The sequence below is a fragment of the Phaseolus vulgaris genome, chromosome 10 (genome assembly GCF_051622355.1).
Source record: "Phaseolus vulgaris cultivar YP4 chromosome 10, ASM5162235v1, whole genome shotgun sequence".
NCBI lineage: Eukaryota > Viridiplantae > Streptophyta > Magnoliopsida > Fabales > Fabaceae > Phaseolus > Phaseolus vulgaris.
This window is the reverse complement of record NC_143507.1, coordinates 29,732,802-29,804,890: the sequence shown is the minus strand read 5'-3', so window position 1 is coordinate 29,804,890 and position 72,089 is coordinate 29,732,802. Positions and strand designations below refer to the sequence as shown.

The 72,089-nt window shown below is 41.2% G+C and overlaps 2 protein-coding genes across 2 annotated transcripts; one reads left to right on the top strand and one right to left on the bottom strand.

Moving 5' to 3' along the window:
• The first annotated feature begins 27,447 nt into the window (after positions 1 to 27,447).
• LOC137815870 (uncharacterized) lies at positions 27,448 to 27,987 on the top strand. The gene has a single exon (XM_068618983.2). It carries the CDS (start codon positions 27,448 to 27,450, stop codon positions 27,985 to 27,987), a length of 540 nt encoding a protein of 179 aa, XP_068475084.1.
• A 4,570-nt stretch (positions 27,988 to 32,557) lies between these two features.
• LOC137815864 (2-oxoglutarate-dependent dioxygenase 19-like) lies at positions 32,558 to 51,409 on the bottom strand. Its single transcript, XM_068618977.2, has 8 exons — positions 51,173 to 51,409; positions 50,797 to 50,873; positions 43,217 to 43,363; positions 40,951 to 41,191; positions 39,941 to 39,956; positions 39,049 to 39,057; positions 33,440 to 33,489; positions 32,558 to 32,806 (listed from the first exon to the last, which is right to left on the bottom strand). The coding sequence occupies exons 1-8, from the start codon at positions 51,407 to 51,409 to the stop codon at positions 32,558 to 32,560; spliced, it is 1,026 nt and encodes a 341-aa protein (XP_068475078.1).
• Positions 51,410 to 72,089: the final 20,680 nt, after the last annotated feature.

Below are 72,089 nucleotides of genomic sequence, written 5' to 3'. Positions count from 1 at the left end.
CTTGTATATCCAAAGCATAGTTTTGTCCAAAATTCTATTTGCATAAGGTCTTAGTTCTTAGTCTCTGAATATGATCATTTAATTGGTTTCTAAACATGGTGTTTGCTTTCTTCCAAATTCCTACTTTATTTTAGGAGAGTTTGATTCATTTTCCTCCAATATATAACATATATAAATATTGGGTCCATTATTTCACTTGCTATAAACAGTTTGGTACAAATGTCATTTGAATGCTAAGCATGCAATTATTCATCCGACTCTTGTTTTAAATCTGGAGCTTGTATTGTTAAGTATCTATGAGTAATTCCTTTCAAGGAGTAGTATATATAATGGAAGTCATTTTCCTTGGATGCACATTACTAACATCTGGATCTCGATCAGGTTTTGTATGATACAAATGGCTTTTTAGAAAAGAACAGAGACACGATGTCTTCTGACTGCATTCAGTTACTGTCATCATGTAATTGTGATCTGCTGCAGCTGTTCTCCAAAATGTTTAACCAGTCTAAAAAGCAGAGTGTTGCAAGAAAGTTCAAGGTAATTTTGTAGCATTTCTTGTGCTTAATAAAGATTCAAAAGAAATGACTAAGGCTTGTTAAAGTAGATTTACACATGGTAATATAAACCTACTCTCCTGAAAATCAAATTATTGAATAACAAAGTACATAGAGTATAAAGAGAAATAGTTAAGGGCAAAAATCTAAATAGTTTCATTCTTTTAGGTTCAATTGTTCAAGTTGATGCATTAGTTGGAGAGCACCATGCCTCACTTTATTCGCTGCATAGCACCAAATATTCACTGCATGAAACAACCGACAATGTTCTTTCTATCGTTTTCATCTTGCGCTAGCTTCTCTTTAGGTTGTTATAATCTTCTTGGGTTGTTATTAATTTTTGGAGTTTTGTGGGAGTGGGAAAGAGTTAAGTGTGTGAAGAAAGTTAAGAAACTAAGATGGGGCACCACTCTTGCTGAACCAACAGAAGGTTAAGAGAGGTCTTTTGATGGAAAATTTCATGAAGGTCTTCTTGAATCATGTAAGAAAATGGTGCGGAAGCTATGGAGATGTGTGTGCAAGATCCTCCTAAGAGTGATGTTGATCTTGAAGGTGCATGATAGGTATGAACATAGGGAGGTTCGGCCAGCCCAAGGAAAGGTGAAGGATGTGAAGTTTAGAGCCTAGAGTTCTAGGGAGAAGCAAAGCTTGGCACAAAATGGCAGCATAACTTTACTCACAATAAACTTGAAAATACAAGGTGTAGGCTCCTCTTTTTATAGGCTAAAGTGGACCATAATGCAACCCTAATGCTAATCAAAATGAAATGCAAATTTACATCACATGGAGCACATGGCCATGTGGAGAATCCTTCTAGAAAGTGACCAAATCTTTAGCAAATCTAGGTCAAGTCTCATGGAATCAAGTTTATGCTATTTACACCACAACTAATACTAAGCTACCCCTAATGGGCCTTCATGTAGCATAAACAAATGTGCATGGATTCGCTTGGCCATGGGCTTAGCAATTTGGTCCTAGACGCTCCTTTCATTGGCCTAGACGCTCTCCACCTTGAGCTAGACGCTCCTCCCCTTTGGCCTAGACGCTCCTCCCTTAGCCCTAGACGCTCTTGGTTTGCCTTTGGATGCTCATGTCTTGGCTTTTGTCTTTCTTGTGAAGTTGTGCTTGGCCCTCTTCCATCATCCCCTCCCTCTTGAAAAGGATTTGTCCTCAAATCCAAAGCTTTTTCTTCAACTAGGGGGATGAGTGTGGCTGGATGGTGTCCATCATCTCCTCCTTCTTGAGAAGATCTATCCTCAGATCTACAGACTTGATCTCGGATAGCAGCCTCTTGCTTCGCCAAAGCTTGTCCTCCTGGATCAAACGTCCACCTATAGAAAGAATCAAACAAGGCATAGGTGTTAGTTTACAAATTAATTTTACTAGGTTGCCATTTTTGTTTTTCTTTTGGTTTTGGCAACCTTGGACAAAGTTTCTCTTTTAATGGTTGTGTGTGTTCTTTAATCATCTTATGCATTTTAAAATTTTCATGTGTGGTTACTTTCTCTTTAGACGTAAATCCTATAGGAGATGGTAACAACTTAAAAGGAGAAAGATGATTTAGCCCATACATAACCTTAAAAGTAGAAATATAAGTAGTTTTGTGAACTACTTTATGGTATGTATGCTCACCTCTAAAGTTGTGTGTGCACTTCATGATTATTCTAGGCATAGTAGAAAGAGCTAGATTTTCAAATGTATTTTGACCATGCGTTTGAGGATGATAAGAATTTAAAGTGTGTAACTTAGTTGCAAGTTTTCCAAAGAAAATCCTCAAATCATGGTTTGCGAAATTTGGAGCTCTATTCAACACTATGCTTGAGGATAAACCATGAAGATGTATCACTTATCTAGAGAAGAGTTTATCCATAACCATGAAGATTGAATCAAAACCTTTTGTTGTCCTAGGGAGTTTTAATATGAAATTTGTATCTTCCCAAGGATCATTTGCAAAAGGTGAAGGAGTATAGAGTTCATGAGACATTGCCTTGGGTGTAGTTTGAAAACAAGAATTGTACCTAAGGTAATGTCTTTGAACTTCTTTTCTCATGGGGGACAAAAGTTTTCCTTTTAAAAGCTCTAGAGTTTTATCAACTCTAATTTGTCCCATGAGTTCTCCTTCATGAAGACTTTCTCTCTTATGTGTAAGGATAGTCTCGTTGTGACTACCATTGTTTATAAGGATTTGTACACTTTGCAATGGTTGTCTCAATAAGACATGACAAGTTTCTTTAGGCCCTACTTCACATAAAAATTTGTTTTTGTAGATGCTTATAAAAAACTTGACATTCACTTGGTGATATCCTAGCACATATGAGAAATAATCTATTTCATTTTTATCTATGCAAGCTTCTTTTAAAGACTCTTCTTTTTCACTTAGGCTTGCAAGTGTTCCTTTACAAAAGGTAAGGCTTTGAGATTGTTCAACAAGACCCATATTTTCAAAGGTATTTTTAAATCTTTGGTCTTGTTGAATGACCTTGTGGGAAGGAACACTCTTCTCCCACGCCTTTTGTTCTTGAAGGGTCTTCTCATGCTTTTCTTTTTCTTTTTTTTCTTTAGCTTCCCTTTCGACTTCCCCTCTTTTCTTTTGTATTTTTCTTTCCTTTCTTTCTTTATGGGAAGCAAACAATTTTCTACCCTCATTTCCCAATCTAGGCAAGCTTCTATATTTTCTTTTCCATGGAAATGGGGTTCGTCTACCCTAACCTCTCTTGTGTTTTCTTGTTCTTTTCTATCTCTTCTAGGGGGTGCTTGATAATAATCATTTACTCTAATGCTTCCCTCCCCAAAAGAATCATGATCTTTAGAGATATATGCATGAGAAGGTAATTTTTTTAGAATGTGAGACTTCTCATCCTTTGCTTTAGTCAAAACATTAAGTTTAGTCTCACTCTCCAATTGTCTATATGCAATTGATTGCACAGTTTGTGAAACTTCTTTCAAAAGAGTTTTTAAAGATTTTAATTCACTTCCAATAGACTTTGTAGAATGAGAAGATGAAGACATGGCTAAAGCTTTGTGTATACAAGTATTTTTCCTTGAGAAAACTTAGGAAAGTCAACGAAGGTAGTTTTCCAGGTAAGGGAGGTGAGTCACAAAGGACTACTTAAATACCAAGCCTTTGCCTTAGCCAAAAACTATCCCTCAATGTCTTCACACAAAACTTCCTCTTAGTAAACTACTTAGAACACAATTAAGTTGAGAAATCAAAACTTTTTTCTTTTTTTTTTCAATGCAAGAAAACAATGTATGCTAACTAATTAACAAAGCTAGACGGTTTTAACAAAGCTTAAAACAACCACACATACAAAGCCTTACTAATTAAGCAATATAGAAACAACTAAAAACAATTAATAATTGCTAATTAAAGAGTTCTATACTAGTCGGCCCTAGGTGAGGCTTCTTGGACACTTTGAGCCCTTGAAGACACACTCACCGTCTAAATCGTAATTAAGAGGTAATTAACACAAATTAAGTTGCAAGGAAATTAAGAAAACTCCCTTTGTTGATCCTCTTTTTGCTAAATGCACTTCCTTGTTGTCTTTGCTTGTTAGCCCTCTAAGTGTTTGTAGTGTTTTTCAAGAAAGCTTGTTTCGGCCTTGGCTTTGTTTCCCCTTAGAATGAAGGTTTTAATTCTCCAATTCTAGCACCTATCAAAAGACTAGACCTTACCCAAGTCAAGTTTCCATTCAATTAAGCACCAAAGGAGAAATAAATTCCAACACCAAATTAGAGGTCAAAGAACAAAAGCAATAAATAATTTAATTGAATAAAACAGTACCACCAAAAGGAGTTAGATTATGAAAACTAGAAAGAGGTCCAAGAAATATTAAGCAAGCAAATAAAAGGTACCAAAATAAAGGTAGGCACACAAAAGAATCCTAAGAATAACACTAGAATTAGATGACCAAATAAAAAAAAACAGCACCACTGGAAAATTTTGTGGGCCAGAAACGTGTTTTTCCCCAATTTATGCTGAGCTGTGTTTTTAAGATATGATTCTGAAATTTGATATGCAAGATATTCAAGATCTTAGCTAAAATCTGGCTTTGGAGTCACTCAAAACTCATGCACCAATTTTTTTTAATAAATTTTGCAATTTTGGTGTTCAGTTACGCCAGCTATAGCGCCTCAGATTTGCACACTGATTTTAAAAGATTTATCATTTTTTTTCTGTTGATTCTTTTGGACTAATTCTTTTTTTGTCCTTTCTATAACACTTCAAACTTGCATATTCCAGAGAATCAACATTTTCCTATGAGTGAAAATATTTTTCTGGAACAAAACAGCCAGCACAGAAAATTTGAAACAGGGGATTCTGGAAACTGGAAACAAAAACAGCAAGATACCAAAATTTAAACACAATAGAATTTGTGAAACAGAATTTGTGTAGGATCTAAACACAAATAGAAACTCAGACTAAAATTAAAAAGGCACCAAAAGATCAAAGAACAGCAGATTCAAAGCAATTAAAGATACCCAAAATCAAGAAACAATCAAGCCAAATAAAGGACTACTAAGAATTGTTGACATTGTGGATGAACATGACTTGACAAAACATATATGGATTCAGAAATTAAAGACTCAAAAGCATAATATGAACCAAATAAGAAGCAATAAAGACTCAAATTCCTAAAAGAAAACAGCAACTCAAGGTGTATGGAATCCTATTACAATTTGCACAAGAAATTGTTCAAGATCAATTGAACAAAAGTGCTTCGGTTGGATCTTCCAAATAGCACACCAAAACAAATTAAAATGTAAAAAACAGCAAGAAAATTATGGAAAATAAGATGAACAACATGAAAGTAAAGAAGAACTAAAATTGAAAAGACCAAAAGCAACTCATCTTGAAGAACCCAAGCTCATGATACCAAATGATGGCAAATTTCATGAAGGTCTTCTTGAATCATGTAAGAAAATGGTGCGGAAACTATGGAGATGTGTGTGCAAGATCCTCCTAAGAGTGATGTTGATCTTGAAGGTGCATGATAGGTATGAACATAGGGAGGTTCGGCCAGCCCAAGGAAAGGTGAAGGATGTGAAGTTTAGAGCCTAGAGTTCTAGGGAGAAGCAAAGCTTGGCACAAAATGGCAGCATAACTTTACTCACAATAAACTTGAAAATACAAGGTGTAGGCTCCTCTTTTTATAGGCTAAAGTGGACCATAATGCAACCCTAATGCTAATCAAAATGAAATGCAAATTTACATCACATGGAGCACATGGCCATGTGGAGAATCCTTCTAGAAAGTGACCAAATCTTTAGCAAATCTAGGTCAAGTCTCATGGAATCAAGTTTATGCTATTTACACCACAACTAATACTAAGCTACCCCTAATGGGCCTTCATGTAGCATAAACAAATGTGCATGGATTCGCTTGGCCATGGGCTTAGCAATTTGTTCCTAGACGCTCCTTTCATTGGCCTAGACGCTCTCCACCTTGAGCTAGACGCTCCTCCCCTTTGACCTAGACGCTCCTCCCTTAGCCCTAGACGCTCTTGGTTTGGCTTTGGATGCTCATGTCTTAGATTTTTTCTTTCTTGTGAAGTTGTGCTTGGCCCTCTTCCATCATCTTTGGTCTCTTGAGGAAGATGAGAAGCTCATCAGATACATTACCACTCACGACTATTAATCATACATAGTATGTTGCTAATTTTCTATAGAACGAGGAAAGTAAGCAATTAGAAATAGATTTGAGACCTGTAGCACTAGTTATGTAACTCATTATAAAAGCAAACCAAAAGATTAATTCCTTTTCTGGTTTAGATAATTACATTTTTTTTAAGTTTTTATACATAAAAACATCATTATAGATTTTACATATAACTTTTTTAGTCTTTACATTATTTAAATTTCTTTTTAAGGTGTATAACTATAATAAAATATATGTAAATATTAAAATCATATGTATTAAAATATTAGCACCAAAAAAGAAAAAAACGTTTTGAAGCTATTAAGATTTGAAAGGAAGTGTATGTTAGCTCATCCTTACATTAGGTATTCGGAGCTCTACACTAGTTATATATAAGTACATGTAGTTACCATATTAGAATCCGTAAATTTTTTTAAAATATGACTTTTTCCTTTGGCAATTGCTAATGTATCTTTCAAATGCTGAAACATATTTTTATTTTTTGTTACTTAATTGATAATTAGTACATTTTTCAGTGAAGGAAAGATTTGTTTTTACTATAATTGACATAATGATTGTATTTATAATATTATATTAATTTAGAGTATTATAAAAAAAAATTTAAATAGCTTGTTTTATTTTTCAAATTACATTTCTAATTGTGATACATGTTTATATTGTAGGTTTTTTTATCAAGGAAGTGTGTCAACAAATTTTGGACATCAAGAGGAGCATATGTGATTGTTGAAGAATTTAGTATATTATGAAATGATTTTTGACTTATTTTATGCTTTGTGAGCAATATGTTATGTTTTCATTTGTAGCACCTATTTGTCTTATATTTCTTCCTTGTAATTTTTTAACTCATATTTTGTGTTTAATTTGAATTTCAATGTGTTTACTTGATATATTTTGGTATATTTTTATAAATATTTGATATATCTTGTCAATTGATGAATGTTATAGCTATTTATTTGTTTTATTTATTGAAAAATTACTTTAACAAACATAGATAAATAAATACAATAAACGTAAATAATTGTGGTTTAAAAAACACATGAATGCCTAATTGATAAATGAATAAAATATATAAGTTTTTATAGTTTTGAAACCTATGGTATTTTTCGAAGGTTTTGAAACCCATGATATTTTACGGAGGTTCTAAGAACTATGGTATTTTACGAAGGTTTTGAAACCCATGGTATTTTACGGGGGTTTTGAAACCCATGGTATTTTACAGGGGTTTTGAAACCCATGGTATTTTACGGAGGTTCTTAAACTCATGGTATTTAACAGGGGTTCTGAAAGACTTTTCCTGAGGTTTAAAAAAACACGTTCCCCAGGGATGGTTTAGCGGGGGAAATTGCAACCCTGGGTAAATGACTTAATGGAGGTTTTAACCCTAGGTAATGTAAAAATAAACTCCCGTTAAAACCATTTTTTCTTGCAGTGTGTGAATAATTGATTTTAATGTAATATGTAAAAGAAAACATTTTCATTTTCCTATTTTTATCATTTTTTTCTCTAAAATTTTAATATATCTATAGCTCTCTTTACACATCTTTTTGTTCTCTAATACTTTTTTTTTCTCACATTCTTCTTTTTTAGTATCTTCTTTCTCTGATATTTTCTTTTCTTTCATTCTTACTATCCTTGTTTTTCCATATAGTCACTAGACATTTTCCATTCTCCCTAGTGATTATATTGCAAACCCTGGGGACCAAGGGTTTAAGGTGTCAGAGGTTTGAAGTGGAAAATTTCGACAATGGGGAAGAAGTCGTGAAGAAAGAAAAGAATCACATTCTACGTTAATTATATTCAATCTAATATTATATTACTTGCTTTAACTATTGATGTTATCACTCTCTACTTTCTATCATTATATATATATATATATTATTTTTTTTTATAATCATTTCCCTCCAATTTAACGATGATGGGTGATATCCAACTGTCTAGTCATGCAGTGTGAGCGACTTCTGACTTGAGTTTTCCGGTGAGGGAGGGGTGCGAAATCTGAATATGGCGAATACTTCTTTTTTCTTTACTAACTTTCCCGAACATTTTCGGGAGAGAGATCTATGGAGGGTTTTTCAAAGGTGGGGAAGAGTCTTGGATGCTTTCGTCTCAAGAAACCTCAACGCAAGGAATCGAAAGTTCGGGTTTGTAAGGTTTCAGGGAGTGAATGACGTTATCTCTCTGGAAAGAGAGTTGGATGCAATTTGGATTGGTACTTGGAAGCTGTAGGTGAACCTTCCAAAGTATCAGAGGAAGGAGGATCCAAGGACATAGAGAAACGAGGGTCTTAGGTTCAGTTGGAATTCTAAGAAGAGTGCGACGCAGCCAAGGGGAGTCTGGAATCCGAAGGGGGACCAGACGGAGCAACTCTCATTTGCTCAAGTGGTTTCGGGTGAAGTAGCCTAGAGCGGGACTGGTGGGAACGTAGGTGGTTCACAGGGGGATGAGGTTACCCAACTTACAGTGGATCCCGAGCAGTTTTCCTGGCTAGAAGGGAGCTATGTTGGTTGCCTTAAGGAGGCTCCAAGCATGCAGTCGATTAAGGAGAGCTTTATTATGGGAGGTTTCAGCCTAGTTAGACTAAGGTACCTTGGGGAAAGGTATGTTTTCCTCTCATGTGATGAAGGAGAAGGGTTGAATAAGATCATCGTCGATAATAAAGCCTGGTTCGACGAAGTGTTCGTGTCGATCATTCCATGGGATGATTCTTTCGCAGTGAAAGAAGACTAGTTTGGATACGTTGTAGAGGCATCCCTCTTCAGTTGTGGTGCAATCAGTGCTTTACCAGAGTTGGGGCTTCGGTGAAGGTGCTGGTGGCGATTGACGAAGCAACAGAGAAGAGAGAAACACTGGAGTTTGCGCATTTTCGGTTTAAATTCCCGGTTACCAGTGTAGTCAGTAGGGTGAAGGATTTTCGTATCAATGGCGTATTGTTTAAGGTGTCTTTTGTAGAAGAGGGGTGCCTCCCGGACATAGCTTTCAAAAATCTGTTTGGCAAGTGGGATGGAGGAGGTTCAGAAGTAGATACTGAAGCAAGTTTAGAGGAAGGAAGCTTAGGAGCAAGTCTCTGTGACTCAGTGGATTCAGAGTTCGAGGTGGCCGGAAGAGGAAGAGTAGGCGTCGTTGGTGGAGGAAGAGCGGACGTCGCAGGAGAAGGAAGAGTGGGGAACGAAGAGTTGGTCCAGGGTAGGCTGGAATCAATTCCCTTCGGTTTGGTTGGGACCAATTCTCAAGAACAATTAAATGGATCATTGAATGTGAACGGCTCTTTAGGCTATTCAAAGGTGGAGAACGTGAAACCAACTTTTAATGCTGAACTGCCTATTCCCAATAAGACTAAGTCAACAAATGAAAGGGCAGGGAGGAGTATCGAAGTAGTGAACGTGTGCATTGATGAACGCGAGATTAGGAGCAAAGATGTTGAATTAAATGGAAGTTTTTCCGAAAGGGCTGGAATGGGGTTCCATGTGGAGGGGGATAACGCTAGGGAACATGCAGGCCATGGGCCCTCTTCTTATTCTAAGGGTATTATGGATTGGTATCCATTTATTGGATGTATGGAAAGAATTGAAGTGAGTGGGAAAGTAGTTGGCGGGGCAGTTAACGAGGTGCAAAGTTCACAACAGAAAGTAATTAAAGAGGTAGATGGGAAGGCATCGGTATTATGCCACCAGAGTGATGCGGTTTACGAGGCTTTTTCAGATGGGTTAATGTTGGACCATGTGGGATGTAAGAGTTGGGTAGGAGATTCTTTAAGGTCTGGACCGTTAATGGAGGAATTGGAACAGGCTGGAGTTAGGAAGGATGAAGAGGGAGCGGTAGCGCATCCAATCTCAGGCACAATATCAGTTATCAATGGATCGGTAGATAGTGGGCCTTCAGATGGTGACAAGTTAGAAGAAGCGGCGGAAGCACAAAGGATTGAGGAGTCACTTATGAGGGTGAGCGGGAGGTCGTCCTCAACACAAGGGGAGATGTCGGGACTGGGGGAGGATTTGGACGGTTGTGAGGAAGTTGGAGGTGAAGGAGGCTCTCTGAAGGGTAGGATGTCGACTTTAGTCGGAGACAATGCTAGAAAGCAACTTACGGTGGACCAACTTTTTTTGGTTCATCAAGCAGGTAGTGAGTCGAATTCATTATTCATTTCTGACAGTGCAATTGAGAACTGTTGTTCCGTCCGGTTGACCGGGACGTCTTCGTGCGCGACCTCAACCGTCAGCTAGGGACTCCTTCCCACTGGTTGCCTTAGGATTCCTGCAAAAAAGAGGACAAAGAGGCGCCCTAACGGCCGTGTGCACTCCGACGCTCAAGTCAGCCAGCAAGAAACACCAAAAACTGTCCACCTGCGTGTCTGAGCACCGCGTATGGCACTCTGAAGGTGGAAATGAACTGTGTATTTGTGTGTGTTGTCTCTTTCAGGCAAAAATATTCCCCAGTCACTTGTACGTAACCTTGAAGCACGAGCAAGCAACTAGAGAGTTCTCTGATAAATTTGCCGAAAGTTCCAACCTTTTTTCCAACATTCCCTGCGCTATATAAACTACCCAAGCATTTAAAGCGCCTTAAAGCGCTTTTAATCACAAACGTAACGCGCTCATTAAAGCGTTTAATTAGAAAACGTAGCGCATTTAAGACGTTGAAACGCTTGAGAGCCATTATAGTACCTGAATGCTCGAAAGGGAAACTGTATTGAATGACTTTTAATTACCTGGCACCTGACTGAAGGGTGTTTCCATTTTGGCATGGCTGTTGTACACGTGGAGGGCCTCACGACGCCGTGACCCCATCTGGGGGCGTTTCTGCCCATCTGGGGACGTTTCTACGTGTGAGTCCTCCTGTTTGGGAGTGCTACTGCGCTAGGGGTGGCTTTTTGGGTGCCAACTCATGCCCCCAAGTATCTAGCCACTTACTTTGAGAGCGTATCTGCCTTCCTCTCGCACCCTGCACCCGGTTACCCTGGGCGTGACCTTCCTCTTGGGTCGTATCTGTCCCGAAGGCGTCTCTGGGGCGGCAAGGGTACTTCACGAGTCAGGCTGCCCTTCACTGGTACTATCACTATGGCCTTGAAGCCACCTTTTCCTTCTCTTTATCACTTTCCCGAGATATCGGGACCTGAGGCTTTCCCACGACGTCGCTCCCTCCATGGTCTTTCCTACCCATGGGTATCAGGGAACCACACCGTGATTGCCTTGTTTTTACACTGTTTGATCTGGCGACGCCCTAGTTGGGCGACGCCTTCACCTGGGCGACGCCTTCACCTGGGCGACGCCTTCACCTAGGCGACGCCTTCACCTAGGCGACGCCTTGCCTTGGCGACGCTTCCTCTTGGCGATGCTGGCATTTGGCGTCTCTCCACCTAGGCGACGCCTTGCGTTGACTTTGACTCTTCAGCCGTTGACTTTGACCTTGATTTAGTCAACGCCCGGATACGGGACGGTACACAAGCCCCCCAGTCTTAAGCCGAAGACTTGTCTTCAGCGCAAAGACTAAAGCCTTGCCCCCGCCATCCACGTGCCCTCCTGATGACGTGGCATTCTCTGCTGACTCAACAATTTTTCGAATTACTGACGTGACACTTTCTGAACCACAGAGGTATTCTTAATGGCTGATTGGACATCCCTGAAATGGGAAAAATAATGTCTTTTGAAGTTGCGCTTAATCGCGTGCCACGTGGTTCATCGTGCGGTCGTCTTCAAGAACCTCTTGCGCTCCCCTTGAGCGCTTAGTTTTGCAACACGTGGCATCATCACACGGTTATCATTTGATGTCCCTCGCGCTTCTCGTAACGTTCAAGTTACCCAAACCCCGCGCTTGCCACTACTGTTACATCCACTTTCTCTGAATCCCTTCTCACTGTTCATCTTCTCTGAATCTCTTCTCTCGCGACCCCTGCTCATTCGTGCTTCCGCTCTCCACACCCTTCAGCCCCAAAGGTATGGTTTTCCCCCTCTTTGATGATTCTCTTCACTGTATGAACTGCCTGGGACTGTCCATATTACTGCATTTCTTTGGATATCGTTTGTGCGCCTCTTCGTTCCCCTCGTTCCCCTTTTCTGTCATGTGGGTAGGGTTTTCCTAGGGTTCCTCCATTTTTCCCTTTTCTTCTCCCCAACCCCTTTTCTCTGAACCCTTTCTTTCTCTTTTGATCTTCAGCATTGGCATTGATGGCGAAAACTAAGACCACCGCGCCTTCCCCGCTCCCTAAGTCTTATTATAAGGGCGAATACGACTGGGCCCCCGACGAACTTCTGGACGAATGTTCCCTCCTGAACTCTGTTGAGGACGTGGAGGCTCACAGGGGGGACCCTGCTCTCTATAACTTCAATGCTTTCCACAAAAATCACGACTCCCAAGTCCTGGTAAGCCGGGTGCGACCTGGGATGCCCGTTTGTGCGGACTCACGGGATACTGGGGGATGCCCTTTCTTCTTCCTCTATCAAATGGTGCTCAAGAGGGTGGGCCTGCGTCTGCCCCTCACTTCTTTCGAAAAAGAGCTACTGACAGAGATAAACACTGCTCCCGCCCAACTCCACCCCAACAGTTGGGCTTTCGTGAGGGGGTTCCAAATTCTCTGCGGCTATCTAGGTGTTCCCTCCTCTGTGGACGTTTTTCTTCACTTCTTCGAGGTAAAGAAGCAGGGGAAGAGCCTTTGGATGAGCTTTTCTGGCATCGCCGGGCGCATCATTCTTACGCTCTTCCAGAATTCGTTCAAAGGATGGAAGGGGAAATTCTTCAAGGTACGCGCGACCAAGCGCGATCCTACCATCCTAAAGGGCTTTCCCCTGTACTGGACAGATAAACCCATAACCATGAAGCCCTTGGCTTTGGACGAGCTTGCCCCGCCTGACCGGGATGTGTGCAAAGCCTTGGCGGGACTGGGGATAGTCTTCGATACCGCCAAACTCATCGCGAACGAATTCAATGCCCATGGGCTTTCTACCTACTTCGGTATCTGCCCTTGATTTTTTATGACGTATTGGTTGTTGTGGTTATCTGCATATGTTTGGTCATAGAATTTTCCCCCTGCTTCCTCTGAACCAAACTTTACCCTACTATTTTTCGCTGTTGCAGGTTCAGTGATGACTTCCTCGAGACGGCTGGCTCTTGCCAAATTTTTAAAAAAGGCAAAATCTACCAAGGAAGGCGGGGACGTCGTAGCCTCCGACGTGCCCACCGTTGCTTCCCTGCCGATTCCTCCACCATCTGCCTCTCCTTCTCCCATTGCAGCGGTTCCGTTAGCCATGGCGTCAACCCCTGCCTCAGCGCGTCCTAACAAAGGAAAACGGGTGTTGATTGTAGACTCCGACAGCGAAGGCTCGGGTTCTGCTCTGGTTCCTCACAAGAGGAGGGCTACGGGTCTCATTGCTTCACCCGCCGCGCCCCCCGGCGATGGGAACCCTCTCAGGGATGATCCTCCCAGTGCCACCTCACCGCCGCCTCCGCCAGCCCACGAAGAGCGAGAGGAAAGGATTGACTTGGTTCTCCCACCTCCGCCGCTGCCGCATCATGACGTAGCTGAAGCGTCGGGCTCCGCCCCTCCTGTATCAGTCCCTGGGTCGACTTCGCACAAGCCCCGGATTCCTCGCTCCATTCATAGGGAGTTGACGCAGGGCTTTACCGAAGGAATGACGCCGACTGATCCTCAAAAAGGGGGAGGTATGCCTTACTATATGGGGGCCTTCCTGGCGGTGGCAATCAAGTGGCGTACTCAGGCTCGAAATGCTATCAAAGGGAGGGAGGTTCTTCGCAAGCTGAGGCAAGAGGTGGTGGCGTTGAAGGAGGAGAAGCAGAACTGGGGACTCAAGGAGGAAGCTTCCCAATCTCTGCTAAGACTAGCCCAGGAGGGCAGGGAGGGAGCTGAGGCGTACGCGCGAGAACTGGAGCAGGCGCATGCCGCTCAACTGGCCCAGCTCACCTCTTATCAAATCCAAAACATTAGCCTGCAGGAGGCGGCTCTCACATCCGAGTTGCAGCGGAAAAAACTTGATGAGTTGGATGCTGCTTGGGGACAGAAGCTGGGTGAAAAAGAAGACGCATTGACTGCTAAGGCTGAAGCTTTGAGCCTTCTACAAGCCGAGGCTAATAGGCTCCGGGTGGAGAAGGAATTCCTGGAGAAACAACTGACATCCAAGGATTCCAGGATCACCGAACTAGAAGGGGAGGTCCAAGAGCTGACTGGGGAGATGGCGGGGGCGTTTGAGGAGGGTTTCCAAGAGGCTCTGGCCCAGGCGTCTTGTGAGAACGCGGGCATCAATATTTCGAACTGCGACCCCACTCACCATGTCGTCGACGGGAAGGTCGTGCCCATGAACTTGGAAGACTGAGTCGCTGTCTCTCACCCACCACCTTCAGCTCCACGCTTAACTGCTTTATACTTTACCCTCGTTTTTTATTTTATCTGTTAAAACTTGTAATTCTTTGAACTATTCTTACTCTTGTTACTGATTTGGGATGTTCGTATGATTGCCTTTATGTCTTTGCCACATACGATTCTGCTTGTGCGTTCTCATTCTCACCTTTTCCCTTCACGCGCTTCGGTTATTTTATCTGTGTTCTGCCCATTTCTTTCACTTCGTTGGGCGGTTTTGTATGATCGGGAAAGGTTGCACGTCAACCCTCACGCCCATGGAGAGGCTCACTTAGTGACGCCGCATCGTCCACGGGATGTCTCTGATACTGAGAGGTCCCTTCTTTGATCCTTAACACTCGGCGCCCACGCCTAAGGAGAGGCCTGCTACAGCAACACCGTGTCGTCCCGGGTGTCTAAAACGCTGAGTGCTATGGGGGGGGGGGTCTGTTCCCTCCATGGTCTTTCCTTCCCATAGGTATCGGGGAACGCCCTGCCAGTGATTCGCTGGCGTTTTGCGGTCTCGTCTCCCTCCGCAGTCTTTCCTACCTGTGGGTATCGGGGAGGCGACGCCTGTGACTAACTTTGCCTTCTTGGATTTCGTCTCCCTCCACAGTCTTTCCTACCTGTGGGTATCGGGGAGGCGATGCCTGTGACTAACTTTGCTTTCTCTGGTCTCGTCTCCCTCCACAGTCTTTCCTACCTGTGGGTATCGGGGAAGCGATGCCTGTGACTAACTTTGCTTTCTCTGGTCTCGTCTCCCTCCACAGTCTTTCCTACCTGTGGGTATCGGGGAAGCGACGCCAGCAATTAACTCTGCTTCCTTCACTTTCGTCTCCCTCCACGGTCTTTCCTACCTGTGGGTATCGGGGAGGCGACGCCCGTGACATCTCACGCTGGCGTCGCCCTTCACATCCTTCCGGGCGACGCCTCGGGCGTTTCCTTTACTTCGACATTGACTTTGATTCTTGCCTTGGTCGATGCCTGATGGCTGCGAAGGACTCAAGGCTTTGTCTGCGCCATCCACGTGGCGCTCCTTGTATAGCCGATGGGACGTTCCGTCATTCGACTTGATCCACGTGGCGCTGCTTCTATGGTTGATGGGGCATCTAGTCATTCCATTAAGTTCTGACTCCTGCTGTACTCCTGGCTCACTTTCGACGGCGCATCGTACCATTGGATATTCTGCTGATACGACGTTTTCTGATTTAAACCAGTGGTGCCAGCGTCATCCTTTCGTCTTCTGCCACGTGTATCAATCGTGCGGTGCATCCATTCGCGTCGTTTGGTGCTCTAACCGCTTTATTTAACTCTTCAAACTCTGGAACTATCTTCATATTTTCTCACTTTTCATAACCTACCTGCGTTCTTTCTTCTTGCACCCTTTCTTCTCTGTCGAAGGGTTGTTCTAACCTTCGCTTCCCTCGCTCAACTCTTGCATTTCTGGCAATCCTGATCTTGTTAAAGAATGTCTTCTCACGATGCTTCCTCCAGGGTCCGTCCCAAAGACTTGTACCCTTGGGCCTCGAGTGAACTTCTTGACGAGTATTCGTGCTTGCTCTCAACCAGGGCCATACGGGAACACAAAGGGGATTCGTGTTCCTATGACTACCGGGCCTTCGCGAGGAGGCATGATGACGACATCGCTGTGCTCCCTTGCACTCTAGGGGAGCCAGTATGTGGATACGATCGGGCCAACGGAGGGGTTCCTTTCTTTTACTTTTACCAGGTGGTGTTCAAGACCATCGGAGTGCGCTTACCCTTCTCCCGGTTCGAGAAGGAACTGCTGACGAAGATCAACGTGGCTCCGGCCCAGTTATACCCCAACAGCTGGGCCTTTGTCAAAGCCTTTGACATCCTCTTCGGGTTTCTGGGTTGTGCACCCTCGGTTGACCTCTTTCTCCACTTCTTTGAGGTGAAGAGGCAGAGACACAACCTCTGGGTAACTCTCAGCAATGTACCCGGAAGAGTTCTCTTCACACCCTTTCAAAGCTCGTTTACGGGGTGGAAAGGCCGGTTCTTCAAGATCTGCCGTACTGATCTTGTTCCCGACGCTCTGGATGGGTTTCCGTTGTACTGGGTGAGAGAGGAAGAGGTCCTCAAAGCCAAACCCCTCAAGAATCTGGCTCCAAGTGATCAAATAGCTTGCCGGATTCTTGCTGAGGCGGGAGGTTTTGACTCTGCTACGGTGATCAGCCTGGAGTTCAACGCTGGGACTCTTGAGAAGTACATATGTAAGAAACACTGCTTTAGGAAACTCGGCCTTCGTTACTTCTAACTGTGCTTGTCTTTCTTCATGGTGTCTCTAACACATCTTTTCCCCTGGTGCAGGTTCGAAAATAAACCAAGAAAAGAGGACACGACTTACTCGAGCGCTGCGGGCTGGAAAAGGGGCTTCGCCTTCCTCCAGTGATGACTCTGATGAGCGCTGAGAAGTGGCTTGTTTGTGTTTTTGCATGATTTGTAGCGTTTACTCCGTTTGTACTGCTCCCAATGTATTGAGCATTGCTTGTAACAACAGCTTTTCAATGTCATATTTGATTTTCGTAACGCTACTTCACTTTGCATATGCTTCATGTACTGCGCGCTTTCCTTTCATCTCGTTCTTCCAACGATGCATGTCTTCACTTGGGCGACGCCTGCTCGGGGCAACGCCCTTATCCAGACGGCGCCTTCTTTCTGGGTGACGCCAGGACCTAGGCGACGCCTTCTTTCTTGGCGACGCCATGGCCTGGGCGGCGCATCACATAATCTTCAAACAAGGAAAGATAAAGGCTGAAAACCAAGGCACTTCTTTTTCTCAAACTGGTTTTTCCTTTTATTAGGGTGACCTCATTAAAAAACCCCCGAAAGGGAAAAAGAGCGTCCCCTCCAACTAAATTGTTACATACTGCTTACATAAGTCAACTGAAATAAAATTTTAAGTTGGCTGCATTCCAACTGCGCGGGATAGGGCCTCCATCTAAAGTCTCCAGGTTGTACGAACCATTGCCCTTAGCCTCAGTAACCCTGAAGGGCCCGGTCCACTTGGGAGACAGCTTATTCTCCAACTCGTATGGGTGGGCTTTCCTCATCACTAGGTCGCCCACCTGAAACTGTCGCGGCTTTACCTTAGAGCTATATTGCCGCTCTACTCTTCTCTTCATCGCTTCAGCTTTTATTCTAGCTTCTTCCCTGGCCTCTTCTAGCAGATCCAGGTTTACCCGCCTCTCCTCATTGGACTCCTCCACCACGAAGTTTTGAAAACGTGGTGAGCTTTCATGTATTTCTACCGGAATCATCGCGTCCGAACCGTACACCAAACTGAAGGGCGTCTCCATAGTAGAGGATTGGGGCGTGGTGTGATATGCCCATACAATCCTTGGCACCTCTTCCGCCCACGCCCCTTTGGCTTTCTCTAACCTTCTTTTTAACCCCCTCAGCAGGACTTTGTTTGCCGACTCTACTTGTCCATTGGTCTGGGGGTGTTCAACCGACGCGAACACTTGTTTGATTCCTACTTCAGCACACAGATTTCTCAACTGCTGACTGGCAAACTGGGTACCATTGTCAGATATCAGGCGCCTAGGTACGCCAAAGCGACACACAATGTTTCTCCACACGAAATGTTGTACCTTATGCACAGTGATTTGTGCCACGGGCTCTGCCTCTATCCACTTAGTGAAGTATTCGATGGCGACGATCAGATACTTCATCTGCCTGATTGCCAGTGGGAAAGGGCCCAGGATGTCAATTCCCCATGTGTGGAAAGGCCACGGGCTGTATATGGACCGCAACTCTTCTGGCGGCGCCTTGTGCCAGTCGGCGTGCTTTTGGCATTGCTTACACCGCTGGGCGTGCCGTGCGCAATCCTCTTTCACTGTTGGCCAAAAGAAACCTGCGCGTATTACCTTGGAGGCTAAGGACCTTCCTCCTACATGGCTTCCGCAGATGCCTTCGTGTAGCTCCGCCATTATCCTGGTGCACTCATCGCCACTGACGCATGTTAGGATAGGGTGAGTGAAGCCGTGCCTGAACAGCACCCCATCCACCAAAGTATATCTCGCGGCATTTCTTTTGACTTTTTTACCCTCTTCAGGGTCCACTGGAAGAGCCCCATCCGCCAGGTATCGTTTATAGGGCGTCATCCAGGTGTCTCCCTTGGACAAAACACAGACCTGCATCTGCTCTTCCTCAGGCACACCCGCGTATATGCTGATGCGGGGCGCCCTCTGCGTATCTTGGGTCAAAGAGGAATGACTCCTCGGCCTTCCCTTTGATGTATAAATCTGGAGGACATCCACCCTGTTGTCTTCCACGAATGGACGCGGAGCTTTGAGAGTCTCCTGGATCACTGTCCTCTGTCTACCCCCCTTGCCTGAGCTGGCCAGCTTTGCGAGCAGGTCAGCTCTGGCATTCTGCTCCCTCGGGACATGTATCAGCTCAAGAGCGTCGAACGCCCCCTTCAACAACTGGACGTATTTCAGATACGCCGCCATCTGTGGGTCCTTCGCCTGGAATTCACCCGACACCTGCCCCGTAATCAACTGAGAGTCGCTCTTCACCAGGAGGTTCTGCGCGCCCATCTCTTTGGCCAAGAGCATTCCTGCTATCAGGGCTTCATATTCTGCCTGATTGTTACTTGCCTTGAAGGCAAAACGCAAGGCCTGCTCGATCAGTATGCCGTCGGGTCCTTCCAACACTATTCCCGCACCGCTCCCTTGTTGGTTTGAAGAGCCATCAACCGAGAGCAGCCACTGCGAACTCGCTTCCACCTCTTGCTCACCTCCGGGCGAAAGTTCTGCTACAAAATCCGCGTACACCTGCCCTTGGATGGATCCTCTAGGCTCGTACTGGATGTCGAATTCTGACAGTTCCACTGCCCAGCGTACCATTCTTCCTGCCACATCGGGTTTCTGCAGCACTTTCTGTATAGGGAGGTTGGTCATCACCACCACCGTAAAACTGTGGAAGTAATGACGGAGCCTCCTAGCAGAGAACACTACCGCCAGCGCCGCCTTCTCTAGTGCTTGGTATCTCGTCTCAGCCCCCTGTAAGGCCTTGCTTACGAAGTAGATGGGCTTCTGACTCTGGTCCTGCTCTTGGACCAACACAGAACTGATGGCCCGCTCCGTTACAGTAAAATACAACCGGAGGGGCACGCCCGTTACCGGCTTGCAGAGGACCGGTGGCGTCGCCAGGTACTCCTTCAGCTTAACGAAAGCCGCTTCGCATTCATCAGTCCATGCAAAGCGACTGTTTCTCTTGAGGCACTGGAAGTACGGGTGCCCCTTTTCTCCTCCGGCGGAAACAAACCTCGAGAGCGCCGCCATCCGCCCTGTCAACTGTTGCACCTCTTTTACCGATGTCGGACTCCGCATGGCGATAATAGCTGCACATTTGTCGGGGTTCGCCTCTATCCCCCTCTCGGTGAGCAAAAAACCCAAGAACTTACCGGCCTCCACCCCGAAAACACACTTCTCGGGGTTCAACTTGAGGCGGTATTTGGATATTGTGTTGAACAACTCCTCCAGGTCTGCCATATGCTGCACCCTGTTCTGCGACGCCACCACCATGTCGTCTACATAAGCGTATACGTTCCTCCCAAGCATTGGCGCCAGGACCTTGTCCATTAGCCTCTGGTACGTGGCGCCCGCATTTTTGAGCCCGAAGGGCATCACCTTATAGCAATAACTGCATGTCTCCGTCATGAATGCAGTCTTGCTCTCGTCTCTTGGGTGCATCTTGATTTGGTTGTACCCTGAAAAGGCGTCTAGGAAACTTAACACCTTGCTGCCAGACGCACTGTCTACCAAGGCGTCGATGCTGGGCAGCGGATACGAGTCCTTTGGGCATGCCTTGTTCAGGTCCGTGAAGTCAACGCACATCCTCCACTTTCCGTTTGCCTTTTTCACCAAGACGACGTTGGCGAGCCACTCAGGGTACTGAATCTCCCTGATGTGGCCAGCGCCCAGCAGCTTCTGCGTGTCGTCTTTCACCACCTGCTGTCGTTCCTCATTGAACTTCCTCCTTCTCTGACGCACGGGGCGGACCGTGGCGTCCATGCTGAGGTGGTGACACAGGAAATCGGGGTCGATGCCTGGCATATCCGAGGCGGACCATGCGAAGGCATCCAGGTGGCGTGAAATCACTTCTACCAATCCTTCCTGTTCTTCTGGGCTTAGCGAACTTCCTAACTTGAAAGTTTTGCCGCCAATCTCCCTTTCTATGGCGTTAGCTGCAGGCTGCTCCCTGTTGTCCTCTTCGACGGGCGCCGCCTCTTCGACGGGCGCCGCCTCTTCGACGGGCGCCGCCTCTTCGACGGGCGCCGCCTCTTCGACGGGCGCCGCCTCTTCTACGGGCGCCGCGTCGTCAGGGCCTTCCTCCATTGGCACATCTGCTTCGGGCATCGCCCTCTCCGTTATGGCCTCTTCAGGCGTCAGCCCAGCGGGCGTCGCCTCAATCATCGTCGCGTCCGCGCTCGGCGGACGTTCATACACCATGAATACGCCTCTCTTCGTTTTCAGGCTGTTTTCATAGCATTTCCTCGCCTCCTCCTGATCTGACCTGATGACTATCACCCGGCCACTGAGGTCCGGCAGCTTCATCTTCATGTGACGGGTGGAGGACACCGCGCTCAGACGGTTTAACGCCGGTCTGCCCAGCAAAATATTGTAGGCAGAATTAGCGTTCACGACGAGGTACCGGATGCTCTCGGTACGGGAGGCCTCTCCGTCTGTGAACGTAGTCCTCAACTCCAGGTACCCCCGGACTTCTACCTGGTTATCCCCGAACCCATACAAACATCCCGTATAGGGACTCAGCAGATCGGGGGACAACCGTAACTTATTAAAGGTCGACAGAAACATGACGTCTGCCGAGCTTCCTTGATCAACAAGCACTCTGTGGACCTTCCTTCCAGCTGTGACGACTGAGATGACAACGGGATCGTTGTCGTGGGGCACCACATCTCGGAGGTCTCTTCTTGTGAACACAATATCTGACTCCCAGGGCTCCCCCGAGAGCCTCTCCTCGATTGAATTCACCCCCCTCGCGTATTTCTTCCGCTGGGAGGCGGTGGGTCCTCCGCCGAAAAAACCTCCAGCAATGGTGTGGACCTCGCCAAGCACAGGCATCTCGTGTGCTGGCTTATCTGCCGATGGCGGCAAGGTGGCGGTCGTTGTGGAATCTGCGACATAATCTTTCAAAAACCCAGTCCTCACCAGCTCATCTAGCTGGTAGCCCAATGACAGGCAATTATCAATTTGGTGCCCGAAAGCCTCGTGGAATTCGCACCAAGAGTCTTTACGGGGCCCTAACACCTTGTCGGTCTTCGCCGGTCGCCTCAGCCTCTCAGCTATGTTGGGCACGGCGATCAAATCCTTCAACTCAACCACGAAGTTGTACCTCGCCGGTCTTGCTCTTTCTCTGGCGGGGCGTTCGCCTCCTGCTAGACCCCGGGGCTGAGGCTTTCTGGCCTCGTAGGGGCGTCTCGCCTCTGGCTTCTTTCTCCCCGTCGTGGTCTCATTGACTCTGACGGGTTGAACTCGCGCCGGTCCCCTCGGGCGTGAGGGCACGGCGCTGGTGCGCTTCACACATACCTCCCCTTCCGAAGCAATATGCTCTACTGCCCTGCGCCGTAATTCAGCGAAAGTCCTAGGGCGATTGCGGATAATGGATTCTCCGAAGGGGCCGGGGCATACGCCTTTCACAAATGCGTACACGATCATAGGCTCCTCTGTTGTGCCAACCTTCACGACCTGGGCCCCGAAGCGATTGATATACTCCTTCAGGGTCTCTCCCTGATACTGCTTCACGTCAAACAGGTCGTAGGAGACCGGCGGCGGGGCCTTGTTGGCTAAGTACTGTTCTCGGAACAATCGCGACAACTGGCGGAAAGATGTGATATGACCTTCTGGGAGGCTAATGAATCAGTCCATAGCCATCCCGGTCAGGGTACTCATGAAGAGCTTGCACTTGGCAGCATCGGATCCGCCTATCTGGACCATCTGCGTGTGGAATGCAGCCAGGTGCGTCTCTGGGTCCTCCATCCCGGTGAAGATCACCTTGGGTCCCGCGAACGTGTTCGGGATCGCTGCGTCTAGGATCTCCTGTGAGAAAGGAGTGGAAAACTCCCTTGGTGGGGAATGGTTCTCCATCTCGTCATGCCCAGGCCGCCTCCTATCGTTCCTCAGGCCCTGGCGCAACTCCTCATTCACACGGTGGAGCTCTTCGTTCTGCTCATGCGAGGCGTCAAGGTCTGCCTGCATGCGTTCCTGCTCCATTTTCGAATCCGCCATGTCCTGTTGCAGCCCCCTCATTATTTCCAGGACCTGCTGCATGGATAGGTCTGCTGGGGCTGCGCGTGCTGCTCTTCGTCTGGTGGGGGCCATTGTCACTCCAAACTCCTTCAGCGCTACTGTAACCTGGTAGATTTTTCTCGAACTTGTGAAGGGACTGATGTTTTATATCGGCCCCACGGTGGGCGCCAAATGTTCCGTCCGGTTGACCGGGACGTCTTCGTGCGCGACCTCAACCGTCAGCTAGGGACTCCTTCCCACTGGTTGCCTTAGGATTCCTGCAAAAAAGAGGACAAAGAGGCGCCCTAGCGGCCGTGTGCACTCCGACGCTCAAGTCAGCCAGCAAGAAACACCAAAAACTGTCCACCTGCGTGTCTGAGCAACGCGTATGGCACTCTGAAGGTGGAAATGAACTGTGTATGTGTGTGTTGTCTCTTTCAGGCAAAAATATTCCCCAGTCACTTGTACGTAACCTTGAAGCACCAGCAAGCAACTAGAGAGTTCTCTGATAAATTTGCCGAAAGTTCCAACCCTTTTTCCAACATTCCCTGCGCTATTTAAACTACCCAAGCATTTAAAGCGCCTTAAAGCGCTTTTAATCACAAACGTAACGCGCTCATTAAAGCGTTTAATTAGAAAACGTAGCGCATTTAAGACGTTAAAACGCTTGGGAGCCATTATAGTACCTGAATGCTCGAAAGGGAAACTGTATTGAATGACTTTTAATTACCTGGCACCTGACTGAAGGGTGTTTCCATTTTGGCATGGCTGTTGTACACGTGGAGGGCCTCACGACGCCGTGACCCCATCTGGGGCGTTTCTGCCCATCTGGGGACGTTTCTACGTGTGAGTCCTCCTGCTTGGGAGTGCTACTGCGCTAGGGGTGGCTTTTTGGGTGCCAACTCATGCCCCCAAGTATCTAGCCACTTACTTTGAGAGCGTATCTGCCTTCCTCTCGCACCCTGCACCCGGTTACCCTGGGCGTGACCTTCCTCTTGGGTCGTATCTGTCCCGAAGGTGTCTCTGGGGCGGCAGGGGTACTTCACGAGTCAGGCTGCCCTTCACTGGTACTATCACTATGGCCTTCAAGCCACCTTTTCCTTCTCTTTATCACTTTCCCGAGATATCGGGACCTGAGGGTTTCCCACGACGTCGCTCCCTCCATGGTCTTTCCTACCCATGGGTATCGGGGAACCACACCGTGATTGCCTTGTTTTTACACTGTTTGATCTGGCGACGCCTTCACCTGGGCGACGCCTTCTCCTAGGCGACGCCTTCACCTAGGCGACGCCTTGCCTTGGCGACGCTTCCTCTTGGCGATGCTGGCATTTGGCGTCTCTCCACCTAGGCGACGCCTTGCGTTGACTTTGACTCTTCAGCCGTTGACTTTGACCTTGATTTAGTCAACGCCCGGATACGGGACGGTACAACTGTAATAGAATTTTTTGGGTGAGGTCCGATAAGAACATGGCTTCCAGTGTTTGGGGAGTAGGGAAAGAAGCAGGGTTTTCGTTCCCAGGTCAAGAAGAAATAGTTTTAAATAGTATTTGTTCGTTGTCTAATCAAGGTGGAGTAACCACGAGAAAGATGTGGAAGGAAAGGAGAAAGGTTGTCAATGAAGATAGTTAGTCTGAATATCAGGGGTAGGAGGTGTCTTAAAAAGGAATTATGTAAGGGATTTGATCAGCAGAGAACAGGTGGATATGGTGTGTTTACAGGAGACAAAGTGTTCGGATTTTAGTAGGGAGAAGGTGTGTCTACTTTGGGGAACCAACGAAGTAGAATGGGTGGAAAACAAAGCTATAAATAGCGCAGGGGGTGTGCTTACGATGTGGAGTAATAAGTCGTTTCAATTATCCAGATTTGTAAATGGGAGAAACTATATTGTGTTAGAGGAGTTTTGGAAGAGAGGCAATGGAGCACACGTAACTATTGTGAATATCTACTGTTCTGGCTCTCTAAGGGAAAAGAAAGAGATGTGGAACATGGTAGGTGGTTTCAGATAGGGTCAACTCTCAAAGGCTTGGTGTGTTATTGGGAATTTTAATTCCATTAGAAGGAAGGAGGAAAAGAAGAGTGCGATTTCAAATTCTGACTACTTTAGAGAAATAAAGGGTTTCAATGATTTCATCGATAGATCAGAATTGTTAGACATTCCATTGGTGGGCCAAAAGTTTACATGGTTCAAACCCAACGGTCTAGTTAAAAGCAGAATAGACAGGGTGTTAGTATCTAAGGAATGACTGGATTTCTAGCCTAACAACCAACAGTTCGTTTTAAGTAGGTCAATCTCGGATCATTGTGCAATTATCCTGAAGGAAGTCTCAGTGGATTGGGGTCTGAAACCTTTTAGGTGTTTGGACGTGTGGTAAAAAGATAGCAGGTTTAAAGAGTTCGTGAGGTCGAGTTGGAGTCCTTACAAGGTGGAGGGAAGAGGAATCTTTGTGTTTAAAGAAAAGCTAAAAAAGTTAAAAGCAGACTTAAAGGTATGAACAAGGAAGTCTTCGGTGATGTGAATCAGACTAGCAAGGAAATACAACAGAGGTTAGACGAATTAGACATTCGAGATGACGAAGACGGGTTAGATGAGACAGAAAGGGAAGAGAGAACGTCCCTCTTTGCTAAGCTTTCAGTTTCCAAGTCTAAAGAAGAGGCGATTTAATTTCAGAAAGCAAGACAGAGTTGGATTAAGCAGGGGAACCTCAATACAAAGTTCTTCCACTCTTCGGTAAAATGGAGGAGGGCAAGGAATCAGTTGCACGAGATTTTTGTCAATAGCACATGGTGTGACAATAAGGAGGAGGTAAAGAATAAGGTTTGTGAGTTTTTTGAAGAGAAGTTCGCTAGGAATGACGCTTGCCAGGTCAGACTGGATAAGGTTGAATTCAATTCCATATCAGAAACCGACAATGAGATGCTAACTAGTGATTTTTCAAAAGAAGAGGTGAGAGCATCGATTTGGGGGTGTGATAGTTTAAAGAGTCGCGACCCTGATGGTTTTATAAAATCTTGTTGGGATATCCTAAAGAAGGACGTGCTGGCGACAGTAAAGGATTTCGCAGGTTATGGCAAATGGTCGAGAGGTTCGAATGCGTCGTTTCTTTGTTTGATACCAAAAGTAGAAAATCCTCAACAGCTAGGGGAATTTAGACCTATTTCATTAGTAGGTTGCTTGTACAAGATCATCTCTAAAGCGCTCTCCTTGCAATTGAAAAAGGTGATTGGAAAAATTATAGATGATAGACAGTCGGCTTTTCTATAAGGAAGAGGTTTATTGGATAGTGTGCTAGTTGCGAATGAGGTTCTGGAAGAATACAAGAGAAAGAGGAAGAGTTGCGTGTTCTTCAAAGTCGATTATGAGAAGGCTTATGACTCGGTGAATTGGGATTTCATATTTTATATGCTTAAGAGTTTGGGATTCTGTGACCGCTGGATTCGGTGGATAAAGGGTTGTTTAGAGTCGGCTTCAGTTTCAGTCCTTGTTAATGGGAGTCCAACTGGGGAGTTCTTTCCTTGAAAGGGTCTCCGACAGGGTGACCCACTTGCTCCTTTTCTCTTCCTCATTGTGGCAGAAGGGCTAGCTGGGGTGGCAAGGGTAGCAGAAGAAAAGAAGTCGATTGATAGTTTGGAGGTTGGAAAAGATAAAGTAAAGGTAAATATGTTACAATATGCAAATGATACTTTGTTCTTCTACGAAGCAAATACCAAAAGTGTATTTAACATTAAGGCGATTTTGCAATGTTTTGAGTTCTCTTCCGGGTTAAGGGTTAATTTCGCGAAGAGTAGGATTGGTGGGAGGGGGCTGGACCAGGTAGTGCTTCAGTAGTTCGCAACTATTCTTAACTGTGATACGATGGTTGCTCCTTTTATTTATTTGGGTATGCCAGTAGGTGGGAGTCATAAGCGAGGCGACTTTTGGAAATTGGTGATTGAGAAAGTTCAGGCTAGATTAAGCAGGTGGAAGGGAAGATGTTTGACGATGGCTAGGAGGATATGTTTGATTAAGTCCATGCTCTCTTCTATTCCGCTATTCTTTATGTCATTATTCAAACTGCCTTCGGGGGTGGCAAGAAAGCTGATTAGGATACAAAGAAATTTTCTCTAGGGGTGGGGTGCAGAAGGAAGGAAGATTGTGTGGGCTTCCTGGAGATTGGTTTGTAAGCCTCGCGAGTTTGGGGGGCTTGGGATTATGGATTTAAAGTTGTTCAACCTAGCTTTATTGGGGAAGTGGATTTGGAGGCTGGGATCGGTCGAGGGCGGCCTTTGGAAGAACATTATCTTTTCTAAATACGGAGGGTGGAGAATTTTGGGAGAGGAAGGAAAAGGTAGGAGGTGCTCCCTCTGGTGGAAAGATTTGAAAGAGGTGTGGTCTTCGGAGGGTTGGGTAGAAATTTTGAAGATGGTTTCAAGTGGAAAGTTGGTGACAGGAAGGATATTTATTTCTGGAAGGACAGTTGGCAGAACGGCGAGCCCTTGAAGAATGCCTTCCCAAGATTGTTCTCTATTAGTTCTACCAAAGATGCAAAGCTGACGGACCTTGGTTTTTGGTCGAACGGAGTTTGGGTTTGGCAGCTAGCTTGGAGAAGACCGTTTTTTGAGTGGGAGAAGTCGATGGCGAATCAGTTGAGTCAGCATCTGCTTAAGGCTCGGGTTGCCTCGGGAGAGTTGGATAGTTGGATTTCGAAGGAGGGAGGTTTCCAAACTTTTTCAGTCAATTCTGCCCACAATCTTGTCAGGAAGGATTTTGAGGCGAACTCTTCGCCGATTTTTTGTAAGTTGTGGAGGTGCAAGGCAGTGCCCTCTGCAGTGCTTATAGCCTGGAGGTTGATGGAAAACAAGCTTGCTACTAGGGTAAATCTGAGTAGAAGAGGGGTATTGGTGGATAGCTTGATGTGTAGTTTATGTGGGAAGGAGGAAGAAACTTGCACACATTTGTTCTTCGATTGCAGTTTTGCTCGGCAAGTTTGGTGTTTATGCTATAGATGGCTTGGGGTTCTGGTCGTGCCACACTTTGAGACGAAGAATAACTTTGATCAATTTAGGATGAGCCCTGCTTCAGAGACGGTTAACAGTGTATGGAACACAATTTGGGTCGAGGTGGTTAGCGAAATATGGAATCACAGGAATAACATTATTTCAAAAGAGGAGTGATAGATGTGTCAGAAGTATTTTCTTTGGTGCAAGTAAAGGTTTGGTCTTGGGTCTCTTTAAATTTCAGGTCAGCTTCGTTTTCCTTTTCAGATTGGTATTTAGAACCTATGTTGTGCATGAGGTTAATCACTTGAGTGTGTTAGATGTAGCAAGGACAAGGTAAGTTTTGGAGGTTTTAAGCAGGTATCAGTAGTTGGGTACCGTGTATAAGGGTTGAACCATCCATGAAGTGGTTCTTATTTATTTATTAATTTTTTATTCCCGATAAAAAAAAATCATTATAATTACCCTATATCACGTTTTTCTCTTCCTAATGCTTATTTATGCACCAACCTTAACCGTGCATTGAATGTTTTTATGTGGTTGTTGGTTTTTTATAAGGTTGGAACACCCTCTTAAGTTAATTTTATTCTTTCCTTGTCAAAAAAAAAATCACGTTTTTCTCTTCACTCAACTCTTACGTAGCTATATCAGTTGCAATATGATTGTTTATTTAATTTAAAATTGTCATCATGTTTTTTACATCAAAGATATAAGACTTTAGAATTTAAAATGAATTCTTCAATTATCACACAAAGAATCGTTAAAATCGGTTCTTTATATATATATATATATATATATATATATATATATATATATATATATATATATATATAAACAATTCTTATATATAATAATGTCATGTAATTGCCATTTTAGGAATCGAAATTTATGATAATTTATAAATGTATTTTTCCATTAATTTATGTGGGCACTGTTTTATTGAGAACAACAATGAATATTAAAATATACAAAACAATGTAATTGAATTTGTTAATCTGCCAACCTACCGTTTCAATATATCAAAATAGTCTCCCATCATGGTGGCGGGTAGCAATCTGTTTGTGAGAGATGGCTCAGAAATAAAAGTTGAATAACAGAGAATGAGAAGGTTGAAGGAAGGTAGGGGATGAAGGTGAAAATGAATTATGTAGGTTAAAAGACCCCACCCCATGCCCTAATTGCTTTCTTGTTTGCTTTTATGCCCTATATTTCCATGTGACTCATTGTTTTGGCCATGCATTGGGCCATCAAATGCTCCTGCTATCAATGCGCCTTCTTTTTAAGATCTCATCATCATTCATAAAAACAACTTCATCTTTGACTACTGCACCTCAACTTTTCTCCTCACCTAACTTTTCTTCCTTTGCCTCCTCAACTTCTTTTCATTTCACACCTAATCACTTTTCTCTTTCTATAACACTCCAAGACATAATCACACTTTTCGTTTGCTTCATTCCTAAAAATAAAACACTAAAACAACTTCTAATTATGTGGTTGAAAGTCATATCGAAAAGATGTATTACTGGGAGTATAATCTCCAAATTCAATAATATTATAGTCTTACAAGAAAAAAATAAAAGGTTCGGAAATACATACCAAATAACAAAGGACAATATCAAACTCCTCACAACTGATGCTGGTCGCATAGCAATGTCAGCAGCTACTGTGAATGATGTTGCAGCATGGATACTACTTGCTCTTGCCATAACTCTCTCTGGCTCTAACTCATCCCCTCTTGTTTCTTATGAGTCATACTTTGTGTTGTTGCTTTTGTCCTCTTAGCTATCTTTTTCATAAAACCTTTACTTGGAATAATGGCCAAGCATTCCCCTGAGAGTGAACCGGTGCAAGAGATTTAGATATGCATCACATTGACACTAGTCTTGGCTTGCAGTTTTATCACTGATACTCGTACTGATGGAGAAACAAAATGTGGTGGAGTGAGAGCTAAGGATTGATGTTACAAACACAAAATAAGCTTCTACTAATACTGGACTCACAACTACCAAACCAATTAGAAGGGTATCTAGGCCCACTTTATTAAATGACTATATCTAGAAGGATCTCTTACTTTTTTGTCTTTTGTGAGAATTGGATTGAACATTTTTTGTTATGCCTTTTCAGTATGTTCTGAATAGCCGTTTATTAGGACAAATGATTTTTCAAGAGATATTATATATCCCACGAGACTGGGAGAGAGTAGTGTGCATATTCTTGGCTCTTGCCTTTTCTTTATTCTTAAAGGTTGTTTTTATTCTATCTGTGGTCACTTTTCCATCTCTTTATTTCCTCATTTTTTTGGTGTTCTTCCTCATCCCTGCTTAATCCTTGTATCAATTTCACTACAAGAAAAACATGATGTTTCGTCGGCCAAAAACGGACGGGAATAGGAAAATATTGACGCCTAAGCGTCGGATTTACGTGGGCCAACAATCCCACGAAAAATCGCAAAAACAAATGAACATTTTCTTCGGCTAGCGGATGCGACGCACATTGCCTGGGCCAAGCCGACAAAAAACGGACAACTTCTGATTGAAACTTTTGTATTCCTCTGAGGATGTCTCTAAGGTATCCTCCAATTTGCTTGTTCTCTCGTGAATTGAAGGATAAAGTGGTTTTTGCTGATAAGGGGCTTGTGTGTTGGATGGACCAACATCTTATTTCTACCCAAAACCTTAGTTATGATTGCTTCTCCAATCTTGAGACATATTATTCTGATAATTGTTGTTGTTGGAGAAACCACATTGCCTTCCTTTATTACTCATATAGTTGACTTTTGCTTCAGATGAATTATTTTGATAAGAACAATGACCATTAGGATGGTCTCCTCCACAAAAATCACACTTCATTACTTGAGTTTGACTTTGAGAAGACAACAACAAATGTAATTGTTGCGACAATTTAGACATTTGTGTAGTTAATGCCTCAATCCGTTGTGTCAAAATTTTATTCTAAGCTAGAATTGCATCTGGAGTAGTAAGCTCAAGGAACCCTTTCTTTTGAACAAATTGTCTATCATATTGAGATTGATAATTGATTGAAACTAATGCATCAATAACTTTTGTTGCTTGTTCAAGATCGACAATCATCATTGTACCATCAGCTGCTGCATCCAAAATCATCTTTGTATCTGGTTTGAACCCATTGTAAAAGATGTCCAACTGTGCAATATCCTCAAATCCATGATTTAGACATCTTCTCAACATCACCTTAAATATCTCCAAAGCTTCGCAAAATGGTTCATCCCGTCCTTGTCTGAACGTAGAAATATCAGACTTGGCTTTGATGTAACAAGAGAGTCGAAAAAATATTTGTAAGAACTTCTTCTCTACATCTTTCTAACTAGTGAGGCTCTGATTTGGATACGACTTAAGTCATTCTTTAGCTTTACTAGCTAACAATAAAGGAAATGAACATATCCAATATCACCTTCTTGGAACCCCATTGTTCCAACCAACTCATAAAAAGTAGACAGATGTGTATTTTGTTCCCTTCTTTCTTTGACATTGTAATTCTGTGTGGTGCAGTTTCAGAGGGTTATTCCGAAAACTGTGTGGTTTGCCAAAGAGTGGTGTGTGTTCTTGAAGGATTCAAGATCATCACTCTTGGTGTGTGTTGTGTAATCTATGTTTGATTACATAGTGAATTCTCAGTGGTTAGCTGGGGAATGGATGTAGCTCTTGGTTAAGAGTGAACCATTATAAACATCTTGTGTAAATCTCTCTATCCTTACTCTCTATCCTTGCTGGTATAAACAACTGATTGTTTCGCAAAAAACAACCGGTTGATTTTCTGGAATCAAACTAAAAATTGTTTTCTTTTTGGCTGAACAATTTTCTAATTGATTGATTCTTCATAGTCCTTCACTCTACCTTCAATCTTCGCAAAAATCTTTTAAAAATAATTCACCCCCCTCTTGTTTAAGGCCTCTAATTCTAACAATTGGGATCATGAGCTGAGTTCTTGAAAGTTACTCAAGTTTCGATCTTAAAAACTTTTTAAAATGGCTGAAAAACTACCCTTTGGGGAGGGTTCTTCAATAAACATATCACCTTTGTTCTGTGGACTTAATTATCAATTATGGAATGTTAGAATGAAAATCTTTGTTGAATGAATTGATAGAGAAAATTGAGATGCTATCGTAAATGACCCTTTTGGGAAGAGGAACTCTCCTCTAAAATGCAAACCTTGCATCATGAGTCTAATGGTGTATATGTTTGGCAACAACAATATCATGGATAGGAAGACACATATTACAAGCTAGAACTAGATTCTTAACTAAGCTGGAAAATTTGTATCTGAAACTAATAGGTATTGTAATTATCAAGACAATGTTAGCAGGGCTAGGGCCTTATGTGATTGAAATGTTTATGGAAGTACTTTGAGAGTCTAATTAACATAGAATATAGATGTGTTTAAATAGGTTGAGCACTCTTAGTGTCTCCTTTAGTTTATATTCTTTTTTAGTTGATAAAGAAATAATATTCTCTTTCTAGTCTAGTTCCTTTGAGAGTTTATTTTCCAACTATATATAATGAAACACTAAAATTTATTTAGAAAATCATACACTGTTTTCTACCTGAATGAAATGATAGTAAAATGGAAATATGAATATGATAAGTATAGAATACAACGGAGAAGACGTAAATTATCCACACTCTATTATAGCATATTAAGTGAAGCATGATATAATGATATGCATGTATTTTGCACTAATATTTGGTGTGTGAGAACTTAAATGCAAATTTCACACTAATCTTGCTTGCTCAAGTGATGATTTCACATCAACCTCATCATACCCATTCACTTCCACGAATTCTTTAAAGGTCATCTCACGATATTGCTTTGGGTGTTTTTCATCAACAAACTTCGTGCTAGGGCTGATTAATCTGTCCAGTGAAGGTCCATGAATGCCAATGAGAGATATCCTTTGCACCTTATTGTTGCCAATAATAACTCGATGGATGTGACTCTTATACATCCCATTGGTTAAGATCTACAATTGATTGATGTTAAAAACTAACACAATTAAGAGGTGTGCTTCAACCCTTATACAAAAAGAACATGTTACTAATGTCAACCCAATCATCTAGTCCAACAAATAACAAAACAATAGTCCAATAATAACAAGAGTGTTTCTTCTTGCACCCCTACATTCTTCGAAATATCAAAATTACCCTTGACAGTTTTGGGTGATTCTGGAATAGGGTGTTCTGTAAGCAAAAGATGTTTCCATAATAAGAAATCCAAAAGACAAAAAATCATTATGGAATATTCTTTCCATAACATATTTTTAGGATTTCCAGAAAAATAAATCCAAAATTCATAAAATGTGTTCCGGAAAGTATGTGTCAAAAACAATTCGAAACGAACAATCCATAAGTCATTTTTAAAATGGGTAAAACAGTATGTTCAAAAAATAATTGAGTATAAGGAGAAATTTATTAAGATGCCGGAAGAAACACTATAATAAAAAAAGTAATTTGTTACAACCTCAAAAGTCGTCCGAAAGGGAAAGGGAAACTAGTTATACATTGTTCTCACAATAAGAAGATACCTAAAAAATAAAATCAACTATATATAAAACATACAAACTATTTTATGGAGAAAATAATTTGAATAAAAGTACCTCAACTTGATCACAAAGTTGGATGAGAATGACATCACTAGTACAAAAAACTTCATTAACGACTCCAAAGAAAGACGATTTATAAATAACCATCGTTGTAAAAAAAACGGTGGCAATTTTGTAAATAAGTTAGATATATCACGACGGAACCGTCTTTAAAACTTGAAACATGGACATATCACGACGGTTCCTACTGGAACCGTCTTCATAAGTGGGACATATCATGACGGTTCCTAAGGGAACCGTCTTTATAACCTGCTAAAAGACTTATCATGACGGTTCCTTATGGAACCGTCTTTGTTTCTCCTTAGATTTCAAATTTATGCTTCAGCGCATCTTCTCTATTCTTCACTTCTTCTTTTCATTGTTTTTCACTTTTCCAAAGGGTTTTGTGCCATCGTCCTTGAGCTCGCCACACCGGTCGCCACTACTTGCACCTGTCTCCGCTTGGACAACGCCCTCTCTCCGCTTAGTCTGAACCTGTCGTTGCTCGTCACCGTCGTCCTTCCTTGCCTCGCACCGCAGCTGTCGTGCCTCGTCACAACTGGCCAGCCCCACATCGTAGGTTGTCTTCGCGTCGCACCTGCGGAGCTTCTTCACTATGGCTCCGCCCCGCCCGTGGGTCCTCCGCGCGCTGCCATTGTGGATGTTGCGTGGGTCCTTCGCTCGTAACTTTAGCACGCGTGCTCCTCGTGATCGCCGCACGACCTTGTCACCGCACGACTCCGTCGTTGCCTTATAAGCCTTCGCGCCAACATTTCTGCATTCCCGCGGAAAGGCACCAACTTCTCTATTACTCTTGTTTCGCTCCATTTCCAAGTTAGTATTTATTTATTTATTTAATAATATATTAATTTTTATTTAGATATTTATTAATTAATAATTGTTATATATTGTTTTTATATATTGTTTAAATGTATTGAATGTTGTGATTCTGAGTCCGAATGTGTCAGACCTTCGACAATTTTGATTTATATTAGATATTGTTTTTACCTGATGAATGTACTGATTCTGAGTCCGGAGGTGTCCGACTTTCGCCAATTTTGATTTTGATTTTCTTAGCTTACCAATTCTATGGATCGGAGTTGGATTAATACACCAAGGATAAGTGATGCTTACGAAAAAGGGATTGAAGAATTCTTACAATTTGCGCAACATTATTCCATTAGTAATTATAATGGAGTAAAAATAAAGTGTCTTTGTGTCAATTGTTTGAATGGAAGGATATTGAGTGTTTCCGAAATTAGAGAACATCTTTTGTGTGATGGATTTTTGAAAAATTATACAACATGGACTTGGCATGGTGAATTATTTGACTTGCCAACTGTGCGCAGAGCTTTAGAGGAAGTTGATTTCTCAGTGGACGATAGATTAGAAGACATGATTCGTGATGTGGGAGCATAATCTTTTGCTAATGCAGTTTTCGAAAATATGTCTAATGACGCATAAACTCCTTTGTATCTTGGTTCAACTAACTTCACACGATTATCAACAGTGTTAAGGTTACTGACAAAAGCTTTACAGAATTGCTCCAACTGCTTAAGGACATGCTTCCAGAAGGAAATTTACCCAATCGAAATTATGAGGCAAAAAAAATACTTTGTCCAATGGGTATGGAGTATAGAAAAATACATTCATGTCTTAAAGATTGTATTTTGTACAGAAATGAGTACGAAGATTTAAGAAGATGTCCCAGGTGTGGTTTGTCACGTTATAAGGTTAAAGTTGGTCAGAATGATGAAATTGATGAATTCAAAAAGGAAGGTCCTCGTGCTAAGGTTGTTTGGTATCTTCCAATAATTCCAAGGCTTAAGCGTTTGTTTGCAAATACAGATGATGCTAAAAACCTTAGGTGACATGCAAATAATAGAAAATGTGATCGACTACTTTGTCATCCAACTGATTCTTTGCAGTGGAAGAAGATTGATAAAGAATTTCCAGAATTTGGAAAAGAATCAAGAAACTTAAGACTTGGATTGGCAACTGATGGAATGATCCTTTGGAAATTTAAGTAGTAATCATAGTTCATGGCCCATTTTGTTAGTGATTTACAACTTACCTCCTGCTTTGTGTATGAAGCGTAAATACATGATGTTATCTCGTCCAAAACAACCTGTAAATGACATAGATGTTTATCTTAATCCATTGATTGAAGATTTGAAGTTATTGTGGAATGAAGGGGTTGATGTGTTTGATGCGTTTAAGAATGAATCTTTCTGATTGCATGCGATGTTATTTTGTACTATCAATGAATGTTATGATAGGAGGTTCAGAACAAAGTAAAAGCCAGTCAGGCACATAATGATACCCCACATTTATTGTCCTGTGGTGGTTATAAGTTGTTAGAGCAGAAGATGTTTGAAGAAAAGATTAAAGCACGTTCTACTTCCATTGAGGAAATGAATAATATAGATTCTTTTAGGCCTCCATCCCCACCACCCCGACATGAGATGTAGAAGGGTGCTCGTATAAACCCATCAGGGACATGGAGTTCTAAGTCTACAGAACAAACAGTTGAACGAATTGTAAGAAATATGTTTTCTTTGTGTTATTTTAAATTCATTGTGTTGAAGTTTGACAATTTCTTTTCATTTGTTTTAGGATTCTCTTGCTTAGCAATCAACAAAGGAGACTTTTAATCCATGTGGTCGCAATGAAATTCTTAATGTTGCTCTCGTACAACTTGAGCACCCTGGATGTGTTCGTGTAGCTGGATATGGGGTTGGGATTCGGTCATACTTTGGACCTTCATCACATAGCAAGGAACAATCGTCCAATCAACCTAGCCAAGAGTATTTACTACAATTAAGTGAGCAGTTAAAGACCGAGGTAACTCAAGAGCTTAAAGAAAGCTTCATGGAAGAATTTAATGTGCGAATGGAAAGGGAGTTCAAAAAGCAGTGGGAGGGTTTAGGACTCTCTCAGCAACCACCTACTATGGTAGAAGATCAACCACCTCCGCCTCCTATTAAGAAATTCAGCACTAAAGGGAGTTGTTCGATGGTTGATCTATCGTGAGATGACTTTGGCTCAACTAGACAATGGAGTTATATGTTGAGTGTAATTCTTTAACCCTATTCATTGCCTTGGGTAAATGTTATGAAGGGGTCACAATGTTACACAATGTGCCTCTTCCTTCTAATTTCATGAAGGTCACGGTGGAGAAGATCCTTTATGGTGATCTTGCAGTTCTTTTGCTGAGGTCACAATTGTAGCAAAGACATTACATACTTTCGTTGCCTGGCCTAGACATCTCGTCAGACCTATAGACTCTATGGTATATCTTTGCACTAATACTAACAGAATTATATATCAAATATATTACATTCTAACTAATTTAAGTATTTGTTTGTTTGTTAATGAGTAGCAGGAACCTAAGACAAAACTGCCTTTGTGAAAGAAGAAAATATTCTCCAATGATGATCCTGTGGTGGCATTGGTGAAAGTTGCTACAACTTTAGATACACCCGTCTTAGAGGTTCCATGGGATGCCAATGTTTTTGGAAGGGATAGTAATCTATCGTTGTACATTCACATGTCTGATTTGTAGGACCTTGCATCCAGAGATCAAGAGATTAACATAACAGTTATGCAATTATGGATGAAGTAAGTTCAAATATTAAAATCTTTATACTTTTGATTTATTAAATATATTAGTACTAACTTATTGAAATTTAGGTATCTTTTTGGATTATGCATCGATGAGGGGAAACACAATATATATGGGTTTTTAAACCCTCAAGTCATTCAATTAATTGGAAACAAGAAGTCGGAAACAAAAACATACATCATCACTGCCTTAAAGAATGGTGGAAAACAAATTTATTTTGCTCTGAACATCCAAGAGTAAGTCCTTATTTATTAAATAAGTTATAATAAATTATTGAAATAAGAGAAACTAATTAACTGATTTGTTATATAAGCGTCATTGGCAACTATTGATCATATTTGTTCAAGATCATACCGCTCCATGGTTTTACTCCTTGCATAAAAACCCCCTACCTATTTTAAAAACATTATAGATAGGTACGACAGTTTCATTTAATATTTATTATGACTTATACATTATATAATGTTATGTATTCTAACATGAAATCTTATTATTTTAGTGCTTACTCTGGATATAATATGTTGTGTGGGAGGAGAAGTTCAAACGCACAAAAACTCACTTAGATGTACCTTAAGGTGTTTAAAGTACATTTGTTCACTCAATTTAATGTGTTTCACTCATTCATTTAATACATTTATTTTCACATGCAGTCCAACAGGCAATCTGGAAATTATGAATGCGGTTATTATGTTATGCAGTGGATGTTGACTATTTTGCAAGCTGCAATTAATAAAGGTTGGGATCAGGTAATACCTCAATACAATAAACACTTTAAAATTTGAAGTTTATTATTCATGAACTAATTCAAAAAATTTCAAATGTCACAGTTGTTCAACGACCAACACCCGCTAGATTCGGAAGCATTGAAGTATGTGAGAACAACATGGTCAAAGTATTTTGTAACCATGTATAACACCTTAGGATAGATAAATCATTAGAAAGACATACTTTTTCATATATTAGCAAAACTTTTTGTATAATATTATAATTTGTTGTATGTATTTTTCATATTTAAATTATGGTTTTAAATATTTTGATTTTCTGGAATTGGAAATTTTATGCAGGTTTGAGATTTATTAAAAAACAAAAATAATGGGGTGACTTGACATCAATGAGCATGAGAATTTCAGAAAGTCAAGACAGAACTTTCAACCAAAACCTTAAGGCATGGAATATGTGGGTTTTCTTTCTTATGTATTTCTCTTCAAGCACATTCATACTCAATGTGGGACAAACTGACACTCGAAATCCTAACAATCACCCCTTCAAGTGCAAGTTTCTTCCACATTGGTACTTCCGCACAAGCAGAAGTGGTTACCCACTTGTACCATCTTTTTTATTAGAACGGGACACACTTACCTGAAACTCCGTATCAGGAAGACTTTCGATAGAAGGAATCATAACAATACAACCTCTCACATGACCACTTGTACCGCCATTTTTATCACAAAGGGACACGCTTACCTAAAACTCCTTGTCAGGAAAACTTTCGACACAAGGAATCCTTACAATACAGGATTTAACCACTCTTATGTTCGATGCTCACCGCACTATTTTGTTGAATTTTTATTGGAAAATGTGAGGATGATTTGACACCAATGAGCCATGAACATTTCATATAAGAACGTCAAGACACAACTTTCAACCTGAAACCTTAAGTCATTGGGTATGTGGGTCTTCTTTTTTTATATATTGCTCTTCATGCATATTTCTACTCAATGTGGGACAAACTCACACTTGGAATCCTAACACTTTGTTTTTCCCTTCTTTGTCACCACCACTCTTCATCATATTCTTGTCTCCTCATTCTTCGTTGTTGTAAAAGATAATTTTATTCTTAACTTCGCCTATTGCATCACTCATTCACTTTTCTACATTGTCACTCCTTCATTTTCTTTCCACACCTCAATGTTGTTGTTATTGTTGGTTAGTTACACTAGTTCAATCTCTCACTATTGTCTTTAGATCTACTCACACTCCTCACCGTTGTCGTTGTCACCACTTACCCCTACCAACACCACATCAAAATTGTAGTATTGGTGTCGTAATTAAATAATTTGTAAAGTTTGAATTGTGTATATGAGGACGGTTTTGCAAAGAATTATCGTTGTAGGTGATATATTTGACAATGGTTTGAATTGTTATTGAAAATCTCAATTTTCAACAATGACTCGATCAACGACGGTTGTAGAACTATCACTAGAATGTGATTTAAATTGTTAGTGATGTCATTCACATTGCAGGGAAGATCAAGAAAGGGAATCAAGACATCGATGAAGAAAAAGATAGGGCTTATATATGATTCAAGTATATTTATCTCATAATAAGGTGGCAATGGAATGAAGGTGCTTTGGAGAATAGAAGACTGTTGCTGGAAAGCTGTGAAAAAACAAGGGACTGTTGGTTTATTTTTGGAGATTGCAGGGAGAGGAAGAAGTTTGTCAGAGATGGGTGCCAATGGACTCTGAAGGAGAGGAAACACAATTTCTTCTGCTGCAACTATTGGAAAAGTTGACAACAACAGTTTTACTACTGCTATTGCGGTTTTCCACCATCTCAAGGCGCAAAAGAGATGTGGAATGAAGTAGGGATTTTGGAATCCCATGCATGGCCAACAATGATGAAAAATATTTGACAGTTCTGGTTATGTTTAAATGAATTGCTTTGTCTTTTAGGAAGCTTTTAAATATTGATTTTGAAGTCCCTCATGTATTACTAATGATGGAATGCAGTAGGGAGGGATTATGATAGGTTTGTTTTGGAATTGCATAAGGGTTGGAGCACCCCTAAAGTGCACCCTATATAATTTGATTGATTCTTTTCTGATTAAAAAAAAAAACACAACCAAGCTAAGATAAGTTTCGGAAGAGGAACTCTCCTCTAAAATGCACACCTTGCATCATGACTCTAATGGTGTATATGTTTGGCAACAATATCATGGATAGGAAGACACATATTACAAGCTAGAACTACATTGTTAACGAAGCTGCAAAATTTGTATTTGGAACTAATAAGCATTGTAATTATCAAGACAATGCTAGCGAGGCTAGGGCATTATGTGATTGAAATGTTTATGGAAGTACTTTGAGAGTCTAATTAATATACTATGTAAATAGAATATAGATGTGTTTAAATAGGTTGAGCACCCCTAGTGTCTCCTTTAGTTTATATTCTTTTTTAGTTGATAAAGAAATAATATTGTCTTTCTAGTCTAGTTCTTTGAGAGTTTATTTTCCAACTATATATAATGAAGAGCTTAAATTTATTTAGAAAATCATACACTACTTTATACCCGGATGAAATGATAGTACAATAGAAATATGAATATGATAAGTATAGAATAGAAGGGAGAAGACTTAAATTATCCACACCTTATTATAACATATTAAGTGAAGCATAATATAATGATGTGCATGTATTTTACACTAATCTTTGGTGTGTGAGAACATAAATGCAAATTTCACTATAATCTTGCTTGCTCAAGTGATGATTGCACATCAACCTCATCATCCCCGTTCACTTTCAAGAATTCTTTAAAAGTCATCTCACGATATTTCTTTGAATGTTTTTCATTAACAAACTTTGTGTTAGGGTTGATCAATGTGTCCAGTGAAGGTCCATGAAGGCCAACCACAGATATCCTTTGCACCTTATTGTTGTTAACAATAACTCGATGAATGTGACTCTTATACATCCCATTGGTTAAAATCTACAATTGATTGATGTTAAAAACATAAGCCAAATGGTGAGAAGGAGGAAAAATGTTTATTAATAATAAGGCATTAAAAGAAAGATGATGGAGGAAAAAAATTTGTTTCACAAAGAATGAAATAAATTAACTAACACATTAGAGGTGTGCTTTAACCTTTATAAAAAAAAATCATGCTATATAATCTACAACCAAATCACGTAGTCCAACAAATAACAAAACAGTAGTCCAATAATAATAATATGGCAAGCCAACAGCTCCCTTGGATTTGGCATTGGGGGGATAAAGGTTCATGGCCAGTACCTCAAACCCTGACTTCAATTCCAATGCCTTCTCTACAAAGTGTTCTTCAAACCCTAAGCTTTTAGACACTGTCCTCGCCAATCCAATTACTACCCTTCTCATTTCTTTGCCATATTCTTCTAAAATTTTGCTGATGCACCAAATAACCCAAAACAACTTCATGGGAATTTTTAAGGAAATTAATGTTAAGGAATGTCCATAGAACCTTTAACCATTACATCAGTCAAGTTTTGTTGTCATATTATGATTATTATTATACTTATGAGTATAATTATCAATATTAATATAATTAATAAAATAAAAATTAATAACATTATTCATATATTTAATATTATTATTATTAATATTGTTAAATATTTTTAATATTATTAAATATTCTTAAATATTCTTAATATTATTATAACTTCTTAATATTATTAAATATTCTTAATATTAATAAATATTCTTAAAATTATTATATTTTCTTAGTATTATTAACTATTATTAAATATTAAATATTATTAAATATTAAATATTATTAATATTATAAAATATTATTAATATTATTAAATACTATTAAATACTATTCATATTATTATATATTATTAAAATATTAAATATTATTAATATACCTACGGATTCAGAATCTGTGGGTAATGTCCGTAGGTAATGTTGTTTGTAGGTAATATCCGTAGATAATACTAAATTTACCTACGGACTCAGATACGTGGGTAAAAATCCATAGATAATACGGATTTTTTTGTAGTGTATGGAAGAGGGAATGCCATAGTAGTTAAACCAAGATAGCTACCTTTCTCATTAAATTTATATATGCTGGAGAGTAATTTACAAATTGTATTATTTTATTTTGCGGAATTAAGAACATTTTTTTTAAAGAACACTTAAAGAAGGTTTAAAATCTTCTTAAAGTTTTTTACAAGAAACCTTGATAAAGATAGCCGTGACATTAAGTATACGCAAGACAAACATTATTAAAAAATTATTAAATAAAAATTAATTGAAAGATAAAAAATAAATAATTTTATATTAATTAAATTATATACTATTTTAAAGATTAAAAAAATTATTGATATCTAAATTAGTTTCTATTATTAATAAATAATTTTTAAATTTGTATCTAATTAGTACCTAGGATTTAGCTATCAATTATTTAAATCTTGGTAGATAATATTATATACCAATTTAAAAATTATTTAATAATAATAGAAACTAATTTAGATACATTAATTTTTTTTAATCTATAAAATAATATTTAATTTAATCAATGTATCTTTATCTCTAAAATTAATTTATATTGAATTATTTTCTTGTAGTCACTTCAACCATCAACATTGTAAAAATAAACTTGATTAATGTTGGTCTAAATAATTGTAATTCACTTCAACTAAAAATAATATATATAATCTATTTTAGTGAATGAAGATAAAGTTATCAGAATTAAGGTGTAATATTTTTCTTTATTGAACCAATGAATTATATTTTGAAGTAAACATAAAATTATAGATAATTATATAATTTTGTAAATAAAATAATAACAATTAATTTGAAAATGTTAACATAACTATAGATAACTAGATTTTAGAAAGGTTATAAAAGTGTAATAAAAGAATAAATGAGATAACTAGATTTTAGAAAGGCTAAAATGGTGCAGTAAGACTGATAGGGTGTGTTTGAGTGGGTGCAAGGTTTGGTGGAGAAAGGTAGACTATGAAGTTAAGTAAGAACAGTATATGGTTGAGGCCCAAAGTCACAGGTACATGAAGAATCCTGCTGAAGAGATACATGTGTATTCTACTACAGCTTTAGCTTTAGTTATTTAGAAATATTGAATTTAAATACTTTTGGAGTGTTGGGGTGTTGAGGAGTTGGCCAATTCAGAAACAGTAAGGTGAGGTTCTCTACCAGATTCTAATGGCAGGATGTTTGCGGGTGTAGTTTTGTATGCCTTTAAGCAGCAAACGGTTATTTTTTATTCTTCCTGGCTCGTTTTGTACATCAGAAACTCTTTTTTGAAGGTATCGAATTATGTATAAGGGTGGAGATATCTTAAATATCCCTCTTAATTTTATTTAATTATTTGATAATAAAAAAAATATGAAACACCTTAGAACATGAAGGGAGATAGAGAAATAGGTTTTGTGTAGTTATTATGTACCTGAAACCAGATGGGTTGGAAGGAAAATGAGATTGAGGATGCGCAACAACCTTCAGATATTCCCTGTTTTCCCCAGTGGAGGAGTTTAGTTCCCATCTGATTCTATCCGATGGACTTCTTTTGCTGTAGATCCTTCTCTCATTCAATGTTGTTTTTTTTTTTATCAGCAAAGAATGAAATAGAATTAAGGGGATACAAAGGGGTATCCCAACCCTTTATACACTTACCAGAACAGAACAAAAGAAGACCCAAACAGGGACAGTTGTAAGATGTATACTACCAAGAGCTATGGAACCTTATACCAGTAAACCTCTAAACACTGATAGCTGGTGGGAAGGGCTTACTACGCCCTCAAAAGAACCCTACCTAACACCCCGAAGATAAAAGGAACCTACAAAACCAAAAACTTTCACTGCATCTACAAAAGGTACACAATGGACATTAGTATCACCCTCTATGAAAAACCAAAAAAACTACATTCACCACTAATGTCCATAAAACCAGGGGAAAAGCAAACTAAACACTCTACACAACATAGACCAAGATTACACACAGTAGCCCACAAACAACCACCGACACCCTGTTCCTGTTGTTCATTGAGAGCAGAGCCGAAGCCTAAGAATATGGATCACCAGCAGCAAGCGTAAAACACTGGTGTAGAGGACATACTTCAACTCTGAAAAAGGGCACCTTTTTACCTGCAAAACTACAAACGACGTTAGCTAAAAAATCTGTTATCTGGTACGTGAGGCCTTTGATGCAAGTTGATATCCTTGTTGGATCAGTATAAGCTGTAGCACAGGCCATCCCCAAAGGAAGATACAGGATATGCCCCTCAGCACCTGATGGCAAACTATTAACCATGCTCCAACATCCTAACCCTTATAGCCTTAGGACTCTGCTGTCCTCACTACACAATCCCCTCCACCAAACTGGCAGAGACAATTCACCTCTCACTTCTTAAACAACAGCAGGCAACAGTGTTATAACCCAAAAAAGCAAAGATTACCTAACCCGAGCTTCCCAGAACCAAAGCAAACAGATCACAATATGGTTGTTGATCCCGAAAGGAGGCATTTACAAAAGAAGGGTTTAAGCAAAATCAACCCTTGGAGCCCCCTTGGCACTCCTCGAATTACCTAAACGCCGTTCTCCTAGGAACTTCCTGACAGCATCTACAACTCATCTTTGGAACACCTTCGGACGCCACAAGCAGCGCCAGCAACATGTAGAAAATCCTACACCTAAAGTACCTGGTTTATGAGGTGTTTGAAGACAAAGACCCCAACCCGAGAGCGCCACTCACATCCTCCTACGTGTGTACTAGTTCGCCTACAGAAAAACTAGCTGTTTTGTTGATATAGACAGATCACAAACCACTGTACTATTAATATGAATAATAACCATTGCACAACAAGGCAGCCTGAGATAACCCGCCACCTCCTACCATCAACATTCCACACTGGTCTACAAAGAACAAAAACTACACAAACCCATCCCCTTCAAGAAACTGGAAGATTTACAAAGGCAACCAGATGACCCACTTACAGAACAGCAAGGAGGCATTGGTACGGATACAAAATCCAATCCGAGAACGCATATGAGAAGCCAGCTACTTTATGTTTCAACCACAGCCAGGATTGTAATTGAGCACTTTGAAGAATTTCATCAGCATCGGGGATCCCTTCCTTAAACACCACCAAATTTCGCTGATTCCAAATACAAGTGACAATTGTCGCCCATACACCTAACCAAACCCGGTTCTGTTTATTAGTGAGGTGAATAAGGTTGAAATTCTCCATATGGTTCTGAATGCCTCTGTTTTGGGCCCCCAATATGCCTATCCAACGGAAACACCTTGACCAGACACCTTGGGCAATAATACAGTCCAAGAAGAGGTGTTGAGAAGACTCTTCTACCATATTACAAAGCGCACATAGGGTTGAATTTACCAGCACCCCCCTCCTGTTCAAATTAATTCTAGTTGGAATTCTATCCAAAAGAATTCTCCAAGCTGTGACAAGCACTTTTGGCATGGCTTTTGCTTGCCAGAGATTGCAGAATATCCCTTCCTTTATACGGGGGTGTTGATGGTTAGCCAAGATTGAATAAGCTGACTTAACCGAAAAGACACCATTCAGATCCCCACTCCAGATGAGATGATCCTCTTCTTCCTCACACACAGTCCCCATATTCAACATAGAGAAAAAATTTGATTCCATACTAGATTCCCACTCGAACCTATCCCTTCTCCAGGACAGTTCCCACCGCCACCTGTCCTCTTCCCAACTCCCGACCTCCCTCACTGACTTGCCTTGATCACAGGACAGGGAGTAGAGTCTGGGATACAGAGTTTTCAAACTAGTAGAGCATAACCACGCATCCTCCCAGAATCTCACTGAAGCACCATTGCCTAACTTCCACATAGTAGCCTTTTTAAACCATCCTTCTTCCACCCCATCACCCCCTATCTTGGCCAAGTCCCTCCACCACCAAGATTGGTACTTTAGACTAGTCTGGTTTACATCTGATTCAGAGCCGTATTTAGAGTTAAGGATTACTTTCCATTTACCACTCTCGCCATGCATAAGTCGCCATTTCCACTTTGACAATAGGGCAGAGTTAAAGTTCCTTATCTCCTTCACACCTAGGCCTCCTTCCTCTAAGGGCTTGCAAACATTGTCCCAACTAACCCAGGAAATCGACTTGTTCTGTCTTCCCCAATCCCAGAGAAATTTCTTTTGGATGCTGCTGATTTTATTACACACTGCTACCGGGGCTCTGAAAACGAATAGATAGAATAAAGGAATGGCTGTGAATACAGATTTCAGTAGACAGATACGACCCGCCATAGATAATAATCTACCTTTCCATGAGCTAAGTCTGGTTTCCAATTTCCTTACTACTGGTTCCCAAAACGATTTCTTCCTTGGGTTTCCTCCTATTTCAACTCCCAGATATTGAAAGGGAATCCTCATAGTATTACAATTCAGGGTCTTAGCATAAGTGTTCAGGACAAAACTATCTACTCCAATACCAGCCAACTTTGACTTGTGAAAGTTGACTTTTAAACCTGAGGCCAATTCGTAGCATCGGAGAATGGCTTTTATGGCGAAAATATTATCAAAGGAATCCTCACACATGAAAAGAGTGTCATCTACGAACTGTAGCAGGCAACATTCAATACTATTCCTTCCCACCTTAACTCCCCTAAGCAGATCCATTCTCAGTGCTTGTCTCACCAACCATGTTAACCCTTCAGCTACCACTAGAAACAGAAAAGGAGCCAGAGGATCACCCTGCCTCAAACCCCTAGATGGTTTGAACTCCTCCGAGGGGCTTCCATTAACTAGTACAGATACAGAGGAGGAAGTCAGACACCCTTTGACCCATGAAAGCCATCTATCATGGAAACCCATCCTCCGCAGCATATCTAGCAGGAAGCTCCACCTTACAGAATCATACGCCTTCTCAAAATCCACCTTTAGGAAAACCCCACTCTTCTTCTTTCTCTTAATGTCCTCAAGAACTTCGTTAGCCATAACAACACTGTCCAAGAGCCCTCTATCACTTAGAAAAGCTAACTGACACTCGTCAATGATCATTGGCATAATTTTCTTCATACGACTTGAGAGGATTTTAGTAACAATCTTGTAGATAACTCCAACAAGAGAGATGGGTCTGAACTGGTCTAACGAGGAAGGGTCCCTTACCTTGGGTACAAGAGCAATGAATGACGCATTACACCCTTTTGGAAAAGACCCAGTAGCATGGAAAAATTGCATAGCAGCCATAATGTCTGGTTTAACCACATCCCAACAATGCTGAATGAAATTAAAGTTGAAGCCATCCGGGCCTGGGCTTTTTGATCCTCCACACTGCCAAACAACCTCCTTTACTTCTTCCTCAGAGAAGCTAGTAATCATATTTGTACTCACCTCTACAGGCAAAAATTTGAACACCACTGACCCCAGATTAACACCCACTTCCTGTGTGGCCGTGAACCTCTTTTCGAACAACATCTTTGCTTCCCTACGCACAATCTGCGGATCCTCACACCATTGTGAATCCACTTCCACCCCTTTGACCTCATTCTTAATTCTTCTCCATCTGATGGTACTATGGAAAAATTTCGAGTTCATGTCACCATGCTTGGTCCAGTTCGCTCTTGCTTTTTGCCTATATATGGTGTCAAGTTTTTTGTCAACCAATCCCAGTTGACTAAGTAACTCCATCCTTCTCATCCTCCCAGCTTTCTCTAGACCCTCAACATCGTCTTTACCATCCAACTCCTCAATTTCAGATATGATACGACGTTTGTTTGTTTCCACACAGCCAAAAACATCTCTGTTCCACGCTTTAAGCTCTGCCTTCAATAATTTAAGCTTATCTTTGAGGATAGACATACTATTACCTTGCACCTCAAAGGATTCCCATTTGTCCTTCACCATATCCTTAAACCCAGGTTCCTTAAGCCATACATCAAGGGACCTAAACGGTTTTGTGCCCCAGTCTCTACTACAAGATTTCAAGACTAGGGCACAGTGGTCCGATACTGTTCTAGGTTGTGAATATTGCTTGGACGCTGGCCAAGTCTGGAGCCACTCTTCAGAGACAAGAAACCTATCTAATCTGCTTTTTGCTGTGCCATTAGCCTTATACCAAGTGTACTTCTAAGGCATTGTTATCAATGAAACTGTTGAACCCTTCCATCTCCTTCTTTTGGCTAGAACAACCTCTAATCCCTTTCCTTTCTTCCTCCCTTCGGACAGCATTAAAGTCACCACACACGACCCAAGCTACATTAACATGAGATTGCTTGAGTAACGTCAAAGCTTCCCACTCCTCTACCTTATCTTTAAGATTGCCACCTGCATAGACATTTACTAATACACACTGGCACTTTGCTTTAACGTGATACCCGACAATAGCGATAAAGCCAGTACCTATAATATGGCTGCCATACGAGAAAGCTTCTTTGTGCCACATTGTTACTAAGCTCCCTGCCCCATTAACTCCTGCATTGAACACCCAGCCAATGTTGCAATTCCCCCATAACGAGAAACATCTGGCCTCTGTAAAAGAGGAAGATTTTGTCTCCTGCAAGCAGAGAAATTCAGCGCCCTCCTTTGACACAATGTGATTCAGATACCTTGCTTTGACCCCCCCTCCCAAACCTCTGATGTTGAGGTTGACTATTATCATACTAAGTCCATTGGCCCTCCCACCCGAGACCCCTCTTTAGTCTCATTTTCCCTTGCCTCCATACAATCCAGTTCCCCTACAACATTCCTTACATTCCCTGAGCATTGCATTCCTAGAGTTTGCCCAAAGTCCCAAATTCTAACAGATTCTGCAGCCTTCACTTCATTCTTAATCCGATTGTTACGCAAGTTAATGTCAGTGGACGATTCTGCAAAAGAACAATGACTTAACCTGGAAGAGGAGTTTGCACCTTGATGAGAGGAACCTACACCACCATTTGTTCTCCACTTCGGTTGGGCAACTGACTGACCATTGTCCCGCAGTCTACGTAGAACCGGAGAAGATTTACTAGCCATATCCATCCGATCAGATTCCTTTGAACTCCCAAAAGATCCTTCTATGTTCGCCTCCTAACTCTGCCTGGATTTACCGCTTGATTGTGGGTCTGAGCTACCCGAAGAGGAGCCCACTCCCTCGCTACATTCATGGACCGCATGACATGGATGCACACCCGAGACAGAAACCACTGGTGACGTCGCTCCTCGGTGTATGCCATGACCAGACTCCAACACACATAAATTGAAAGGAGGAGGAGATGACCTGGCAACGACCTTGTCCGATTTACAAGGTTGTGTGGCTGTTATCCCATTACTAACCATGTTTGGGCCCTCCTCACTTGCCTTTTTACTATACACACTTCTGTTTTCCCCTTGGGGTACCCCTTGCTTAGGCCCAACTGAACAAGAATTACACACCTGGACCCCATCTAAAAGGTTATCCAAGGATTGTTGGATTACCTTACATGCAGCTTTGACTTGGTTTGCCGCAGATAAGGCTGCACCTCCTTTAGAAATGCCTTGCACACGCTTTACCTCATTTGTGAAAGGAAAGTCACTTTTGACCTGACACCCCTTATCACTATGAGCCTTTTCCTCCAAAAGCTTCCGCTTTGTTTCCACTTGAAGATGGTCCTGTTCTTCCGCCACGGCCACCGCCTTCCACCTAACACCACTGTGATTGGATACATCGTCTCCCTGTATGGACCGTCCAGAAAAAAACGTTTCCTCCACCAAGGTATCCGTAGAGGAGACAGTATCGAACGAGGTTAAGTGATCATGGGAGCACCAACATTCCCCTCTCTCTTGAGTAACAACCTCTTCAACAATGGTCACATTATACATTTTGCCATTTATCCTGAGGCTCTTCATCATTTCTGCTTTACCAGATTTTAGCAGTCGCACTTGCAACCGAGCGTACTCCAGATTCTCCCACAACAGAGTAGATTCGTCGACTTCTACCAAGGAGGCTACTTCACTTACTACTTTCGAAAAACAGTCTTTGTTCCATAATGATAGAGGGATACCATAGCACCTTACCCAGACTATTTTATGACTTGCAACATATGACTCAGACCATGGTTCCACAGAGACAAACAGGGAGTCGAACCAGTCCTTGTTTAGATAGATAATTTCTTCTAACCTCTCACTGTTGTTCGGTGTTAAAAGAACCAAGTTATCTCCCACAAATCTCAATCTGACTCTGCTCATACCACCTTTGACGAACTCTTCCTTCAGATTTTCAAAAGAGACATCTGGGGACATCCTTCCGACTGCACTGGTAATCAGCCAAGGCGGGGTATTGGATGTTGTTTCAAAAACTGGCCCTTTCCAACTCCCCTGTGCTGGATTGCGGACCACTTCAGCATAAAAGAGTGTAGGCTTTAGGTGATCACCCCGATAGAGGGCTCTATTAGAGTTGTCACGTCGTAACCCCCTGACGATCTGTTCCCTCTTATCCCTTGGTCTGCTCGTATTGTTGTACTCCTTACTAGCGTAACTAGACTTCACATACTTATGCTCCTTCTCAGCTCTACCATACCTTGGAAGGTTAACATGTAGTTTAAAGCTTCCAATGAAAATCCCATCTAACTTTTTCTCCAGACTAGCTTCATTTGGGACCGGAAAGAATCTCACGAAGCCAAACCTCCTTCCCCACCTGTTTAGACGTCTTGAGATAAAAACCTCTTTCACTCTGGCCCATTTACGAAAAACTCTGAACATGTCGTACTCCCCATGATTGTCTGGGAAGTTTGAGAAGAAGAACGTGGATGAGTGCTCTACCCAGGACTTCTTTGTCGGGAGATTTGCCTTAGGTCCTTCAAAATTACTTCGATGTACCCTTTCCCTATTCCTTCTCCAACGCTCTTGCTCCCTTTCCCTCTCCCTTTTCCTTTCCCTTTCCCTCATGCTTATACCCTGATATAGATGTAACAGTGATTGTATTCTTCCAACTCTTATTTTCAACAGTGCAGTGTGGAGTAAGTAGAAATTTGGTTGTAGCAAAAAAAAACAGGAAAAAAAAAACTCTCATTCAATGTTGTTTGATCAAAGAAATCAGAAACTCCATTTAATATATTGTCAAATACTCCATCTTGGATGCTATGGTTTACCAACTGCATACATATCAAACAATGAGAAACTGTATATATATATATATATGTTGTAATATGCAGCTTGCTTTACTTGGTATGGAGTTGCACGGATTTTTGATGGACCAAGTTGTTGTAATGAGTGAGTGTATAACAAGGTTTTTGGGAGGAAGATTTTTTGTTAAAATTAATTAACTATTAAAGTTAGTTACAAGTTATTTAAATTCTAAAATTGATAAATACTTGATATATAGTTAATTAGATATTAAAATTATTTATTATAAAAAAAAAATTAGAGAAAAGAAAGAGCAAAGACAGTTTACATAGAAGAAGCCATATTCTAGGCAAGCATGACGGAGGCATTGAAGGGCATGCAGTTGCTGATTAGGGCTATCAGAGAAGAGAAGAGAGTAATCAATAGTGGGTATTTCATCATCACAGGCTGAGTAAAGATCAGCATGAAGAAGATGTTCTATCACTGCAAGCTCTGAGAAATTAGCATTGGAGAAAATAGGTTTAGAAGACTGAATTTGGGATGCAAAGGAACTTATTTCAGCCATTATAATCAAAGATTGAGAGTGAAAGAGAAGCTATTCTTTGGTAGTAACTTATATCATATCTGAGATGCATAAGCACTGCAACTATATATTTCCTCTACCGACACAGACTACGACGATTGTCCAACTTAGCATTTAATATCAACTTCTCAACTACCATTAAATGTGTTACATGTTTTTTAGTTTTTCTTAAGGTTAAGAAAGCAATTTGCTCCAAAAGTTATGTATATCATTGTTCTAATAAATTTTAATAGAGTAAAATTCAATTTAGATTTATGTTCTAAATAAAGTATTGAAAACTCAGAAAGGCTAAAAATTTCAATGTATATCATAGTATCAATCTATAATATAAATAGAAGGCACTTTCACGGTAAGTTCTAAAAAAAAATTCAACTAGAAAAAATTTGAAATTTTAACTAAAAATAGCAATCTGAAACTCATTCTGGGAGTGACAAGTGGCACGCTGTAGAACTTACAAGTAGCACGCCGTAGAACTTACACGTTTCACAAAATTCTCATTTTATTATCACCCACATCTCCCTCTCTCCTCTCATTTACGCCTTTCTCTTTCTTTTATTTTGGTTTCTCTCATTTACTCTCTCACTTCTATTCCGCCTTTATTTCGTTGCCTTTTCGTTTCTCTCAAGCATTTTCATTTCTTGGGTTTCTTCTTCTCTAGACACATTTCACCCTTTCTTGGATTTCTTCTTCTCTGGGTATGCTCTATGTTTTTTCTCACATTTCGCCTTTTTCTTTAGTCTGTGCAGCAATCTGTAGTGGAATGAATTTTCCTTCATATCCATCGTATGTTCAAGTACCAAGGTGAACTATTTTCCTTCCTCTGTCTTCATGGTTGTTTTCATTGATGATTTTTCTGTTGATTTAATCGTTAATGGAGATTTTTTTTTGGCTACTTAATTAGGGTTTGGACTTCCTCTCAACGATATCTCCTTTTTGTTGTTAAACTTTATTTTTAAACTATTTTACACCTTTTTCCCATCTATATTTTAGTTTGTGCAACAACCGGTAGTGAAATGGATTTTCGTTCATATCCATCGTATGTTCAAGCACCAAGGTGAAATCTTTTCCTTCTTTTGTCTTCATGGTTGTTTTCATTGTTCATTTTTTTGCTGATTTAATCGTTAATGGAGATTTTTTTTTTGGCTACTTAGAGTTTGGACTTCCTCTCAAAGATATCTCCTTTTTGTTGTTAAACTTTCTTTTTAAACCTTTTTACACCTTTTTTCCATCTATATTTCAGTTTTTGCAGCAACCGGTAGTGGAATGAATTTTCCTTCATATCCATCGTATGTTCAAGCACCAAGGTGAAATCTTTTCCTTCCTCTGTCCCCATGATTGTTTTCATTATTGATTTTTTTGTTGATTTAATCGTTAATGGAGTTTTTTTTGGCTACTTAGGGTTTGGACTTCCTCTCAAAGATATCTACTTTTTGTTGTTAAACTTTCTTTTTAAACTCTTTTACACTTTTTTTCCATCTATATTTCAGTATGTGCAACAACCGGTAGTGGAATGGATTTTCTTTCATATCCATTGTATGTTCAAGCACCAAGGTGAAATATTTTCCTTCCTCTATCCTCATGGTTGTTTTCATTGTTGTTTTTTTTTTGCTGATTTAATCGTTAATGAAGATTTTTTTTTGGCTACTTAGGGTTTGAACTTCCTCTCAAAGATATCTTTTTTTTGTTGTTCAACTTTTTTTTAAACTTTTTTATACCTTTTTTCCATATATATTTCAGTATGTGCAGCAACCGGTAATGGAATGGCTACTTATTATGTCCCTTATTTTGATTATGTTGGAAATAACTCTTTTAAGTTTACTTTGTTTAAGGAAGAATCGACTTCTTTTCTTACTTCACATTACTTCATTATTGTGTTTATTTGCTTTTAGGATCTTCATTTTGCTTTTGCCAATTACATTCAGGAAAACTGGTTAAAGTATGTTGTCCTTCATTGACATAATAGTGAAGTAAATTGCAAAATTCCGATAAGGCCACCTCTAAAAGCTTCTGTTAAATTTGGTTGTGGATGGAGGGAATTTTTTCAGATCCATGCACTTTGTGAAGGAGACAAATTGATCTTTGATAGTGGAGTAACCCCAATACATATGATGGTGTTGTTAGTGTTGTGAATATTCAAGATTATCTTCTTCTGAATATAATTTGTCAAGAACAATGTTCTCATTATAGAGATTCAAATTCTATTATAGAGTTATGTAATTTGCAAATTGTTGTAATGTCAACTAGGAAAAATTAATTATGTTTACTTTGTTTTAGTTATCAAGTTTTGTTTACATACATGGTCAAAGTATGTAATTTCATATTAAATATTATTATGGAATGTTATTTTGTTTTTTTTTTCATTATGCTACTTTATAATTTACTTTGAAAAAAGACATGAAATGTGTGTTATTTTTTTTTATAATAATGTGTTGGCATAAACAAGTTAAATTTCATAAAAAGTTATTCGCATTAATGTATTTTCCATAAAAGCTTTAACGTTAATATTATTCGCATTATATTATATTTTAAATTTCAAATTCAATTTTGTCTTTAATATTTGTGAATGGTTATTATGATTCTATATTATTAATATTAATATTTCATAATGTATCCATATTAATATTAATATTCAAAATTTACAATTTAAAGATCATTAATTACCTTTCTGATTCATATAAAATGTACATTATTATTATTATTTAACATTTGATTCAAGTTTGATTAACTTTCATTTTATTATTATTATTATTTAATGTTAAATATTATTATGAATTATTAATATTTATTTTTTCATATTTTCAAAATTTACAATTCCAAGATCATTAATTACTTTTCTGATTCGTATATTTTTTTTGTCTGACTTCTGTTGCACACTTATTTCCAATTCCATATTATTATTATTATTATATATTATTATTATTATTATTAAAACTCTTCAAATATTTAATTTTTCAGATTTTTAAAATTTAAAATTTCAACATCATTAATTACCTTTCTCATTTGTAGAAAATGTCCATTATTACTATTATTTAGCATTTGATTCAAGTTTGATTTAAAATCCTAAATAAATACAGAATTTAAATCATTTAATGTTTTACACAAATAAAAGTTATTTTAATTTATAAAAGTTAATCGAAAAATTATAAATATCAAATACCATTAAAGAAATGTAATTTTTCAGTCATTTTGGTTTTTCATTTCATCCAATAGTTTTCTCATTGTGGTTTCCCGCAATACTTCAATTATTGTGCTTTTTTCAGCTTCATGTCAAGTTTATTCATTTTCTACTTTTTGTTGTTAAACTTTCTTTTTAAACTCTTTTACATCTTTTTTCCATCTATATTTCAGTATGTGCAGCAACCGGTAGTGGAATGGATTTTCCATCATATCCATCGTATGTTCAAGCACCAAGGAGAAATATTTTCCTTCCTCTGTCCTCATGGTTGTTTTCATTGTTGTTTCACTACAAAAAAACGTGTATGTGGTGGCGGTTATAATATGACGGTTATTAAAAATCGCCACAATTAGCTGTATAATACGACAGTTTCGTAGACACCATAATGTTCCTTCGAAATGTGGCATTTAGAACCGCCATAATTAGCTTCCGAAATAAAATATTCTCCCCCTTTTCGTTCCCTCCGTATAATTCCCAAATAATTCCCAAATTTATTCCCTAAAACCTTTGAACTCCCTCTTCTTTTCGAAACCCTCTCTTCTTGTCTTTGCTACTCACTGTCTTCTCCCTACTGCTCTCTGCCTCCTCTCTTCCTCTTTGCCTTCTCTCTTCTCTCTACCACATCCACCATCTTCTCTCCACAGTTCACCGTCTTCTCTCCACCACTCACCATTTATCTCTGCCATATCCACCGTTGACTTCGTTCGAGGTGGAGTTTTTCGAAACAAACCCTTTTTCATGCTCTTGTTTCACTCTCCACTCTCCATCATCTCTGCAAGTCACTCGTTCGCTTCCTACATTTCCCACACTTCCTCAAATATTTGATTTCCCAAAACCCTATTCTCATCTTCATCCCCTGATTCTCCCAAATTTGAAAATCCTTTAAAAACATATTCCCAAAATCCTTTGTTTCTTTCTCTTTTCCAATCTCCAAATTTTATTTTTGTTTAACCTAGCCATCACCTGCATCTTCACAGAGTAAACCCTAATGATGCTTCTCCAAATTCGCTTTTGGGTCTCTAAGGTCGCCGCCACTAAGCCTTCAACCTTTGATGGGCTCACAGTCCAAAAAGTTCTGGCCAGTAATTGGAACATTCTGGACGAAAACGATGATGATTGGAAGAGTCATTTCCCCGTTGTAGCCCAATCTATTAATTTGATTAAACACAGCTTACAGGTAAATACCCTGTTTTCTCTTGAATTAAACATGTTTTTGTTATCATTGCTTACTAACTTATTAAGTAGTTAGTTACTTAATTGGTCTTCCTTCGTCACCACCGCATGTGGATCCAAGCCTCTTCTATTTTCTCTTTCGCAACTACGTTGTTTTGATTTTCGCTATTTTTTTTTCTTCTTCGTCTAATTGAAGTTTTGTTTGTGGATCTGTTTTACAGCGAGTGCTTTTCTAAATCGAAAGGATTTGATTGTTAGGGTATGGTATGGGGAGAGGAAAGATCGTGATAAGGAGGATCAAGTTCTCGAAGCCGGAGTTATGATTTTCTCCAGCACCAGAAAACTCTACGATTTCGCCAGGTCCAAGTACACGATTCGTTAATCGACCTATTTTTCTTTCTCTTTTTTTGTAGATGTTGAATGCTACGCTCTACAATTTTACTGTCAAGTTTATTGCATCGATGTTGAATGTTGTTTTTGCTGAAGATTATAATTAATATTATTATAGTAATGAAAGCGCTTACATAGCTGTGTGTAGTTAAGTAGAGTGGTGTTTTCTTCAAAGATGTAGTGGGTTTGAAGATTAGAATAGTTGAGCTGGGTGAAAAAAATAGGGGTGCCGAGTAATCTTATCAAGTACTGCAAAAGGGGTCCTCTGGAAACCTAATTTGTGCTACAAGAAGACTGTAAGTTGTTTATCAGTGAGATAAAGAAACCACTTGGATCGTATTAGGAGTTGAATGAGCTCGTGTGTTTTGTAGATTTGAGGTTAGAGTCGTTTTGTGTTGTTGAACTTGAGGTAAATGGTGTGATTCTTTCCTCAGAAATTGTCATTCTTATTTTAATCTCTAATGCGTTATTTGGTAAGAGTGATTTATTATTTGTGTGAATTTCTGGGATTGATTTAAGAGAATTTGGGATGATTGTCTGTTAAAAAAAAAGTAGTTAGTTACTAATTAGTATTGATTGTTCTTTGCTTTAGTGGCTTTAGTGTAATTGTTTCGATTTCCAAATTTTTATCTTGTGTTTGTTAGAGCATGATCATGTGTGTTGTGGTGGCAGTGTGAAAAATTGAAGGTGAGGTTGGATATGTATCATTCCAGCTTAAGGATGACCTTTGGGATGATTCGGTGCGTGCAGGTAAAATATAGTATGTAGATTGTAATTTTAGGTATGCATCATTTTTTTGTTTTTTTCCTCAACATGGAGTTTGATTTTCATAAACAAATATCTTAGAATAATACTCTGTTTTGTTTGAGTATTTTTTTTTCTAAAAAATTAGGCAGATTTTTACTTGATTTATATATATGTGTCTAATCTGTTTTATTTTAAAAATAAATAGTTTCATTTTCCTTTTGAACCACTCTATACATACGAAGTTTCTTAGAGTCCAACAAACTGCATTTTGTTTAATATGGCTTGCTTATTATATGCCATAAATCTATATTTAAATAAAAAAAGATTACTCTAGAAAAGTTGTCTTTATCCTTTAGATTATTCCAACTTGTTAATGTCGACGTGGAAAAAATTGATAAAAAATAAGCATTATTTTAGAACAGAGCATATGTTTATTGTTTTTCAGATATCCTTAAAAATGAGACACTATTTAAAAGTTTAATGTGTGCTATGTTTTAGAGTATGCGAAGTTTTTCTCTTGCGTCAATTCTTTGGAAGGTAATTCTTTTATTTACCATTTCATTGTTCAATATCCAGATTATAATTCAAACACTAGTGCAGAAATGTAAAACAAATGCGGCTATTTTAAATTTACAAATGCGGTCATAGAACCGCATTTGATCAGCACGCATTCGTAAATCTGGCATTTACAAATGCGGTCATAGGACCGCATTCATAAATCACATTTACAAATGCGGTTACTTAAAATAACCGCATTTGTATATTATTCTGAATGAGGGATGAGGGTTAGGGGTTTAGGATTTATGAATGTGGTCTTGGTAAAAACCGCATTCATAAATCACATTTACAAATGCGGTCATTTACCAAGACCGGATTTGTAAATAGTGTTTTTTTTTTAAAGTGCAGTTTGTATTGTGCAGAAACCATATAATTTAATAACCTGCATAATGATCAAACCCAGCAGACAAATACAAAAATATAGTAATCAATTGAAATCATCAAAATGTACATTTACAAGTGATCAGATTACATATAATAAAACCACTATTGTTTACCTAAGCTAGAGTTATAAAAATTAATGAAATATGTGGACCAAGAATCTCTAACATATGAAATGCCTTCCTCATTCATTGGTGTTTCTTCTGTGAATAACTGCATTGCAAAGTTGACATAAATTAATTTTTAGATATATATATGTTCAAGAATTATAAAAATGATTTAACATATATAGTACCTCTTTCCAACTAGTTTTAACACCTAGTCTTATAATGGTAATCATCCATTGCATAACGTAATAGCCACACTCATAGCTTCCTGGTTGTTTATTACACTATAATTCAATAAAAAGTAATATGTTAGTATATTGATAAACAATCATAATAGAGAAAGAAAAAAATTACAAACCTTTATTCTTATGTAGTTCAAATTATTTGAACTGGTAATCATCCATTGCATAATGTAATAGCCACACTCATAGCTTCCTGGTTGTTTATTACACTATAATTCAATAAAAAATAATATGTTAGTATATTGATAAACAATGATAATAGAGAAAGAAAAAAATTACAAACCTTTATTCTTATGTAGTTCAAATTATTTGAACTGGATCGACCTTTTAGCATGTTATATCCACGCCATGAACTGGTTAATACAAAAAACCTCGTTAGTAGATGGTTAATTAGTAACATAAAAAGTTAAGTTTATACTATACTTACGTATCAATGACATCCTTAAATTTTGTGGGAATCTTCTTGTGTAGGGAACAGAACCACACAACAGTCTTATCAACCATTGATAAAACAAGTAACTGCCAATGATGCCTATATCATCAATGAAAAGAGTTAGTAAATATTTAAAACATGAAATAATAATAATTGATGACATATAATTAAACTTACTCATTAATATAAGGGCATAAATAAATTTGTTTTCCCTCTTTTTCCAGGGTGTTAGTGATGTATGCTTGAGTCTCAGTTGAGTTTGGTCCAACGGGATTAGTATATGCAGGATCTAAGAATCCATACATATTTTCCTTCCCCTCAGTGATACAGACTCCATGCAAAAACCTACAATTTTTTAGTTAAATCATAATCAATAATAATTTAACATAAAGTAAATTGAATAATAGGTAAAGATACTTACATCATAAAAAAATGAATTATACTTATATTGAGCTCCTGTTTCCCAGATATAAATTCTGATAAATCTGTGTTGTAAATCATCAGTGGCAGTTCAGTGTTTATTTGAAAAAATGTATTATCCCACTGAACTGGAAAAGGATCATTGCCAATCTGACTAGCAATGAGACGTAGGGAAGCTATAGGATCGTCAACTGGAACCTCACGCTTCTTTTCCGGACTTGGTGGCTGAAAAGGTTTCTACAAGATAAACAACATTTGCATTAAATTATATGTAATATATAAATATAAATAAAAAATAATATAATGAAACGAAATTATTACATGAGGTTCGGGCATAGATCGAATGAGCTCTCTAGGCCAGGCAACGAATGTCTGAAATGCATCGGCCATAGTGGTTACCTCATCTGAAGGTAGTGGAACACGAGCATCAGGAAATCGTACTTTTTCAACTGTTACCTTCGCCACATCAGGGGAGAGAGGAACGTTATGTAAGGTGGTGGCGTTTTTATAGACTTTTCCAAGTGTTACCACTCGAGGAAGTTTGCCGCCCACTACCAGTAGCTCACAATCCTCCATCTGCCCATTGATATCATCCCCTGATGTTGGAGGAGCCGCACAACTCCCCTTTGTGCACTTGGGAGTGGGACTAACAAGGGGTTCAATCGGCTCAGCACAAACTTGTTGCGATAGAAACTCTTGTCGCATTCGATCATTCTCCTTTTTCATCTCCAGCCACATCTAATCAGTCTCCTTTCTCATCTCCTCCATTATTTCTTCACGTAACTTAGTCTTCAGTTGAGTTTCGTTCTTGGAGGAGGAGGATGGCTGTCGTTCTGAAACTCCAAAATATAGTTTAATTCCGACCCCTTGTCTAGCTGCACGAACACGACCAGAGTGTTCAGGTCGTCCAATTGCTTCAACCAGGATATCGTGACGACCTTCAACAACAAATTTACCGTCGGATTCCAAGGAATCCTGCAAGAGTACACAAAAATCATATTTTCAATCATTAATATAATTAATGCTTTAAAAAAAATGAAAATAACAAAAATAACTTACAATTTTTTCGATTATAACCCCGGATTGCTCAGAACTTGGTGCACCCGACTTTTTAATTCGGGCCGTCTTCCATTTTACATGGCGAAAAGGTGGTGATGGAGGAGAAGTGACCCCTGTTTCCACATTCTCAGACAACGTCCCCTGTTGAGATTTCTCCTTTTCCACCATTAGTGTTTGCTCAAGTTTTCGATACCCCGAACGAGACATAACGTGCGGGGTAAGATTCTTCAAAGCTATCTCTTGAGCTTTCTTCCGACGATCCTGTCATAATTGAAATAAACAAACTGAAGTAAATAAGATAAACTTATTAATGTTATATAAACAAAAAAGTTACTTCACTTACCATCCAAGTCTTATTTTCACGGCTTTCTCTAAAAAGACGCCATGTCTCTTCATCAATATGTTGGTACTTTAAACATGGATTTTTGTCTTTAAGGTCGTCAAAAATGTATCTCGAAGTCAGTCTTGACTTAAAGGTACGAAATTTGAGTCCGATATTGGATATAATCTTTGATCGAAGCGGTTCCACATCAGGAATTTCATAGTTTGCCTGCAAAATAACATCAGCAAATTAAAATTAATCAATGAATATTAAAAAGCATTATATCAAAATGTAAAGCTTACCAGAACATCCTCCCAGATCATGTTCCGGTCGACCTCTGACACCTCATCCCATGAATTAATCAGAATGGAGAGCCTCTCACGAGAAACAACTCCAAGATAGCTCATAAACTCATCTGCCTTAGGACCAAAAGCCACTCCAGTGTTGACGTCAATGTCAACACGTGTCTTCTCACCAGCAGCACGTCTCAATGCGAGACGCTTCAATCTAGTAGGTCCTCTGCTGCCTTGTCCGGATCGAGGTTTGATTGGGGTCTGATCGTCATCCATGTCTGTTAAAAAAATTAGGTAACAAACATTAGTTAATCTGCATCGAATTAAAATCTTATAAAAATAATACATAAAAATGTAAATAAAAAATGCTTATTTACAGGTTGCATGGAGGTTGAAAGTTCATATGTAAATTCCTTCACTGTGGTCTTTACGGGTTGCATGTACATCATCAACTACATCGTCATCTTTATTAATTATCTTTCGTGTGAATGAACAGAGGTCACCATTTTCAATATCATCTATGGTCTCCCCTTGTTTTTTGTCGTGTAAAACGACATACCAATGTTCTGACGTAGGATCTTTCACGTAGAAAACTTGAGATGCTTGTTGAACCATTATAAATGGCTCATCTCGATACCCTATCTTTTGAAAGTCCACTAGTGTGAATCCCGAATCATCAATTTTAACCCCACTTTTATTGTCAACCCATTTACACTTGAAAACTAGAACGAAAAACTTAGTGTAGTCAATCTCCCATATCTCTTCTATAAACCCATAGTATGCCATTGATCCAAGTACTGGATTTGTATCTTTCGAAGTCAAAAACTGCATTGACTCGGCTTCAAGAGTAAAACTAGAATTTTGAACTGTACTCTTTTCATCCGTGGACTTCGTGTAAAATATACAATTATTCACTTCGTACGCTGTACATGAGAGGACATCAAACTTCAATCCAGCAGCCAACCAGGTCAAGGTCTCTGATGCCGTTGAATCCTTGAACACCTCGTCTTTAAACCAAGGCATGAAAGTTCTATTATGTTCCATCAAGACCCATTTCTCTGCTTGTCTTGGGTTATTTGCCTTCACAATGGCTTTATGAGTTTCTATGTATGTTACAACTTCATCTGTGTTATTCAATATGTACAAATGTGCTTGCAAGACTTCTGATCGAGATTTGCTTACAATATTCACACCACGTAAACATTTACTGGTAGAACGCCTGTGGTGCCATGAATTAGCTGGAACACCTATTGGATTTGCTTTTGTCATGTACTCTGAACAAAATTCAATACTTTCTTCAGCTATGTACCTTTCAATCATTGAAGCCTCTGGACGATAATGATTTTTCACATAACCTTTTAAAATTTTCATATACCGCTCAACAGGATACATCCATCTTAAGTACACTGGTCCACACAATCTAACCTCTCTTACCAGATGCATAACTAGATGAACCATGATGTCAAAAAAAGACAGAGGAAAAAACATCTCTAATTCACACAAGATAACAATAATTTCATTTTGAAGTTCATCTAGTTTTGAGGGATCAATGACTTTAACAGATGGAAGAGAAGAATGAGCACAAACGGGTTATGGTATGTCTAACAATTTTTGGTAAGATCCCACGGATAGCTACCGGCAACAACTGTTGCATCAAGATGTGACAATCATGAGACTTCAACCCAATTAACTTCAAATCTTGCATTGACACTAGGCTCTTCACATTTGAGGAATGTCCTTGTGGCACTTTCACACCTTTTAGACATTGACAAAAACTAATTTTTTCATCTTTTGACATTGTGTAACAGGATGGGGGCAAATATGTACGCTTACCCATTTCTATGGGTGCCAACTCGTCGCGTATGTTCATCTCAATCAAATCTAAACGAGCATTTAGACCATCCTTCGTCTTCCCATTAATGTTAAGAAGTTTACCAATTAAGTTATCACACACATTCTTCTCAACATGCATTACATCTATACAATGTCTGACTTCTAACCTCGACCAGTACGGAAGATCAAAGAAGATTGATTTCTTCTTCCAAATATTTGTCACAGATGGCTTTTTTTTTTGACTTACCGAAGGTGTGGTCTATGTTATTTACCTTTTCGTAAACCTCAACACCGGTTAATGGAGTTGGTGGACCACTACCCTCTTGGTGTCCATTAAAGGCTCTTTTCAACCTCCGGTAAGGATGATGACTTCTAAGAAACCTCCGATGCCGAAGATATATTGTTTTTCTTCCATGTTTCAATTGTTGAGAAGCATTGTCTTGTTCGCATATTGGACACGCTTTGTGACCCTTAACACTATAACCTGATAAGTTACCATATGCCGGAAAGTCATTGATGGTGCAAAATAACATGGCATGAAGCTTGAAAGTTTCATTAGCAAATCCGTCAAATACTTCGACACCCTGGTCCCACATTAACTTCAAATCTTCAATTAGGGGACTTAGATAAACATCAATATCATTCCCTGGTTGTTTCGGACCGGATATCATCATAGACAACATCATGTATTTTCGCTTCATGCACAATCCAGGAGGTAAGTTGTAAATAACTAGTAATACAGGCCATGAACTGTGATTTGTACTCATATTACCAAACGGATTCATTCCGTCTGTAGCTAAACCAAGTAGGATATTTCTTGATTCTTTACCAAATTCTGGAAAGTCATCATCAAATTTCTTCCATTGAATAGAATCAGCTGGATGTCGGTACATGCCATCACATTTCCTCTCATCTGCATGCCATCTAAGATTCTTAGCATCGTCTGGGTTTGCAAACAAACGCTTCATCCTTGGAATGATGGGAAGATACCACATAACCTTCATTGGGGGTCCATGCTTTTCCATGTCATCAATAGAATCATCATCTTTTTGTTTCAACTTATAACGTGATAACCCACACCTCGGACAACTTTTCAACAATTCAAAATCTTTCCGGTATAATATACAATCATTAGGACATGCATGTATCTTTTTGTACTCCATACCCATTGGACAAAGAATCTTTTTGGCCTCGTAATTACGATTAGGTAGACTATTTCCCTGTGGAAGCATATCCTTCAACAGCTGGAGCAATTCTGTGAAGCTTTTATCAGTCCATCCGTTTATTGCCTTCAAATTCATCAATCTTAACACCGCCGACAACCGTGTGAAGTTAGTTGATCCAGGATACAAAGGAGTCTCTGCATCTTTTGACATACTTTCATATCCATGCGCTTTTGCAAAACACTCAGCTCCCACATCACGAATCATGTCCTCCAATCGATCATCATCTCCATCATCGTGTACTGCTTCATCCATGTTAGAACCCACATATTCTTCAGTTACGGAAACACGTGGTAAATTTAATAATTCACCATGCCATGTCCAAGTTGTATAAGATCGAAGAAACCCATCACATAGCAGGTGTTCCCTCATGATATTCACATCCAGTATCCTTCCATTCAAATAGTTAACGCACGGACACCTGATCTTTGTTCCATCATGACCACTAATAATCGCGTTACGCTGCGCAAATTATATAAATTCCTCTACTCCCCTTTCGTATTCATCACTTATACGAACAACATTAATCCAACCTCGATCCATTATATATTCTGGAATAGTTAGGATTTTCTAATAATTAGTATTCTATTCTATCTCACACATTTGTCGAGGGTCGAACACCCCCGGACTCAATCCAAACACGATAATTCTATTCTAAAAGTAACAATAACTAACATAACATAAAACTTTTATTAAAATGTAATTAACAACTAACTAAATATATATAATATAAATTTAAGAAAATACAAATTATATAATACAAATTTATATATAATAATATATACATTAATTGTTTCCGTAACTAATTTATTAAATTATATATTGTACCGCCCAGGTAGTCGGAATTGATGACGTGGCCGCAAGCAATAGTATAGGCGTGTTGAACGGGATGCCTGGCTGGCAGAAGGGTAGGACGTCGGGGGGTTCGTGTGATCGCTAGTCGTTAAGTTGGCGTGCCCCGATTTCTAGCATACCTAAACCGGCGATCACGAAGTTTGTGTTGTAGTCGCCGGGTGTGAACTCAGGTGACAAGGCGATCGGAGATCGCCGAGAGGAGGACATCGCCAAAGGATCAGGAAAGCTTGTTCCAGGCTTTCGGAGCAAAGGATGAAGTCGTCAGATAGTTGTTTCTCAGCTGGCCAGAGGTTGAGGTCGGGGAACAGCTTACCCGAGCATGCATAGTGAAGTAAGTAAAGTAGAGTATAATGGCGGCCAGCGAGACCACAGGGAAGGTGTGTATGAAGACACCCGTACTCGCCACGAAGAAGACATCGCGCTCCAAGGAAGCTACACGCTGAGTTGCTTCCTGAATAAGTAACTTAGTCGAACAACCTGAAGAGTAAGAGGTGACGTTCAAGTCAAGGATGCTCCAGATGGTGACACGTGTACAACTGGATGCGAGCCACGTGTCTAGATGTGTAACTGTCAGGAGAGAGAAAGCGCACAGGTATATAAGGGATCCTAACAAACTTCTGAGGTACGCGCGTTTTAGAATACTTCTTTCACGCTTGCGAGAACTTGAGTACGCTGAGAGAGAATATTGCACGGTTCCTGAAGTTCTTAGTTTTCTCTTAGTATTTTGGTGGTTCAGTCACTGACTTGGGCGTTGGAGCGTGATCGGCCGCAGCGGCGCCGTTCTGTCTTTTGCAGGTTCTTGAGGTGAATCAAGGCGAAGGACGGAAGCTAGCACGGTGCAAAGTCGATCCAGATTTGACGAGGCAAGGCTCTTGCGTTCTGGTCAACAGGCAGGATCATCAGGCGCCCACCGTGGGGCCGTGTAAAACGTGTCCCCATCCACAGCGTGAGTTCTTGATGTTTCAGTAGTTTCTGTGTGGTTGTGTGCTGGTGCAACCATTTTCCGCCGTTCGTTCAAGCTGTTGTTCGGTAAACTCGTGTTTTTCACCGTTCATTTTAGTCTTGTTCGGTGAATTCGAGGTTTCTACCGTTGTTCGAGTTTTAATCGGTGGAGTGAGGTTTTCCACCGTTCATTCAAGCTTTCGATCGTTTTTCTTGGAGTTTCTTGCCGTTCGCGCGGTGTTCAATCGGCCGTTCGGAGTGTTTATGTTTGATTGCGTTTCTGGTTAGGGAATCGGGGGCTTGTTGAAGAAGTGGAGGATCTAAGGTGAAGTTGCAAGTTTCTGTGAAGGTTTCGATGTCCGAATCTATCAGCGTGCTGTTGTAGTTGTGTTTGCGAAGGCCTTAGGGAGTTTGAGGGCTTCTAGCCGGTTGTTCGTTGGATCGATCGTTGCTAAAGGAGATTTTGTTCGTCGAACTTTGGTTTGCTGAGTTTTCATGAGAAAGATGAGAAGCAACCGTTCAAGTCCAGTTGTGTCAAATGCTGCTGAAGGAGCCATGACCATGGCGCAGATGATGGAGATCATGCGTGCACTACAGGCGAATGTGGAGGCCTCGCGCATAGAGCAGGCAAAGATGCATGAGGACCTAGTCGCTTCTCAGGCCAGGAATGAAGAGCTCAGCAAAGTGACTGAGGAGTTGCGCCAAGCTCTTCAGGAGCAGAGAGGCCGCCCAGTCGCTGAAGAGGTCGCACCGTCGTCGCCACCTCGCGTTTTCCCTATGCCATTTGCTCAGGCGATTACAAACACGCCTATCCCTGCAAGCGTGGTACCCGTGAAGGCTGCTTTCACCGGTGTGGAGGATCCTGAGGCTCATCTCACCACGTTCCACACGCAGATGATGCTGTCAGGAGGCTCGGATGCTCTGTATTGCAAAATGTTTGTGAGCACGCACCAAGGAACAGCGCTGGAATGGTTTGTGAGCCTGCCTACAGGTCACATAACCAATTTCCAGCAGTTTTCGAAGATTTTCGTCGAGCAGTACATTGTGAACAAGGCGCCACCTAGGGTGTCTTACGACCTGTTCGACATAAGGCAATACCAGGGAGAGTCCCTGAGGGACTATCTGCATCGTTTTGGAGCACAGATGGTCCGCTCGCCTGCGAAAGACGAGGAGATGCTGGTATACGCCTTCAAAAAGGGCGTGCTGCCGGGACCTTTCTGTAAGGCACTGATCAGGGCTCACCCCGCCACGTTTGCTGAGGTTAGGTGACTTGCGGTGGCCCACATCGCCGACGAAAGTGAGGTCGCCGAGAAAAGAGGAAGCGTGGCCCCTGCTAGGCCACGCGCCCAGACCAGGATTCATCCACAGAGGGTGCTGGAGACAGCGGCGGCCAAGAGGGATCAAAGGACTCGCCATCCTTATGATCCAAAGAAAAACAAGGGCAGGGGCCCAGGGCGCCCCAGGGAGTACAATCACCCGCCAAAGCATAAGTTTGTCATGGGGTTGGCGGACCTGATCGCCATCCCCAATATAGCAGCCAGGCTCAAGGCACCTGAGAAAGTGGGCGACAAGGTGTTAGGACCAAAACCAGACGCCTGGTGCGAATTCCACCAGGGTTTTGGTCACACCGTCGATTCATGTTTGGCACTGGGATACCAGCTCGACGACCTGGTCAAGAGCGGTTTCCGGAATGATTACCTGCTGGACAGGAGGACGGGGGGCGCGTCGAGCTCCCAGCCAGCGGGTGGTGAGGCTCAGCAGCACGAGATGCCCACTCATGGAGGTTTCTCGGGTGGTGGATGCACCGCATCACAGAGGAAGAAGTATGTAAGGTCTGTGATGACGGTGGACATGTTCGAGGACCACTCGCCAGATGTGGACATCACGTTCACAAGAGAAGATCTCAGGGACGTTGTGCCTCATGACAACGATCCCATAGTTATCTCGCTTGTCACAGCGGGGAGGAAGGTCCACAGGGTACTGGTGGACCAAGAAAGCTCGGCAGATGTGATGTTCTGGCCGACTTTCACACAACTGCAACTACCCCTTGACCAGCTGAGGCCCTATAGAGGGTGCTTATACGGTTTCGCTGGTGATCAGGTGGAGGTTAGGGGGTACATCGAGTTAAGAACTACATTCACAGATGAGGCGGGCTCGACGACGGAGAAAATGAAGTACCTCGTCGTGAATGCTCCCTCAGCATATAACATTCTGTTGGGAAGACCAACACTCAACAGAATAGGAGTTGTGCCCTCGACCAGGCACATGAAGGTGAAGTTGCCGTCTATGGAGGGGGTGGTGATCACCATCAAATCTGACCAGAAGGAAGCGAAGAAGTGCTATGAGAATAGCCTGAAAAATAAGAGGTCAGTAAGTTACATCACTACCACCCTGCCTCCCGGTATGAAGCCCAGGTCGACGGTGGTGGAGGCGACCGCCGGTAGCGATGTCGTCATGGTAGATGCTGAAGCAAGGGAGGAGAACGCCGATCGGGAAGAAGAGGTGAGGAACCGCCCAGAGGAAGCGAGGGAGCAGGGAATCGACAAGGCGGTGATCGCTAGGGAAACCCGACCCAAACCCGTCGAGGAGTGGCTCGAGAGGGAGATCGGGGGAAAAGTCTTCAAGCTGGGAAGATCTTTGGAGGCTGAACTCCAAGACCAGATCGCCAATGTGATAGAGCGGCATCTGGATGCTTTCGCATGGTTTGGTTCAGACATGTCGGGAATCGACCCCGACTTCTTGTGCCATCGCCTAGCAATGGACAACCAGGTCAGACCAGTGCGGCAGAGAAGAAGGAAGTTTAACGAGGAGAGGAGGCAGGCGATCAGGGATGAAACACAGAAGCTCCTCGCCGCAGGCCATATCAGGGAAGTTCAGTACCCTGAGTGGTTGGCCAATGTCGTGCTGGTGAAGAAAAGCAATGGAAAGTGGCGCATGTGCAGGGTGTAAGTTGCTGAGTTTCCTGGACGCCTTCTCGGGGTACAACCAGATAAAAATGCATCCTATGGACGAAGAGAAGACCGCCTTCATGACCGAGAGATCGTGCTACTACTACAAAGTGATGGATAGGGTACTTGCACCAATGCTGGGAAGGAATGTGCAAGCGTATGTGGATGATAAGGTCGTGACCTCGCCGGAAACGAGCAAGCACGTTGCGGACCTGGAGGAGTTGTTCACCACAATCGCCAAGTTCAGGTTGAAGCTGAACCCCGAGAAGTGCATTTTTGGCGTGGAGGCAGGGAAGTTCTTGGGATTCCTCTTAACTGAAAGAGGAATAGAGGCAAATCCTGATAAGTGTGCTGCCATCTTGGCGATGAGGAGTCCGGCTATCGTGAAGGAGGTGCAGCAGCTTACAGGCCGGATGGCCGCCCTGTCTCGTTTCGTGTCGGCCAGCGGAGAGAAAGGCCATTCGTACTTCCAGTGTTTAAGGCGAAACAATAAGTTTGCCTGGACGAAGGAGTGTGAAGAGGCCTTCGTCAAGCTTAAAGAGTACCTGGCGAGCCCGCCGGTTTTGTGCAAACCGTTGGTGGGAACCCCTCTCAGGTTGTATTTTGCTGTGACTAAGAGGGCGGTGAGTGCGGTGCTCGCCCAAGACCAAGACCAGGCTCAGAAGCCTATTTATTTCGTCAGCAAGGTGTTGCAAGGCCCGGAGGTGAGGTATCAGGCCTTGGAGAAAGCTGCACTGGCTGTGGTGTTTTCGACGAGGAGGTTGGCCACTATTTTCACAGTTTTACAATACTGGTGATGACCGACTTGCCCATCCAGAAAGTCCTGAAGAAGCCTGATGTAGCTGGGAGGATGGTGAAATGGGCAGTGGAGCTGTCGGAGTTCGACATCAAGTATGAGCCCCGAGGACCGATCAAGGGGCAAGTTTTCGCCGATTTCGTGGTCGAGCTCTCGTCGGAGGCAGCACGAGTTGAAGGGGATGGTTTTCGTTGGGTGCTCTCGGTGGACGGATCGTCGAACCAGCAGGGTAGCGGTGCTGGGGTCATCCTGGAAGGGCCCAACGGTGTGCTGATTGAACAGTCCCTGAGGTTTGCCTTCAAAGCCAGCAACAATCAAGCAGAATATGAGGCGTTGATCGCCGGAATCTTGTTGGCCAAGGAGATGGGAGCTAGGGTGCTGATGGCTAAGAGTGACTCGTTGTTGGTCACGGGACAAGTAACAGGCGAGTTCCAGGCCAAGGATCCACAAATGGCGACTTACTTAGCGTACGTGTAGGAATTGAAGGTTTCCTTTGTCTCCTTTGAAGTGGTGCATGTGCCCAGAGAGCAGAATGCCCGAGCAGACTTGCTAGCTAAGCTCGCCAGTTCGGGCAAGGGGGGTAGACAGAGGACGGTGATCCAAGAAACTCTGAAGACGCCTAGAGCATTTGTGGCAGACCACATGGTCCTTCAAATAAGAGGTCTTTGACTCAGGAAACCTTGAGATCGCTGAGAATAAGAGCATGTCGGGGGAAGAGGGTGAACATGACGCAGGTCTGCGCTACGCATGAGCCAGACACATGGATAACACAATACCAGCGATGCCTGGCAGATGGCCTTCTCCCGCTAGATCCGACGGAGGCTAGGAAGATAAAGAAGAACTCCAGCAAGTTCACAATGATTGATGGCGAGTTGTATAGGTTTGGGTTCACACACCCACTCCTGGAATGTGTGCACGGAGAGAAGTGTACAAGAATTATGGCCGAGCTCCATGAAGGAATATGCGGAAGTCACGTCGGGGTTCGAGCTCTGGCCGTAAGAACCCTGCGTGCAGGTTACTACTGGCCAACAATGAGGGAGGACTGCAAGAAGTATGCACAGTGTTGCAAGCAATGTCAGCAGCACGCCGATTGGCACAAAGCGCCTCCAGAAGAGTTAAAGTCGATTTACAGCCCTTGGCCGTTTCATACGTGGGGAATCGACATCCTAGGACCATTGGCGATCAGGCAGATGAAGTACTCGGTGGTGGCAATTGAATATTTCACCAAGTGGATCGAAGCAGAACCAGTAGCCCTGATCACCGCACACATGATCGAGAGCTTTGTGTGGAAGAACATCGTGTGCCGGTTTGGTGTGCCTAAGCGCCTGGTGTCAGACAACGGGACTCAGTTTGCAAGTCACCTGTTGAAGAAGCTGTGCGAAGAGGTGGGAATTCAACAAGTATTTGCATCCGTCGAGCACCCTCAGACAAATGGCCAAGTAGAGTCCGCCAACCGGGTGTTGCTAAGAGGCTTGAAGAGAAGGCTGGAGAAAGCCAAGGGATCGTGGGCTGAGGAGGTACCCCGCATAGTTTGGGCGTACCACACCACCGAGCAGTCAGGAACCCATGAGACCCCGTTTAGCCTGGTCTATGGATGCGACGCAATGATTCCAGTGGAAATCCAGGAGAGCTCGCCGAGATTCCAGAACTTTGTAGCGGAAGACTCGAATGAGGAAAGAAGGTTGAATCTGGATTTGCTGGATGAGGTCAGGGAGGAGGCGAGAGTAAAAGCCGAGGCAGTGAAAAGGAGGATTGAACGAAGGTATAACTCGAAGGTGATGCCGAGGCAGTTTAAAGAAGGCGACCTGGTGATGAGGAAGGCCCACCAGTACGAGATGGAAAACAAGTTGTCGCCTAAGTGGACGGGACCGTTCAGAATAATCGAGGCGCTCGGGAACGGCGCCTACCGCTTAGAAACGTTGGAAGGAGGGGCGATTCCTCGCACTTGGAACACCACACACCTCAAGTTATATTACAGTTGAAGCTTTGTAAGTAAAAACAAACACGAAGAGATTTGCAAGCTTTGTGTTAAAACAGTTTGAAGGGGGCACTCTTTTTTCCCTAAGGAGGGTTTTTAATGAGGCCACCCAATAAAGAAGAGTTTTCAAAGTTTATAGTTTCTAAGATTGCATGCTTGTTGTTTCGAAAGTTTTAGAAAAAGACCTTGTCACTCGTATGTGATTTAAGGCAAGTTTGAAGTTATGCTACATGCTTTCTAAAAGTTTTAAAGTCCCCATCGCTTTTCGGCGATTGGCGGCATCAGTTAAAGTTAAAAGTCCTCATCGTCTTTCGACGATCGGAGGCACCAGCAACGTTTAAAAGACCTCAACGCCCTCGCGCGTCCTGAGGCGAGAAAGAGATTAAAGTCCTCCTCGACTTTGTGCGAGTGCAGGCGAGAACAAGTTAAAAGTCCTCAGTGCATCCAGGGAAGAGGAGATGTAATCCCTGGGCAAAGTAGAGGCGCCAGATAAAGACCTTCTCGCCGTCGAGCGAGTTCAGGCAAGATAAAGACCTTCTTGCCGTCGAGCGAGTTCAGGCAAGATAAAATCCTTCTCGTCTCGAACGAGTTCAGGTATGGTGTGGAAGGTGGAAGAAGTTTAAAGGATGGCTAAGGTAGGTTCAAAGAGAACGCCTAGCTATCCGGCTTATTGTTCTGAAACTCAGGGAGGTAGAGAAGGATCCGAAAGGCGCCTCTACCCCCAGATAAGGGAACAATAGCCAAGTTATGAAGGCAAAAGGAAGCTTACATCGTCGGGACCCTATGG

What these genes read in the sequence shown, in the direction of transcription:
- LOC137815870 (XM_068618983.2), top strand. Translation starts at nt 27,448, where the DNA reads ATGGCGAATCAGTTGAGTCAGCATCTGCTTAAGGCTCGGGTTGCCTCG.
- LOC137815864 (XM_068618977.2), bottom strand. Translation starts at nt 51,409, where the DNA reads ATGGCTGAAATAAGTTCCTTTGCATCCCAAATTCAGTCTTCTAAACCT. An exon ending in GATTTCTTTGATCAAACAAC is followed by an intron (nt 43,364 to 50,796) that starts ATTGAATGAGAG and finishes AAAAAAAACAAC; the next exon opens with ATTGAATGAGAGAAGGATCT. An exon ending in AACTTTGTGATCAAGTTGAG is followed by an intron (nt 32,807 to 33,439) that starts GTACTTTTATTC and finishes AATCAATTGTAG; the next exon opens with ATCTTAACCAATGGGATGTA.